The 60,994-nt window shown below is 49.2% G+C and overlaps 2 protein-coding genes across 2 annotated transcripts; one reads left to right on the plus strand and one right to left on the minus strand.

Annotated features, from left to right (window-relative positions):
* Positions 1-11,407: 11,407 nt before the first annotated feature.
* On the minus strand, positions 11,408-14,003 carry LOC133910769 (uncharacterized). Its single transcript, XM_062353044.1, has 4 exons — positions 13,991-14,003; positions 13,710-13,837; positions 13,588-13,595; positions 11,408-11,579 (listed from the first exon to the last, which is right to left on the minus strand). The coding sequence occupies exons 1-4, from the start codon at positions 14,001-14,003 to the stop codon at positions 11,408-11,410; spliced, it is 321 nt and encodes a 106-aa protein (XP_062209028.1).
* A 9,357-nt stretch (positions 14,004-23,360) lies between these two features.
* LOC133913310 (uncharacterized) lies at positions 23,361-27,200 on the plus strand. The gene is made up of 10 exons (XM_062356433.1): positions 23,361-23,635; positions 24,027-24,287; positions 24,372-24,576; positions 24,682-24,772; positions 24,882-25,024; positions 25,162-25,405; positions 25,501-25,605; positions 25,890-26,072; positions 26,165-26,369; positions 26,466-27,200. The coding sequence occupies exons 2-10, from the start codon at positions 24,074-24,076 to the stop codon at positions 26,942-26,944; spliced, it is 1,869 nt and encodes a 622-aa protein (XP_062212417.1). The 5' UTR covers positions 23,361-23,635; positions 24,027-24,073; the 3' UTR covers positions 26,945-27,200.
* The last annotated feature ends 33,794 nt before the right edge of the window (positions 27,201-60,994 follow it).

Raw genomic sequence — 60,994 nt, forward strand, 5'->3', positions numbered from 1 at the left:
GCCGCCAAACCTTTGCAAATGCATCTCATCCTCTGCACCATCTTGGCCGACTTCTCCCCACGGCCACCACACATGGTCCACGACTCCACATTGTCCTCTTTTGGTCCATGGCATTGTCGTGCGTCACCACCTCTATTGTGATATTTTCCTTCCAAGTAGCAGCAGCCTGGATAACAGGATATGCTGCGCCTGCGCGAGCATCCCGATAGAACCATCTCCCGAGCGTGTAGAAATTGAATGTGGCCTCCCTTAGTAGGAGCGGTTGTTCTTGCCTTTCTTGGTGTCAAGGACGCTGAAGTTCTTGCTGAAAACGAAGTGATCTCCGACCTGGCGGCCTTCGAGAGGGCCAGTTCTCGGCTTTGCTTCATCTCCACCGGGCGGGAATTTTGGCTTCATCGATGGTCAGTGCGTAGCCAATCCAACGGGGCAGCTCTGGGGTTCCACATCATGTTTACCCTGGAAGGCCTGCCTGCACACCTGTGGACATAGGAGATTGCGGCCACTATCATTGGCCGCACGTGTGCCATGCGGTGTGCTGAGGAGGCCTCCCACCGCCGGAACAGGGGACGCCTTCACACTCTTTGTTTGGACGCCGGACCCGAGCACCATCCTAAAGGCAGCATGGGTAACTGTCACTAAGTCTGAGCCGGAGGTTCCTGTCCTGCATGTTCACATTCCACTGCCGCAGACGTACATCGAGTGGTCTGAGCCGAGTGTGCCAAAACGGGGCCACTCGTACAGAGTCCTCGTGCATTTGGTGTGCCTCAAAGATCTACAGGCAGCTGGAATGGCAATCAATCCCAGGAGGTGCAACTTCATTTGGCGCCAGGGCGTTCCTGAATTTGCGTTGTATGCGGATGATGCTGCTCTTTTGATCTATCTAAGGGCACAAGACCTAAGAGCAATAAATGAAATTCTAAAATTGTTTGGGGATGCGACATGCCTTCGTACAAATTTTCAGAAAACTGAGCTCTTTCCTATCAAGTGTGATGGCTTAGACATCCAAGAGATGTTGCAAGTTTTCTCGGTTAAAGTCATGCGCTTTCCGTGCAAATATCTGGACCTCCCCTTACACAATCACAAGCTCCGTAAGATTGATTACCATCCTTTGATTGATAAAATAGCTGGAAGATTACCCGGCTGGCAAGGTAAACACCTAACAATGGCGGGTAGGGTAGAATCGACGAATTCAGTGCTAACTTCCACCATCATCTACCATGCCACGGTCTTTAAGCTTCCCAAATGGCTAATTAAAGTGATTGGTAAGATCTGGAAATGCTTCATTTGGGACCGATTGGAAAATGGTGACGAACATGGCTGCAATCTGGTGAGCTGGGAGGTTGTGTGCAGACCAAAATTTCTTGGTGGAGTTGGAGTTCTAGACCTGGAATGCTTCTGTCGTACGCTACGGATGCGGTGGCAATGGTACTCTTGGATCTATCCAACTAGACCTTGGAGCAATTTCCCGGTTCGATTGGACGCTACAGAGAAAGAACTCTTTGCAGCTTCAATTACCGTTCAAATTGGTGATGGAAACAGCGTAAAATTTTGGACAGATACTTGGGTTGACCAATGCAGTTTTGATCAACTTGCATCAAGTCTTTTCAGCCTTGCAAAACATAAGACCAGAACGGTAGCACATGAGCTTACAAACTCTCGGTGGATTTCAAATTTAAATTGCATCGAAAACTTCCAACAGTTGAAGGAATTCATTGAGGTTTGGAGGTTGATTCAGGGAATTCACTTACAGCCGGGGCAGCAAGATATGGTTGCCTGAAAATGGACCCCCACTAGTACATACACTGCAAAATCCGCATATGAGATTCAGTTCAATAGCGCAAGCCTACCATTCTGGGACACATTCTTTTGTAAGGCACATGCTGAGCCCAAGGTTCAATTCTTCACATGGACGGTCATGCATGGCAAACTGCTCACTGCTGACAACTTGGATGCGAGAGGCATGGACAATGGTGTGATATGTCCTATGTGTCTTCAAGAGCCAGAAACAGTCAGGCCCTTACTGTTACACTATTCCTACGCTAAATTTCTCACCAATCAAGTATGGCTTTGGTGTGATATTACAGGAAACTATGTAGAACTGGAACGACACGAAACTCTCTCGAAGTGGATTCATAGGGTAGCAGCACCAAGAGCAACCAACGAGCACAACACAAAGGCAGGAAAAATCTTATATGCATGGTGGAACATCTAGAAGGAAAGAAATCGATGTGTCTTCGAAGGAAGCGAAGAGGATTTAATGAAGGTGACGTTCAGGGCGAAGGAAGAGATCAACAACTAGCTATTAGCAATGAGAGGTCAGCATCAAAGGATCTAAAGGATCCGTTTATGTAGCTCATCTTCCTTTTACTATAATAATATTGGGTCATTTAGGTTCATTTCTTGTAGGCAGTGCTCAACTACCTTTAGAACCTTTGTTACAACTATTCTAAACTCTTTTCTACCTAATGTGAAAAAGGTAGTGCACCTGCCATGTTGCTTAAAAAAATGTAGTTGTGGACTTGGGGTCGCAAACTAGGGCGATCGCCTTGACCCGCCCCACCATCGGCAATGGACCAGCGGAGAGCTCCCTTTAGGCGCAGGCCTCGCCTGCCTGCGCCGTGATGTTCTGTTTGATCTCCCTGAGTCGGTCGTCAGCCCACACGGGCGTGTTGGACGTGCACAGAAGCACGATGCGTGCCTCATCATCGAGCCAGTACATGACGAGCCACCGGGGTGACTCTGGCATGGCAAGCACACCGACCACGAGGAGCACCTACGGCACGACACCCAAGACAAACATGATCCTCCAACTGAGGCGTAGCTGCAGGCCAGCCAGGGCGTAGTTGGAGAGATGTAGCTGAGGAGAATCACGAGTTCTGAACGTTGATGGAACATGGATTTTTTTAAAAAAAATTGCTTTGCAATCGGTATGTAAATCAAACTGATAATCTTCTATATATTTTATTATTTTAATTCTAAAATTACTTGATTATTAATCATATTTGATATGATTTTTTTGATTAAATCTAGATTATTAGAGGTTTATAACAACATGTGATCTAAATTATTATTATTTTTAGATTCATATGGTAATTTTATGATCTTATGGTTGTTGTTTTTTTTTGTCAAATATTAAGATAATAGGTTTCACATATGTAGTTACAAGATATCGATGAGTTGATTGATTGGAAACTTATAGCGATGTGGCACTCTTATCTCTTTTTAGTTAGTTAAATCGCGCTGCATGTTGCCGTCCTCCTGATGGTGACCATCCAATCGTGTCACATGGACGCGCACACCGAAACTACTCAATGATGAGATCGCGCAACCATATTGGACACACATTTTGTGAACACATTTCAACTAGCGGCGTCTATGTTTTGACTGATTTTAAACAGTGAAATCACCAGCGTTTCATCTTAGCCGAACTTCCGTATCTCCCCTCTCTCACACGACTGCCCCGTGCAACTCGGCATGCACGCTTCCTTCCCCGGCGCCTAGCGGCGTAGGACTCGGTAACCGGCGGCCTTTCGGTGGATCGCCCGCCATAGGAGACCGGAGGCTGGAGCCGTATTTTTTGACCCCTCTGCTCAGATGCCTTCTGTGCTTCCGCGAGTCACATTTTTATTTTTATTTTTTAAAATCCAAAAATTATATATATATATATATATAAATATGTCTATTTTCAAATTTTACAATTATATACTACATCCGTTCTGAAATAAATATCATCTTAGAATACATGTAGTTAAACTTTAGAGTATGGTTTTGATGTGATATTACAGAAAATTATGTAGAGCTTGAGCCACACAAAACTCTCTTGAAGTGGATTCATAGGGTAGCAGCACCAAGAGCAACTAACGAGCGCAACACAAAGGTGGGAAAAATCTTATATGCATGGTGGAACATCTAGAAGGAAAGAAATCAGCGCGTCTTCGAAGGAAGCGAAGATGATTTAATGAAGGTGACGTTCAGAGCAAAGGAAGACATCAACATCTAGCTATTAGCAATGAGAGGTCAACATCAAAGGATCTAAAGGATCTGTTCATGTAGCTCATCTTCCTTTTACTATAATAATACTGGGTCATTTAGGTTCATTTCCTGTAGGCAGTGCTCAACTAACTTTAGAACATTTGTTACAACTATTCTAAACTCTTTTCTACCTAATGTGAAAAGGCAACGCACCTGCCATGTTGCTTCAAAAAAACGTAGTTGTGGACTTGGGGTCGCAAACCAAGGCGATCGCCTTAACGCGCCCCACCATCGGCGATGGACAAGCGGAGAGCTCCCTTCAGGCGCGTGCCCCGCCTGCTTGCGCCGTGACGTTCTGTTTGATCTCCCTGAGTCGGTCGTCAGCCCAGACGGGCGTGCCGGACATGCACAGAAGCACGATGCATGCCTCGTCATCGAGCCAGTACATGACGAGCCACCGGGGTGACTCTGGCATGGCAAGCACATCGACCACGAGGAGCACCTATGGCACAACACCCAAGACAAACATGATCCTCCAACTGAGGCGTAGCTGTAGGCCAGCCATGGCGTAGTTGGAGAGATGTAGCTGAGGAGAATCCCGAGTTCTGAACGTTGATGGAACATGGATTTTTTTTAATATTTTGCTTTGCAATCGGTATGTAAATCGAACTGATAATCTTCTATATATTTTATTCTTTTAATTCTAAAATTACTTAATTATTAATCATATTTGATATGAATTCTTTGATTAAATCTAGATCATTAGAGGTTTATAACAACGTGTGATCTAAATTATTATTTTTTGACTAATACGGTAATTTTATGATCTTAAGAGCGGATATGGTTGTTTCTTTTTTTCCCTAAATCTTAAGATAATAGGTTTCACATATGTAATTACAAGATATCGATGAGTTGATTGATTGGAAACTTATAGCGATGTGGCACTGTTATCTCTTTTTAGTTAGTTAAATCGCGCTGCACGTTGCCGTCCTCCTGATGGTGACCATCCAATCGTGTCACATGGATGCGCACACCGAAACTACTCAATGATGAGATCGCGCAACCATATGTGAACACATTTCAACTAGCGGCGCCTATGTTTGGACTGATTTTAAACAGTCAAATCACCAGCGTTTCATCTTAGCCGAACTTCCGTATCTCCCCTCTCTCACGCGGCCGCCTCGTGCAACTCGGCATGCACGCTTCCTTCCCCGGCGCCTAGCCGCGTAGGACTCGGTAACCGGCGGCGTTTCGGTGGATCGCCCGCTATAGGAGACCGGAGGCTGGAGCCGTATTTTTTGGCCCCTCTGCTCAGCTGCCTTCTGTGCTTCCGCGCGTCACACGGCGGGGGCTAGCACGCCGACGCCACGCACGGTCGATTCCCCGTTTCCATATCGGACACGCGGCACGCCTGCTGGGCCACGCATTGGATGGCTGGTTGCCTACCACATTTTATTTTTATTTTTTAAAATCCAAATTTTTTAAATATATATAAATATGTATGTTTTCAAATTTTACAATTATATACTTACATCTGTTCTGAAATAGATATTATCTTAAATACATATAGTTAAACTTTAGAGACTTTGATCATTAATATATTCAAAACTATTATGATTTAGTATATAAAAATGATAGTAATGAATTTGTCATGAAAAATATTTTAATATCATTTAATTATAATTAACTTTTACCAAGAGACAGTTGTCAAAAATAATAATCAAACGTGTTTGTTGAAGACTATATTAATATTCTAAATGATAAGTAAAAGAGAATGGATGTAGTACTCTTGTCGTCCGGTCCTATATATTTGTAATTTTTAGATTTAAAAATATAAAATAAAAAGGCGTTGCCTCCTGGCACGCCTGCCTGGTTGGCCTGTCCGGCTGTCCCCATCCTCAGCCTTTACGAGAGGAATAATAATGGACCAACAACCAAAAGGAAGCAGGCCCACTCCCAAGTGGGGCAGGGACACTGTTGCTTTAGGCCTTTGCAACCTGGAATGTTCCCTTGGTCGCGGACTCGTTCCACGCGAACGCGAACACCCGGCCCGCCTCCCTCGCTGTAGCAGCGAAATGGTCAGACTGGGGGGTTCACGGAAAAGGTTCCTCTGACGTAGCTCGTTTTACGTCAGAGGAGCACAGTAATTTGTGTCTGGCGCTACAGTTCTCTGACGTAGCTACAGTACCAAACAGTATTTTTAGCTACTGTTCACATGTTTACTGTATGCCTTTTACTATTTACCGTGATACTGTAGCAGACCATCTGATCTGTCGGTTCCAGATCGGACGTCCAAAATTGATTGGACTGCTCTCTGACGTAACGTCAGGGGATCCCATTCCGGGGTTCACACGATATTCCGAGGTGTTGGGACGAGAATCTTCTGCGTAGTTACTGACGTGTGAGGTTAGACTCACACGTTAATAACGAAGTTACCGTGACACCAATATCTTGATGTCACCTAGCGTTTACACGCTTGCGTCGGCCGACTGGTAGCGCGAGTACGTGAGTAAGTGACAAACCAGTGACTGACAAAGTCGCCCGTTTCCTGTGAAGAGCGATGATAGAGTCTCATGCCCGCTTTTTCCAAAAAAAAAAGAACCATGCTCGCTTTAGACAATCTTGTATTTTTTTCTCCTTTTTCGATCCAGCAATCCGTTGGACCCAACCGAATTAATGCTAATGACCTATTTGGTCCGTGACTAAATTGAGGCCTCCTTTGTTCACGGAAATTTTACGGGAAACCGTAGGATTCTCATTCCTGTAGGAATAAGCAATGTAGCTTCCTTTGGTTCGTAGGACTGAGCGTAGGAAATTTCGAGAAAATATTCTTTTTTGCAACTGATTTCATAGGGAAAATCACGGGAAAGCAAACATCTATTCGGACCTCTTTTTTCCATCAACTCGCGTAGGAGCGAGGCAGATTACGAGATCACCCAAGCAAATCACTGAGAGAACGAAAGAGGAAGAATGAAGAAGAAGCACTGTAGCATATGGGAGTGGACGAGGGAAGCGTCGAGGGTCTCGATGATGTAACAAAATGGAATCCCCTCATCGCGTGGAACACGATGGTGGCGGTAGTTCGCACAGAGGAGCACTGTAGCTGGAGCTCGACCTCGTGTCGTCGCTGCCGCTGGAAGTCGCACGCCGGCCGCTAGATTTTCACTACGTCACGCGGCGATCTAGAGCTACTGAAGATTACAGTTTGCATGGGCCAAATACTTAGACAAAGATTAGCTAAGGAGGTTGGAAGAGTTATAGTAACCGTTTATTGCCGGACTGGCACCAGTCGTGCCCTCATCCTGAATCGCTTTGCTCAGAGCCTCCGATAAGCAGCACGAGTGAAAATACTATTGTTTCTCTCTCTCCATATGAACCAAGGGGCCAACACTAACAGAGAGTCGAAACCGCGCCTTAGTTCTTAGGGAGCTGCCGCTCGCTGCGCACCCGCCGCCGCCCGCGCAGCCTACAGCTCGCCGTGCGCGCTTGCCGCCTCTTGGACTGGGATGGATGGATAGGAACGAACTGAAACAGGATAAGATACTAGAGGAAGATGATTGGATGAGACATCTATGACGGTGTGACACATGGTTTGGTTAGTCCAATGGTCAGTTAGCTCATATGATGATTAACAGTGTGATTATCGTTCACTTCACATACCTTATAAAAATTCCCACGTTTTTCTTGTGCCTTATCCAGACATTTCTGACGGTGGGACATATTTTGATTTCATACTATCTCTATTCTTAAATATATGTCGTTTTAAAATTTAAATTTTATTCTTAAATAGATGTCATTTTAGATTTTCAAAATAGTGTTTTATTAGAGTGTTCATATTAAAAACTATTACAAAGTGAAGTTTTAATTTAATAAGTGTGTTGGATTGGTGTTTTATATACTAAATTAGTTGAATGTTAGAGAAATTAAATGGGGTAAATATGTTATGTATGAAATAATTTATTGTAATATTGTTCTATGTGCTGAAGGTCAAAACAACATCTAAAAAAGAACGGATGCAGTAGATTCTTAACCTACCCGCTTTCAATTACTTCACCGCAATTAATGGAGGGGAATTAAATGGTTCTCATAATATTTATATTGCTTATCTAATCATATTTATTGTATTGAGTGTAACACCAGCTGAAAGAAGCCTTTCAAAGCTAAAATTATTGAAAAACTATTCGAGGTTAATAATGTGATAATAAAGGTTAAATTGTTTGGGTACATTATACATTGAGAAGAATTTGTTGGATAAGATTGATGTTGATGCCATCATTAATAACTTTGCATCTAAAAATGCTAGAACAATTTGTTTTAAATGATCATCGTGCACTCAAACTCATAAATAGTGTGTTTCTTTTCTAGGTAATGAATGGGTGGATGACGAACTCCTTTCATGTTTTGGCTATTGTGATATTTTCTAAAAAATATTATCATTAGTAGTCAAATGCTATAATTTTTACTTCTTAATGTATTACCATTATCACCAAATAACGTTATCTTTATAGTAAACTTTTAAATGTATCGTAGATTTGATTTTCAATTAAAATACAAATATTATTTTATTTATAGAGGCCTTCAATTTTTATTTCACCCTAGGATTATTGAGATGTCAAGACTGACCCTGCTCATAGATACGGACCAAACTAAGAGCTAGTTTGGGAGGCCCGATCTACATCGGGATCCTGACCTTTTCCCTAGGTGGAAAGCCCACAGGGCAACCTCCCACGAGCCGAAAGCCACATTTGAGACGCCATGAGACAAGGTTTTGTGGCCCGATCCTCATTCTTTCTGTGTGGGAAGAAGCCACACTTCTACAGGTCAGGAACCGTTCCGGTCTCGACTCGTGACGCCGCCTCGACCTCTCTCACACATGAGAGGCGAGCGTCCTCCACCTTCCGCCGGTCACCATCCTGTACTCCCTCTCCTTTCCTCGGCGATGGCACCCTCGCCTCACCTCTCTTCCCCATCTCATCTCATGTTGTTCAGAGCACATAACCCAATCCCAGATCGTTCTTCTCGCGAGCCTCGTCGATTCCTACTCTGCGTCAAGGTACGGTGTCGATTCTCCTCCCCCGTCTCCTCTAGATCCACGTAGTTCAGTTTCTTAGATGCTTGTTCGGATGGTTAGATGGTTAGGGTGTAGAAGGTGGGGTTGGCTGGTTGGATCTACGTGGTCCTGTTCGTAGATGGTTGGAGATGGAGCTTTTGTGTAGATCTGATCCGTTCCATTGTTGAACCGGTGATAATCCCGCAATTTGTGGGGTTTGTAGCTTGTTAATCTGATAGAGATGGGTGGTTTAATGTTCTCTCTTTATGGATCGTTGGCACGATTCGTGCTACTTGTTATCCAGGTTTAGATATGCTCTTATATTCTTGATTCATGATGCATCTTTGATCCAGGTAATCTTGTTCTTGTTTAGCTATTTATCCTATATCTAGATCTACATGTAATCTTTTTTTAGATGCAATTCCTACATGTAATCTGATTCAGTCTCACTATTAAGATTATTGCAACATGTTTTCTTGAATACTAGTGGCTAGGTTAATGAATTAAGATTTGCATGTTTGTTACCCGTATGAGATTAATTTGCTTGCTTTCGCGTTTTCGGTGGCCTGTGAGGTGTGGTTTTATGTCTCCAGGTTGTGGCTAGCCTCGAGTTCTGAATTCTGATAGAACTATTGCTTCTAGTTTCTTGTGGTGAGCTATTGATTACTGTCAGTGACATGGGAACTGGAGGTCCTCGAGTCCCGAGGCCAGGACAGCATAGGTCTGAGAAGACCAAGTTTCAGGAGAGGATGCTCGGGGCCATGAACAGTGGTCACCGAGTACCCGAGTTCCCAGAGGACCCGAGAAGAACAAGTTCCGGGAGAGGTTGCTCGGGACCATGAACAGTGGTCCCTGAGTACCCGAGTTCCCTGAGGACTCGAGTAGTACAAGTTCCGGGAGAGGGCGCTCGGGGCCATAAACAGTGGTCCCCGAGCACCCGAGTTCCCCGATGACCCAAGCAGGCACAGTTCTGGGAGAAGGCTCTCGGGGCTATGAAAAGTGGTCTCCGAGTACCCGAGTTCAAGAAAGGGCATATCCGGGAGAGAGTGCTCGGGGCTATGAACAGTAGTCCCCGAGCACTCACAGTTCCCCGAGGACCTGAGAAGTCCTTCGCCGGTGGTCCTCACAAGGGCTCAGCGGTGAGGTGTCAATTGGTGAGAGGCCCGATGCTGCATTTAAGAGGAAGCGTAGCCTGTCACTTCCAACCACTCCCCCCACGCCTGCTGTTAGTCCCTACCACAACCTGGCAGGGAGGCGTGGGAATATTTAATACGGCGGGTTCCATCACGCGTCGTCTGGCGCGTCTCGGTATATCGTCGCAAGGCTCGAGGCATATCGCATGCCGCTCTGCTGTGTCAGGTTCGCTCTGACCGGACAGGCACGCGGGGTGCTCGGTGGCTGCCCGGTGGGCCCTCCCCGCAGAACCCGCTGAAAAGCGGGATGATGACGACAAGACCGGATGGGGGCGCGTTTTCAACCCCCTGGTAACATCAAACTGTAGCCCATGATGGTTGCTTTTCATTTATGGCATTTTGGAACTCGCGCCATCCTTTCTGTGCATGCTACCCACCCCGACAGGATATAAAAGGGGGCGGGCTCCTCGGAGATCGACGGATAAAAAAAAAGATAGAGAACGAACTCTCAAAAGGGTCTGAGAGGTTCAGAAGACAACGGCTTCTTCAGGACGAAGAACAAGAAGCACAAAGCTCTAGACTTGGACAAACATCCTTGTAACACAAGAGATCCTTAGAGAGGCATTTCTAGAGTATTTACAGCATTCATACAGGAGTAGGGTATTACGCTCCGTGCGGTCTGAACCTGTCTAAAATCCCCTGAGCATTTATTTCCTCCTGCATCCGATCATCCCTTCCTCCTGCCTCTCATTTATTCCCATTTATTTCGTGTACGAGGCAGATTCAGAATCATCCCCTCGGGCGAATCTCAAAGGGGGTCCCTCCGGATCCCCACTTGTGGAGTTCATCCTCCGACAATTACTTTGTGCTTCTAGTACTCCTTATATACCAAGTGTTTGGGGCCAACTTAAAGATTCATAACTTAGTGTTCTTGCTGTTTCTTTTCTCTTGGCTAATTCAAAAGATCAACAAATAAGTAGATTGTCGAGCACTAGGCACATACAACTGAAATTGATGAAGAGTTGTGTGCATATGTAATACAACAGTCCTGATTTTTGAATAATGTTTGTGTCTTTTGTGCTGGACAATTCATTTGATGGTGAATGGATTGAAACTTTTATTATTTTCTTATCATTTTACTAGATAATGGGTTCTTGGGAGGAGCAAGTTATTAGGTCGATATTCTATTATTTATTGTATGATAAATATTTAGCTTATTATTCTAATTAACGATATGATCTATATATGTACACTAGATAATGGGTTCTTGGGAGGAGCAAGTTAGGCGATTCATGTTAGAGGAGGAGGAAGACGACGATGAGTTATTCCTTGTACTTGTTCCTGCTTTACTTTCATGCCTACAAGAAGAGATAAGGCTTGTCCACACGTCCTCTCTTCCTGGTGCTAAAAGGGTTAAGGAAATCCTAGAAGGGCATGCGATTTGATGTAGAGTTGAGTTTCGCATGGAGCCAGAGATATTTAGAGACACGTCAAATTTTCTTAAAAGGAAGAATTTGTTACATGACATATGAGGTGTTGATGTTGAGTAGCAGCTTGGGATGTTTATGTTCATGTCCATGCTCTCACACAATGCTAGCAATCAGAGGCTACAAAAAGCTTTTCAACACAGCGGGAAAACAATCCATAAAAAAATAACATAAGTTTTTGATATAATTCCTGCCCTGACTCATAAATTTTTGAAGCTCCCAAGTTCAATCCAAACTCATACGTAAATTGCAACAGATTCTCATTTTATGCCTTTTTTCAGGTGAGCCTTATACACTAAACACATACATTTCCCCAAGCTTTTCTTTCCTTGAATGTCAAGTCCTTAATTTCTTTCCTTGCATGTAGAATGTCATTGCTGCCATCGATGGGACACATATACCTATCACCATTGCAGAAGACAAGGCCCCTCCCTACAGGAATAGGAAAGGAACTCGGTCTCAAAATGTTATGTTAGCTTGCAACTTTGATCTTAACTTCACATTCATTTCATGTGGATGGGAAGGGTCTGCATCAGATGCATGGGTCCTTAGATCTGCTCTTAGCAAGGGATTTCATGTGCCAGAGGGGAAATTCTATCTTGTAGATGGTGGGTACGCAAACACACCATCCTTTATTGCACCATATAGAGGAGTTCAATACCACCTCAGTGAGTTCAGGAGGCGCCGTTCATCTCAAAGTGGTTATACTAACTACAAAGAATTGTTCAACCATCGTCATACAATGCCTCACAACCACATAGAGAGGGCCATTGGTGTTCTAAAGAAGCAGTTTCTGATTCTAAAAGTAGGCACATTCTATCCCATAGAGTCTCATATTAAGATTCCAACTACAGCTGTTACATTTCACAATATAATTAGAGGGCAAAACGGTCAAGAAGGGTGGCTAGATGACCAACCAACTTATATCTCACCAGCCAAATATGTTGATGTTCCGGAGGGCGATGACAACTACCCAAATGAGTAAGTGATGGAAGTACTCTAAGAGATCATATCGCACTACAGATGTAGACTACCTACAATAATTAGTTCAACATTATGTCTTGTAAAGTAGTATGGTAGCTCCACTTTGTGTGCTGGATGCTTATAGTAGTAGTACTCACTAGTTTGCTTATGATTTGATATGTAAGAGACATCATTATACTTTGTTGTTGCAAACGCTATTACTTTTCTATCAGATGTGACCTTGTTCCTTTATATTAAGCATCTTTTTTTTTAATGTTGGACATTCTTTTCATAGAATTGATATGTCAAAAGAAGTCTCAAGGGCTGCTTGTAACTCCACATATGAGAAATGTCTTTTTGATATATTACATGACCATAACAACAACCCAAAGTTTAAAGGGCAAAATGGTTGGGTATCAGAGGGTTAGAGGAGTATAATCATCAAGTTCAATGAGAGGTTCCCTATAGCACATTTCACAAAGCAACAACTATAAGAAAAGGAAAAGGAATTTAAAGCAGGTTATAAATCAATAAGGGATGCAAAGAAACAGAGTGGTGCGGGTTAGGATGATTCTATGGGCATGATAATTACTGAACCAAAAAGCGGGGGTAAAATTATTAAGGTAAGACATTTACTCTCTCTAGAAATTGTAGTCTTGTAATTTTTTTGGTAATAATTACATTGTTATGTTGCATAGGATCATCCCAAAGTGCGAAAGTTCCGCCAAAAGCCTTTTCCTCTCTTTAATTACTTGGCATCTCTATATGAAGGTAAAATTATTCTACTTGCATAGCTTACTTCCTTATTTGTCTATCAAATCAATTTTATGGTTCTTCCAAAATGATCTAATCTGAGTTTCAATGGCTTTCTTTGGAATAGGAAGTGTTGCTACGGATTTGAATTTTACATCAACTCAGCAAGTGAATCATCCTGCTAAAAGAAGTAGTGCACATACTGACCCTAGTGAAGCTCAATCCGCACCATCCAATCTGAATTTAGGACAACAAGAAGTTGATAGCGGGAAAAAGCACAAGAAAAGTCAAGTTGCCACTACTCTTGAAGATTACTTGAATTACAAAAAGAAAAAAAACAGAAAAAAAAACTTTGGAAGCTCTAAATGATAAGAAAAGGCACGAAGATGATTTCTCCACTGAAAAGTGTATTGATACCGTGGATGCTATGGAAGAACTAACTGATGAGGAGAAGGAATCTACATTAGAGCTCTTTGAATCTGAGATAAACATACAAATATTTATGAAAACCAAGAACCATAATGTGCAATTGATTTGGCTGAAAAGGAAAATTAGATATTTTTACAACTTCCTATCCATGATCTCCGAATCCTGGATTTCTTGCTAGGCACTCACAACTTTATTTTTACTACTTGCAGTGGGCATGGTAGAAGCAATGAATCGATCTAAGAGACAGGGAAAAAATTACTCCATAGGTATGTTTCTTTCCATGTAGCATTTTCCTGTCATCACCAAATTGTAAAAATTCATTTCAGAACAGCCTGTTGGGTCATATTCCTCTTATTTGTTGAAATCAAGATCATTTCAGAACAGCCTGATGGGCAATGTTCTGGAGGATGCTATCATGCACTTCAGAGCAAAAGCTTTTTTCTCTTTACTTTTGGCTCAGATTTGTTCCTCTTTTGATTTCTATGAAATGATATCCAGTTTGAGATGTCAAGATTGGCCGTGCTCAGATACGGACCAAGCTAAAACATATGAGCAATCAATCAAACCCTAAAGCTCAAACAACAACAACTGCAGCTGCACGCACTATGCATGCATGCATCCGATCGCAGAGGGGACATGGCCGAAGGGGCAGCATCATATGTAGCATAATCCCTCCGCGTTTAAGATCTAGCTATAAATTGAGGTGCGCCCCCGGTCCCCCTGATCCGATCGCACACAACTCTAAAGCTTCCCATAGCCAAAACAGATTTGGTCGGTGTCGATGTATTCAGAACCAGGGGTCCCTAGGTCCCGAGACCAGGCCGGCCATCCGCCACATGTCACCACCCTGCAAGGTAAGAAGAAGCTAAGTCCCGGGAGAAGGTGCTCGGGGCCGCCGCCTCTGGTTCCCGAGCACCCTAGTTCCCCGATGATCCGCAGAGCCCAAATACCAAGAAGGAAGTGCTCGGGAGAGAGTGCTCGGGGCTGCACGTGGCAGCCCCCGAGGACTCGGTGCCCCGAAGGTCCCACCGAAGTGCTCGGGAGAGAGTGCTCGGGGCTGCACGTGGCAGCCCCCGAGGACTCGGTGCCCCGAAGGTCCCACCGAAGTGCTCGAGAGAGAGTGCTCGGGGCTGCACGTGGCAGCCCCCGAGGACTCGGTGCCCCGAAGGTCCCACCGAAGTGCTCGGGAGAGAGTGCTCGGGGCTGCACGTGGCAGCCCCCGAGGACTCGGTGCCCCGAAGGTCCCACCGAAGTGCTCGGGAGAGAGTGCTCGGGGCTGCACGTGGCAGCCCCCGAGGACTCGGTGCCCTGAAGGTCCCACCGAAGTGCTCGGGAGAGAGTGCTCGGGGCTGCACGTGGCAGCCCCCGAGGACTCGGTTCCCCGAAGGTTCGCGCAAGATCATTCGACGACCCGAAGGGTCCCGTCGTCAGGGTGTCATCCAGTCAAAGGCCCAATGCCGCATTTAATAGGCACGCGCGGCCTGACATCCCGACATCCTGACATTCTCAGCTGCCCACGCCCCAGTGTCAGACCCTGCCATGCAATGGCAGGGGGGGCGTGGGTCCATTAAATGCACGGGTCCCGTCACGTTTCATCCGGGTGCCTCGGGATAACGCTGCCAAGATCGAAGCGCTCCGTCTGCCACCCTGCCATGGCGGAAGAACAAGACAGGGTGGACGCACCGGTCATCTCTGAGGCTGCCCGGCGGGCCCCCTTTATGGCGCCCGAGGGCTTCCACAGTGGCGGGTGGTCGAATGCGCGCCGCCTTTCTCCACCGCTCCTGTCACTTCGCCAAGACGAAATGATTACGCCTTTCTCCGTGGCACCTTGGCATTCGCATCCCCTCTTTCCCATTCAGGATATGTTGAGATCGACGCGCCTATAAAAGGAAAGGATAGAGAACACGTAAAAGAAGGACCGGAAGTGTGTGAAGAAGAGGACGCAGACGCTCGAACCAGCTCAAGCCAAGCTAGAACACGAGAGCCTCAAGCTCTTTGTAAACGGCTCTCCCCTTGGAACCAGATACATCCTTGAAGAATTCCCTTCAAGGATAAATATAGCGCTCACACAGGAGTAGGGTGTTACGCCTCCGTGCGGCCCGAACCTGTCTAAACCCCGGTGCACCCATTTTTCTCGCATTAGGGCGATCATCTCTCACCAGCCATCGCATTTGTTTCCGTTCCCGCTTATTTCCCAAACAAGCTTTTCCAGGATCATCCCCCCGGCCGAATCTCTAAAAAGGGGTCTCTCGGGATCCCTGCGACAGGAGTTCACCCTCCGACAGTCGGCCCTCCCGATCAGCTGGCCGAGTAAAAATCTCATGTTACTCTACAGGTACGGTGTGGAGAGAAACAGGACCAGTCATTGCTGCTGGGTGCTCTGTAGGGATTAAAATTTTGTTAAATTTCAGTAAAATTTCACGAATTTTGTAGAATTTTTTAATTTTAGAATTTTCTTTCACTTATATGTAGGACCAACGTATTAGAGGACAAAAAATAACCGAAATTTTGATAAAATTTTACAAATTCCAGTCTTTTCGCTGGTGAAAAGTATATAAAACAAAATTGAAACCCAGGTGCTCTATTTACCATCACTTGCTCTGCATTACAGGCTAGCCTAGTTGGATCGGGCCTACGCGGCACTTGCGGCTCTTACTTCACCTAACAAGCGCACTGGCACTGTCACCGTGTCACGCCCTGTAAGTGCCCATGTTCATATCCAGTGGCGGACCTACGTTCAAGGTAGAGGTTGCATAGGATATCAAATGATTTTATATTTTTTAAGTAATCCATCATATTTATCAGGTTCATAGGATATCTTTAAGACTAATAAATATTACACTCGTATCTTTTACTTAATAAATAGGATATCTGATATTTTTTTCTAATCCTTCACGGTTCATATCCCTTGTTCCATTTCATCGTCGTCCATTTGTGCTTTCTACTGCAAGTGGCAACGCTTTTTTTTAGGGTACTAGCACGTTTTGTAGTAGTTTTTTTACTGGGAAGTGTGGAAAAAGGTCACTACCGTGACAGTCCTTGTACCTAAACGTCTCGTTTTCTTGTGATCACAACGTGGCGAAACACACTACTACACTAGTCTAGCTACTGTTTCGACTGTCAGATCGTGATCTGGATCTGTCACCAATCTGGATCTCATGTCCGGTTTTTAACTTTTTACGTGACCTATACATGGGACGGATGTAGATAAGGTGAGTGTATGCGTCAGGGAGGGCCAGCGGACACGTGTTGTCATAGGTTGTTACTAGTATTATTGTCCCAAGTTGCGTCTGCCATCTAGATTAGGCATCTACGGGTTGCTGGTCGCCTGGTCTACTAATCCATTCTTCTTCTGCGGCTGCGCCTCTGATCCATACTACTGAGGTGCTATTTGTTTGTTCTAGATTCTCGACTCTAAAACGTGTATTTCGCAAATAAACGGTCAGATTTTAGAAATAAATTCTGTAAATATATGTTTGGATTATAGTACAATTTATAATCTTCTTAAGATGAGCTTCTACAGTCCACAATCCATAATTCAGAATCTAGGAGAGAAACAAACAGGACCTAAAACCTGCGGTTTTGCTACTGTGATTCCTTTTCAAGGAGCAGGAAAATCATATCCTTTGGCATTTTTGAGATTGCGTGACTAGGATTTCAAATCAGATTTAGAAATAGTTGTAGGCATCTTCGTACATGCCTCGTGTCGGATCCCACACTTTATGCAACTTATACCAGTTACTAGATCAGTAGCTGGTACACATGTATTTTTAATAGAAATAGACAGCATAGTCATACATCAATTAAAGTACGATATTAGAGTACAACACACAATTTATTACAACAACGCCTATAGACTTAAATAAATAGAGTCTCACAACACGATAGAAACAACGCAAAAACGGTCAAAGCCCTACAAGCAACTTGAGTGCGGACGAAACCTAACTTTCTACTCTTCACCTTCAACTTCAACGAAGTCAGCTTCTGATTCTTCATCTGAATCCAAATATAACAATAGTGAGCACATAAGGTACTCAGCAAGTTCTAGCTTATGGGGAATAAGTAGATGCATAGGGGTAGAATAAGGAAATGCTATAGAGTCTTTAGGTTTTACGGAACGCTAGTTTTGCATGCAAGGGTTTAATTTGCAAAGATCTTTTCAAAGCAGTTGAGAAAATCATAGTTGAGTTTGACATTGTGGGGTTGTTGGTCCTGGGGAGACGCAATCCGTTCTACCAGTTCTTAAGTTGTATAGTTGGTGGATACCCTGTCCCTGCCAATTGAAGGCTCGAGGCCTATATTTCTAAAACACGGGCACACTGTCCACTCACACGTCAAGGGATACTCGCACCATAGAGCTAATCATCAAGACCACACCGTAGCGTCACCATTGACTGTGGGCATGGCTATCCGAATAGATTTACACTCTGCAGAGATTGTATAGTTTTACCCACATGATATGCATAGGCCTGCACCACCATCGTAGCTGGAACTGGCATAACGAGGTCCATACTTACCAACACTGCTACGATAATCACCCACGGGACCACCAGGGGACTAAAGCATAGATCACAAATAAAGCATGGCTCGAACACGGCCATCAATATAGCACCAGCCAGACCTCAGACTGTGCACAACTCGAGTCTTCTCCTGGTTCCCGCTGCAACCCCTACCTCCTGGGTGGGTACGAGTTAATGCTAGTGAGGTATGAGGCCAAGTCCTGCCACCCATTCAAGATATGTGGTTGCACGATGGTCGCTAGGTGAGATGTCAAAATAAACCGATCCTTATACAACAGAGGTGAGTGTCTCCCAGCAAGAACACACTGTAGATGAACCTTGCTCTCAAGGTAGTCCCACCCCATGTGAGGCACCTTACTCACCCCTGTCAAATTATCTTTGGGGTTTTCTTATTAACTCACCCACACACACCACCAAGCGCACACACATTTTACACATTTCAAAAAGCATGATTCATATTATTATGTTGATTCTTTTGTTTAAGCAGAGTAGTTCTAATTATGCTAGTAAGCAAGCAATCATCTAGCCAATCAATATTGTTAATATTAGGGACCTTCTAGGGTTTCAACGGAATAAAGGTAATCAATAACAAGATATGGTTTTAACAAGCTAGGTCATAATTATCTTAACATTTTAAAATAGAGTTAATAACTTAAGCATGTATATGACTATAGTTTAAAACAAGGCTCTACTAGTTGTATTTGAAAATATGGGTACAATATGATCAATGGTGTAAGACTTGCCTTCGTTGAAGTCCTCTCCCACTCCTTCTTCAAACTCCGAGTCCTCTGGATCCTCAAACACTCCTTCCTCTAACGTATGCAAACAATGATAAAAGCGAACACAATCAATCAAACAATAAAAAATAGATTACAAAAATTATGAAATTGACATGGTTCGATAGATCTCGAATTAAGATGAAGATTAGAAGAATTGTTGAAAACAGAGTTAGGATGGAGGAGAAACGGGCTTCGAAAGTTTTGCAGGAGATTAAATCAGAAAAAGGAATATTCCTTAGCTCAGCTGAGCTCTAGGCTTGGCTTGGCTTGGCTCAAGTGATGTGGCTCAGAACGGGGTAAATTTTGGCTCAGCTCACTCAAGTGGCTCGGCTCAGGTTTTGGATCACGTCTCGGCTTGAGTGGCTCAGCTCGGTGGCTTTAGAAGGTGGCTTGGCTCAATAAATAGGGCAGCTCGGCTCAGTTTTTGGCTCGGCTCAAGTGATAAGGAGAGGAGCGTTGGTTCTGTGGCTCAGAACAGATTGAGAGGAAGGGAGAGAGAAGAACAGAGAGGAGGAAGAAGATGGAGACAGTGGCAGCTGACGGTGAGCCGGGGTGACGGTGTCCTGGGCGACCAGCAAAATGGAGTGGCAACGACTCAATCTACACTATGGAGGAGGTGGCTCACAGTGTGACTAAGGTATGAGGGCGGATTTTGGGGATTTTGGGGCTTCTCGATTGGGGAAGAGAGATGGAGGAGGGATCGGTGCCCACCGACGACGGTGGTGCTCTGGTGGCAACGAGTTGTGCTCGAGTGAAGTGGTGGTGAGGGAGGTAGAAAGCTCGGGGCGTGGATGAGGGAGAACGGGGGTTCGGCCTTAGTTTATAGGCTGCCAGGGAGCGCATCAAGGACATGGCGACATGGCGTCGGAGTGGTGCCATCACGAATTGCTGGACGTGCGCACCACACAGGACGCTATGGGATGGCGAGGTTGGTGATGATGGCGGCACAGAGGTGCTGCACTGCACAACGAGGACAATTAGTTCGACAACAGAGTGGTGTAAAGGGGGCAAGATGGGATGACGCCAGGGGTGGTGAGGTCATGGTGATTGCAAGGACGGTGAGAGAGATGAAGATTTTTTTTGGGAAGAATTAGGTGTGACACCTCGCTGGAGAGATAAGGATACACAAATGAGAAGAAGAACGAGTGTTTCAGTGCCAGTCGAAATAATATTCAGCGCTCCTGAAGCAGAGTAGAAATTGATCGGATACGGATCGAATAGTCTACTTTTTACATTGCTATCTATATTTTAATATGAATATGAATAAAAATACAAATATGAATATCCTTGAATGCGAATCCGAATCTGTATTCAGATATCTACTCGATCGGGTTGTATGCAAATATCCTATACCTTTAACGGCAATAATTTTTATTCTGGTGTGCAAAAAAATCATTCACATTTGGAATTACCGAAATTTTGTTCGGAATTCATGTCAGAAATTAAAAATTTTGGTCAAATTTGATCGGGCCGGAATATATAAATTTTATAAAATTTTAGCGAAATTTAGTTCTCTGTTGGCGGAACAGATATTATCCATTTCTACATCCGAATTCAAAGCAATTCGGATATCCATCCGAATTCAAAGCAATTCGGATATCCATATTTAAATCAAAATCTCAAAAACGAATTCGAATACATCCATTTTAGTATTCGTTTCAGAAATAAATACATATACTGATATCTATATTCGTATTTTAACATATATAATTATAAGATAATTTAGATACTTATTCATTTTTCACACCTAACACAGGAGCCGAACACAGCTAGCAGCCTACCCGTCCAGTTTAGTAATCGCAGATATTAGTCAAAAGTCTAGAAGATATATCACGTATTGATTAGCAACAAACTAGCTCCTGTCCAGCACTTAGGGGATCGACGTGGGAATTTCTAGGAGCCCGGGTAAAATATACTATTTAGAATGATGCTATAAAGTTATATGCACCAGCTAGTTTAAATCGACGGTCCATGAGCCATATGAGATGGACTAGAAATATGCTACGAACTCTCAGCATCAACACGCCCAAAAACAGTTAGATATATGTAGCCTACTAATCAGACCGTCGCTTAGATTTAAACAGCCTCTGCTATACATATAGACCTAATCGAAACCACGACTAAAGGTCTAAGTCAACTTAACCCAAAATATTAGAAACCGTTCAATATTCAGCTTATTATACTCACGAGCTGACATCCCTAGTCTTGTCTCAATAGAATTGCTATAGGTATAGCTCCAACTAGAGTCACTATTAAGATACTGAGGCAACTCAAATTAAAAAGCTAACCTGTTTGGTGAAAGACATTTTATATTTTATATTATACTCTCCACCATCAATATCCAATGTGGACTAAATACAACAATTACCCGACACCGGCAACGTCCCAACGTCTCTCTCTGGGCGCTAACCACTTGTTAATCCACGCACCGTACCGCATTAGCTGGATCGCTAACCTGATTGGCGTGCAAGCAGATTTTCCAGGGCGAGCAGAGCCGTAGTAGTAGTTTATGGGTACGCTTCGCACTAGGAAAGTAGGAAGACGTGTGCCGGAGAAAGAAAACAAAAGGGTTGGTGTCACGACTCACGAGTCGGTAGCTCAGATCACACGCTCATCCGGAAAATAAAAAACAGAGGGGATACAGTGCATGACTACCTCCCGTTTCCCACGTCGTATCACTTACATGTGGGCCCGGAAAGGAACAACTGGCTTGGGAGCCCATCAGTCAGTGAAACAGGTAGGGTTGTCTTAGTAAGTTCGGAGTTGGTCCCCGCAGCCCGACATCGCACGGTCAAATTTACAGTCTCCGGCCTTTCGTCGCTGTAGATTCCCCGGTCCCGGCGAGGAAAAAAAGAGCTGCGGGTAAAGGGAGTGAGGACGAGCGCATTAAAGCCTCTGCACTCGTTGCCAGCCTTCCTCTGCCCCGCCGAGCTGCCAGCTTCCCCGTGCGCTAGCTGTGGCTGCTGCTCTCCGCGCAGCGCAGCGCAGCGGAGCTCTCCCGGACTCTGGCGGCATTCCGCCTGCTGGTAAGTGGTGAGCCTCCCCTCTTCCATTGCTTGGTTGGTTATTCAGTTATCGTCGTCTTCTTCCTCCCGCTCTCCCTCTCCATCACTGATGCAGTGCATTCTAGTGCCTTGCCAGTAGCTACCGGCCTTTCCTCCCAAGAAGGCCACAGAACGGAAAAATCGTTCTATGTAGATGTGGATTTGCGAACTACCATCCTTGTCCCGTGGCATCTTGGTCTCTAGTGTGAGATGATGGCAGCAGTAACGTAGTACCCATCCATGGCTGTACATGGCTTCGGCGTTTGTGGACTAGCAGTAGTAGCGGACTAGTGGATAGTGACCAGCTCGCCACGTTGGGCTCTGATGCCAACCTTGCATAAGAAATCCTGGATGGATGCGCACTGCACGCGCAGAATCGTTTTGATAAACCGACCAATTAATTATTTGTCGGGCTCGCGTGCACGCTTCCTTATTCCTATGGCAGCTTGCTAAAAACCTCTCCTTTTTTCCAAAAAAGAAAGATGCTTGTGCTATTGTGTTTAAGTGGTTGGTTCTCGAGCCCGAATTTCTCCCGATTTTATTCATAACTTACCCGAGTGGTTAAGCGGTTAAGCCGTCCCGTCCTACCATTCCACGGCCTGCGAGCCCGGCGACAGAGAGCACGGAGTTGGCGTGCCGAAGCTGCCATCGCATGATTACATCTTCAGCTCCGACGTCCCTGTCGGAGAGACGAAACAATTCGCCGCTGCCGCCGGGCCGGTGAAGTTTCCGACGGAGACTATTCGAATGGCTGCGTGGAGGATCTAAATCCTCTGATTTTTGACGGGTGAAGTCACGGAGTAACAATGATTTGAGAGTAGATGAACAGAATCATGGTGGAATACTGCAACAAATCTACTGTAGCGATGATACTGCAGCAGTCCCGTTAGATACTATGTCGGCTTTACTGTAGCGATAATTGAAGTCAAGACGATCCCGTTCCTGCATGGAGCATACACGCTGTAGTATACTGTGCTGTACTCCAAAATCCAAATATCCTAGTCTAGTGGTCAGTGGGAAATCGACTGGATGATTGCAGTTGGGAATTGATTAGTGCGAATTGTCAAGCCGATTAATGATGGCCGCTGATCTTATCCGTGTGCAGAGACGCTTCAACTGATAGATGCCGCTCGTGGTTCTGCGAACGCAAGCTGAGCGGTGGAGGTGCAGAAGTCGTTCTTCGTTTATGCTTAGCCGTCGCTAGTGACAGCGCGTGAGGTTCACCCTATAAATAAAGGCCCTGGATTCTTTCGCTTTCTTTTGATTGTGTTGCCTTCCTAGTCTCATGTCGGTGCGGGGTTCATCGATCACTGGTCTTTAAGAGGAATCGGGGTTTCCTTTCCGTTCACTTGAAGATATGCTCACCGTTTCCGGGCAGCAACCGTAACCAGTAGAGGGGAGAAGAACCTCTGTGCAGTGCTTTCTTGCAGGAAATATATCTGCTTTCCGCGTTTGCGGTGGTGCTCATGCGGGCTGTTAGTTCCTCCTTTTATGTATATTGTGAGGTATTCATAGTCTAAGCTTTTGAAAGAGTCTTATGTCCATGATGTGGTGCCTATAGTATTCCGTTCATACTGCATTCTGTGTTTTCTTTATCCCTTTGTTGGGCGCCGGCTGAATGCAATCAGTCAAGGTTGGTAGCTTTATTGTTTTCCATATAAACTTGCTGGTTTCAAGCAACTTGACTCGGTTTGGACAAAGAAAGCGAGGAAAACCTACCTGGTTTTAAGTTATCTGCTCCCTTGTGTCGATTCTTCTTCTTTATGATGGTTACAGAAGCATCTTAGACTGGTCTAGTGTTAGAATTTTATGTTTTGTTCAATCAAGAAACGTGCACATACTTGTTGGATAAGCTTCATGGAACGCCAACTCATCTGTTTGACACTCTTTTCCTAGGTCTACATATAGGCGGTTCGTGGTGATCACTTCCGCACACTGGCACGATGGCGAGTTTGCACAAGATCACATTTGTTCTCATGTTCTGCTTGGTGGTGCTGGGGAGAGCAGAGTATCTCAAGTACAAGGATCCGAAGCAGCCTGTTGCTGTTCGCATCAAGGATCTGCTTAGCCGGATGACTCTTGCTGAAAAGATTGGCCAGATGACCCAAATTGAGAGGGAAAACGCCACAGCGGATGCATTGGCCAAATACTTCATAGGTATGCCTGATGTTACTAACACAAGAAACGCGAAAGGTGATGGGCCGGAGAGTATGTGTTTGACACTGCTGTGCTGTTTTGCAGGTAGTGTACTGAGTGGTGGAGGCAGCGTGCCTTTTCTTCAAGCATCTGCTGAGGCTTGGGCCTCCATGGTGACTGGGATGCAAAAGGGCGCTCTTTCTACCCGCCTGGGCATTCCGATTATCTACGGTATTGATGCTGTGCATGGTCACAACAACGTCTACAAAGCTACTATCTTCCCCCATAACATTGGGCTTGGAGCTACCAGGTACAAGCCGCCTCTACTTCTGATATGCCTTCAATATGCTAGATTGACACGCTGTGAATAATTTGTCGGTCTGTGTTATTATGTTGATGTGCTGTCTTAATCCAGGGACCCTGAGCTTGTTAAGAAAATAGGACAAGCAACTGCACTTGAAGTTAGAGCTACCGGAATTCCTTATGTCTTTGCTCCGTGTATTGCGGTAATAGACAATGCTTCCTGCTGAGTTGTGGATGTTTCAGTTCCTTAGCAAATGTACCTTTTTGTTATGCTTGGGAACTCATTTGTATGTCTTACATGATATTGCCCAGGTTTGTAGAGATCCAAGATGGGGACGCTGCTACGAAAGCTATAGCGAAGATCCAAAGGTTGTCCAGTCAATGACTGCACTCATCTCTGGCTTGCAAGGCGAAGCTCCAGCAAATTCCATTGGAAGGCCATATGTTTCTGGAAGGTAATGTACACCTAGCGTCCTAGAAGACAATAGCACATGATTGTCTTCTCTTTGATCTACCCTTCCTGTTTAGTAGTGGGAAGTAGTGTTTGATTACAAGGTTGAACTGACTTTGTTGTCACTGCCATACTCTGCAGTAAGAGTGTTGCTGCATGCGCAAAGCACTATGTCGGTGATGGTGGAACATATATGGGAATAAATGAGAACAACACAATCATCAACACACATGGACTGCTGAGCATCCATATGCCTCCATACTATAATTCTATTATCCGAGGTGTCTCCACTGTCATGGTCTCTTACTCTAGCTGGAATGGGGTGAAAATGCACGCAAACCATTTCCTAGTCACAGATTTTCTCAAGAACAAGCTCAAGTTTAGGGTCAGTTGCTCATTACAAAAGCTGAAGATTGTTCCATGTATATATTTTCTTCAGTTACAAATTCAGATTGGTTTTTTTTTTGTTTTGGCAAACAGGGTTTTGTGATCTCCGACTGGGAAGGCATTGATCGGATTACTACTCCTCCTCACGCTAACTATTCTTATTCAATTGAGGCCGGAATTGGTGCTGGCATTGACATGGTGAGAATAAGATATGTGAATCATGCACATTAATAATTTTTCTACAGAAAATGTAAAAAAAATAAGCCTTATGATTAGTCCACTCAACTTATTCCTTTTTAAAAAAAAACTTTTAGGAAAATAGAGTATCTTTGATTTAGATAATGATAGTACTCATAAATCATGATGAGAGGGAATGACGACTTGCTTATCATTGTCTAGAAGAATGCTATCCGTTTGAATTACCAGTACAAATGTAATATTGTCTTCCCTTGCTGACCATGCCCTGAAATGCATCATTGCAGATAATGGTTCCTTACAGATACACAGAATTCATCGATGACCTCACAACCCAAGTTCAGAACAAAGTCATCCCCATGAGCAGAATCGACGACGCTGTTTACCGGATTCTTCGAGTCAAGTTCACTATGGGTCTATTTGAGAACCCTTTCCCCGATCCTAGCCTTGCCGGCGAACTAGGGAAACAAGTCAGCCTGAGCACCTCATGCTCTTACTCTCACGTCGGCACATTGCATACATCTGGAGTATGGTTACTGACGAATTTTCCTTCCCTCGATAGGAACACCGGGAGCTGGCACGGGAAGCGGTCAGGAAATCCCTGGTGCTGCTGAAAAACGGAAAATCCGCGTACACTCCGTTGCTGCCCCTTCCTAAGAAGGCTGGCAAGATCCTCGTCGCCGGGAGCCACGCCGACAACTTGGGCGACCAGTGCGGAGGATGGACAATCACGTGGCAGGGAATGAGCGGTAACAACCTCACCGCCGGTAAGTGGCCGTCTCCTTTTCCATTTCTTGCAGCTACTGTGTAGCATAATGTCTCGAACATGAATTCCTGAACAAAACTTGCGCTCGATGCAACAGGCACGACGATCCTCTCGGGGATCAAAGCCACCATTGATCCCAGCACGCAGGTGGTCTACTCGGAGAACCCGGACAGCAGCGTCCTCGGCGACGAGTACGACTACGCGATCGTGGTGGTCGGGGAGACACCGTACGCGGAGACGGCCGGCGACAACCTGAACCTGACGATCCCTGCGCCCGGGCCGAGCGTGATCCAGTCGGTGTGCAAGACCACCAAGTGCGTGGTGGTCCTCATCTCCGGCAGGCCGCTCGTCGTGGAGCCGTACATTAGCGACATCGACGCGTTCGTGGCCGCGTGGCTGCCCGGCACGGAGGGCCAGGGCGTGGCGGACGTGCTGTTCGGCGACTACGGGTTCACCGGGAAGCTGTCGCGGACGTGGTTCAAGTCGGTGGAGCAGCTGCCGATGAACGTGGGCGACGCGCACTACGACCCGCTGTTCCCGTTCGGTTTCGGGCTCACCACGGAGGCCAAGAAATGAGACCAGGGTGGGCGAGGGCGTGAGGCGTGTCGCGTGATGCAGGTGGTGGATGGGCAGTGAGTGGTGAGTTGTGAGCGCTTGGAATTGGTTTGGAACTTGGGGGCGAGTCCGGTCCGGTGAGAGGTGGCATACCACACACATTGGCTTGTATTGTGTTGGATTTGTGGGTAATAAGGAGTGGTTCACTCTTGAGGCTGTTGTTTTTGGTGTGGGTTGTTTGGAACAATAAGATGCAGCGCCTTTGCATTCGCTCTGACTCGCTTCCCTCAACGTACTACACATGTTTGGCCCCCCTGCATTGTTGATCTCTCTATCTCTGTCTCTCCGTGTGTGTGCCTGTGCGTGTAAAATCAGAAGATATACGTAACACACAGGGGACCGATACACCGGGGAGCCGCAGGCTCGGACCGGCGGGCAGATGCGCGGTGCGGCTTTGCGTTCGCGCGCCAAGGCGAGGAGCTGGGCCATGAGACGCTGGGCCGCGAGGGGCTTTCTGGCTCGTTTGGTGCCGATTCCGCTCAGCTATAGGCGCGCGCCGGTAATGCTCCGTGGAGGCGGGTCCGGATGCGGCCAACCGACCATGCCCGAGGCGTGTGGCGCCGCTCTGCATCGCCCAGTCGCGTCAGGTGTTGCTGTGGAGCGCACGTGAACGCGGCACGCCGGGACGCGTTTCTGGGAGTGAAAAGGCCCCCAAAATTTCAACGTTTCGGTATTTTTTTTAATACTCTTTACAGTTAACTGCGCCGGCCAAACAAATTTCGTGACGTTGAGTACGCGAACACGGTAATCAGCGTTTCTACCTCCTAAAAAAGAAAGTTCCGATACGACTAGCGATGCGAGTTGGGTCTGCGTGAAGTATGTGTCCTCTTTCTACTCGGAAAAAAATAAACCGGTCAGGAATCCAGGATCACGTAACGCTGGCGAGTCACTTGGCTATCCACGTATTGCGGGCAATCTTTAGCTCTATCTACTCTAGCTGTTCCGTCGTCCAAGTATGTAACGTTCGAGAGGAGTACGTACACAACAAAGCCAGTATATAATAAGCTGTATCGTTTTCAGATCAGTAGTGTCCTTTTACGTAGAGGAGAAGTTAGAGAAGAGCGAGGACCCGCGTCGAGAATGCCAAAAACGTCAGCATCGATCGTACCAGAACGCTGGCGTTGGCTATCCAAATGCTCCGTCCTCGTGATGCCGAACTGACATGGCTAAAATAGAAGGGCGATGCACGATGTGGTAGTCATATTGGAGCGGAAATCATTGTGCAGTGCAGAGGTGAAATTGTACTGGTATTAGCACTACGCCATAGGCACAGAAGCAGATGACGTGATAACGGCAGTATGGATAAAATAGACAATATTTGGAATTTATATTAAAAAATAGATAATATATTATATATAAATATAGTATACGTATTCAGCATCTTATTTACCTCATTCATCGAAAATAGGTACAACGTGCACTAAAAAGGGAACCGGTTGTTTTTAGCATATGAGATACTGAATACGATACACAATTGTCGTATTTACAAATATAATATGTGTATCGACACTTCATTCACCTTATTTACCAAAACTAGTTACTTACACTGAAAAGGATAAAGACGGTTGTTTTCAGCACGTAACGTGCCGAATACACCCCGGGCAAATGAGTGCATGTGTGTGTGCATCCGTGTCTTTTTTGTTTGGTTTTGGTGAGATGCATGTGCATAGCTGGCGTTGTGCATGGTTGGCCGAGTAAAAAGAAAGAAAAGAAAAAAGGAGTTCAATCTGGTGGCTGCCGAGCCATCTTTGGCTGGAGCTTGGTCCTGCAGCGTCACCAGTTTCCGGATGTATTCCGCACATAATATAGGTACTGTGTATCATATTTGACACCTTATATATTAAATGCAGTCGATTTTTATTATCTCATGTGTCGAATACAGTGAATTGTATTTGGCATATAAGGTAAAAAAAAACATTCGGATCTTTTTTCAGTGCACGACCGAAAACCAATTTTTGATAAATAAAATATAGAATATACATGTTATATTTACAAATACCGTAATATGTTATCTATTATTTTAATATAAATTTCATATGTTGTCTATTTTATCAATAGGCCTATGATAACTCATTCACTCTGCAATCTACTGACCCGCTGTTTGAGCTTATGCACATGCTGTGGCAGACTCCACGAGTCTTTGGTGGCATATGCACATTGTTCTTCTACGTACTATGCACGCTTCTCTGGTGCAACCACCATGCACGCGATCCATCCAATGCACGCGCTGCGCGGTGCGGTTTGGCTAGGCCGCCAGGTGGTGGTGCGCTCAGCATTTTTAATTTGGATATCCATACCTGTTGTGCTGGTACCCGCATGCGTCTCGTCTGGCTCATGCGCATAACGTCGCCATGTTCTACCTAGCTCGAGCTCGTGCTGCCACTGCCGCTGCCTTCTAGGCTTAAGTCTGTGCCTACGCCCCACCACCGTGACCCTCTCCTCGCTCACAGCCCGCGTCTCAGCCCTCCATCTCACAAACATAGTCATCATACAGTCACACATACGGTTTCAGTCTCTGAGAAATCGACGCACTCACACATGCAGTCGTCACTCGTATCTTAAGGGTGCCTGGGCTGCTATGCGTGGCTGTCATGAGTCGTGGCCGCATCAGCGCTGGTTAGGTTGTGATGATATGGGCTTAAGCCATTGTGAACCGTGATCACTAGACACATACAAAATATGATATTACCTAAGTGTTTATGTGTTACAACGAAAATACAAATATTGAATACGATAATATTAAGCATAAACTTAAGGTATAGAAATATGATTGTGTCATGGGAGCGTCGTTGAATGAATATGTTAGGAGCGATGCCGTAATTTGGTTTTAGATGAAATTAAAAAGTAGGAGATTATTTGTTAATTTTTTTTATAATTTTTTCAATTATTTTCATTAGTAAAACATACTTCATATTAATACTTAGTAATGAGATGGAGAAATTAGAGGATAAGAGTGAATAGCAAATGTGGATAAATTATTTATATTTTAGGGATTTTTATTAGATAGAAGTAGAGTAGAGGAAAGAGGTAATGTGAGAATTAACTTGTATTTTTTTATATAGTTAATATATATATATAAAAAATTACATAAAATTTTAGATGTACATATATATACACCTTTAACCCCGTCAATACAGTCGGGGCAGCCAGCCGTGCCCGCCTGGGGAAACCGGAAACGGGCCTGTAAAAATCAAACCGTTCGCGCTCGAGACGAGGCGCCGGGCCACGGGGCGCTGGGCCGCAACGAGCGGTCTCTGGGCTCCGGTGTGGCACGCTGATCAGATACTCGGTATGTATCAGCATGCAGGTGCTGCTGCACGTCCAGGGCGCGCGATACGCCGGGAGAAGGGGCAGAGCGTAAGAAAAGTCCCGAAAAAGGTTAGCGCACGTTCTTGGGCGCTTCGGTTGTGCCGGAGGAGCGACCTGATTTGGTTTTTAGAGATCTCTTGCAGCCGGGACTCGTCCTACGTCCCCTATGACAATTTTGTTATCGCGAGGTATGCTTAGTGCGGCAATGGAAGGTGCTTCTTTTTTTTTTTTTTGAGATAACAATGGAAGGTGTTGTCCATGGAAGAGGAGAAAGGCGATCGTTGTGGAGATTTTGAGGTCTTCTATGTCTACATTCCTGTTTTTGTCTCGTCCCTTCGTCAGTTCTGTGGACTGTGGAGTATGGTGTTTCTATAAAACGTTCTGTGGAGTATGCAAAAACGGTAACCTGTACTTGATGACTAGTTTCCGCATCTTAAAAAAGAAGTTACGACACGGCTAGTTCCTTGGCAGTGGTGCGAGTCATTTTGCGTGCCTTGAAGCACGGCTCTGAGCTCGAGAAAACAAAACCGGCCAGGACTACGTGACGCTGGGGAGTTAGCCATCCACGTATTGCGCGCAATCTCAGCTCTATCTGCTCCGTCTGATAGTAAACGACCAAGCCTCATATGGGAGATGATATTTTATACGGCCAGTACAGATGTGCAGCAAGTCGTCGTCGCCATCTGATTGGTATTGGCCTTTTACGTACAGGAAAAGAAAGAGCGGGCACCCGTGTTTTTTTGAGAGGTAGATCGAGGACGCACACGGTACATATACCTCACACTCATACTATACGTATACATGTGTATGTGTTTATATACACGTTAAGACGAGATTAAAAGACACGAGATCTTTAATATGCGGAAACGCACATTACTATTAAACACGTACACATGTGTATATTATAGCCTATCCTGAATTAATCCCATGCACTATAACTACTGAGAAAAAACCCGTAAACACTCACACTAGAACACGGGCATGCACGGGCGCACTCGGGCGCCCTGCCATCTCGGGCACCCGTGTTGATAACGCCAAGAACGTCAGCATCGGTCCTACGAGAAGGTTGATATCTAAATGCTCCGTTCTCATCATGCCGAAGTGGCATGGCTAAAAAAGGAGGACAGTGCATCTAGCTTTGGAGCTCTTGTCGCTATTCCAAGCTAGGCAGTCTAATAAGTTGGAATAGTACTTCTCCATGAGATTGTGGGTTAGGAAGCAGATGACGTCGTTAATGTACAATGTAGCGCTCCATCCGTTTTAAAATATAGGATATATTAAGATTTTAAAAAGTTAAATTTTATAAATTTTGATCTATAATTAGTCAAATTATATGCATGTTTAGTGCACAAAAGTTGAATCGATATATTCGTATTTCACAAATCTTTTACAACGATTTTGGCTTTGTAGCAATTGCTAATATATTGTAAGAAAAATTAATAGTTAAAGTATATTTACAATGACCTTTTCAAATTCTAATATGTCATATAAAAATAAATTGAGGGAGTAATACGCACAATTATGCTGTTGAAAGTGTACATATTTTCTACCTAGTTTGTTTGGTACAAGTAGCTTACGCATACATCACTACCGGAAGGAGGGAAAATGATGTTTCTTGACGGCTTGAAAAAATTACTAAACGTTTTCTAAATTTCAAGTGCCTAGAATTCAAGAGGTTTTGGTGCTACTCTGACAATGGCCGGTGAGATTTAGGATTCCGAAGGTGAGTTTTCGGGGTTACCGGTGTGCTTTACGGGTTTAGAGGGATGTTCAGGGAAGCAAGCCAATCTGGTGGAGGAGGCGGGCATGGGGACGGATGTCGCTGGTAGGCGGTGGAGGACAAGGACGACCTGTGGGCCAGTGTCGGTGATGGGGAAGATAAGGATGTCGAGTTAGCACATTGGCGCCGCTAGCTGCGGGAGCGCCACACGAGATGGGTGGAAGAGGGTGGCAAGAGGACTAACTACAGTGCTGGAGCTGTAGCATGAGCGTGGCTGCGGATGGAGGTTGAAGATAGATGTGAGCCGATTCAACGGAGCTCAGCCGCCGCTGGAATTTTTAGCATACGCCTAAGAATGAGATTATTTCTGACGGTTGATTGCGTCCTCGCAAGGAATAAATTGGGCCATCAGAGACAACCTGGTTTACAGTTGGCGTAACTCGTCGGAGCAGCACATTGACGTTCCAACTCCCACGATCGAAGCTGGGATGGCTCCTGCATTCCGAGCATGCCCCTGAGAAGTATCTGGCCGGAGATGATCCATTTCTTCGAGGACACAGGAGATCATGATCCATGATCACGATGATGAGAAGGCACTGTGCCGGCATAGATTTGACCGGTCACGACCCGAGCGCAGTGGTGGTCATCGTTCACGGGTCAGATCGGGGCACCAGGCCCGTGAGCTTTTCCAAAGGGCAATCCCTACTCGGGCCCGTCAGTTTCGGGGCATTCGACATGGCCCCTTTGCCTAACACGCGAATTCAGAGCTCGGCAAATCCACGCGAGAGGTTGCGCCGTTGAGGTCGCAGCACGGAAACTGGCGAAAGACCCGGGGTGTCGTCACGTGCCGCGATCAACGGCGGGCGCCTTTTCAGTTGGCGTCGTGAATGGGGGCGGAAAGGTGGCAGAGCGCACTCTCGCGTTGCGCCTGAAGTATCCTGGCGTGCGTGAGCCGGCATGCAGCTCGCTGCAAAAGTAGCCAGCCGGCAGGATTTATTCAGTCGATGTAGAACAATGTTCCCGTACAAGTAAAATATCGTCCAGTTGGTGGCGAGCACGAGCGTCTACTTAGTGTTGGAATGAATTGACACCTTATCTCAACTCCAGCAGCAGCAGTAGAGTTATCACGTGCTACAGCACCAGCAAAAAATACTGTAGCACTGGATATCGGCGCTACAGTGTTACGGAGGTAGATGCTACAGTATTTCAGAGAAAACACTGTACCAGTACTGTTTACAGAGGCTGACAGTGGGATCGAATGGAGGAAAAAAAATAGTAGCAGGTAGAAAATAAGGTAGCTGTTAGAGATGAAAAAAATAAAGGATGCGGTAATAGTGATAGAGGATGCTGTAATAGTATTTTTAAGGATGAAAATTTAAAGTAATTGTTGGAGATGGCCTTAGAGTCTAATAGGAATTACTTGTCAAAATTAGGTGGATAGCATCGTAAAAATGTATATTATCAGCTATGAGGATAATATATCGGTTTAGATACTATCGTAAAAGTGTCAATATTAAAAAATATTATCGACTATGAGATGACATATGAGCCTAGGGTTCATATATTATCCTCACATCGTTGATATTTTTTAAATTTTATGATTTTTACAATGATACCAATAAATTACCTAAGTTAGTTATCATTTCATTGATTCTTTATGTGTGTATATACAGGTTCAATGAGTGTTCGTTAGGGCGATAACCCCTTCTCAACCGGCACCGCCATGTTGCAGTTAGGACAAGAAGAAGATCAACACAACACTTCAAGTACTTGCCGCAGACGATCAGTGGACAAGGTTCATAATTTCCATAAATACTTAAAAACTATCCGGGGTCAATAACTATGATAACAGTATATTAATTCGATAGAAACTGATTAAATTTTATTAATTTTTTAATTTTTAAAAAATTTAAATTTAAATTTAATCGGTAACCATTCGACTTTTAAATACGGTGCAGACTGAATTAGCCAATAAACACAGTAACCAAGCAGTTACGATTGTATTTTCGAACCCTGTCGGTGGGTCGGACTACAGACCTAATGTCCGGACTGGGGCGGTGAAATTGTAGTCTAAACTCTGACGAACGTGTCTCGTAACTTGCGGCGTGAGGCTTGGGTCGGCAGAACAATGATCTTCGGTGCGTCACAATTCACGACCTCGCGTGTCTAAATTTTGTGATTATAGCTAGCCTGCAGTACAATCGACCAGGCTTACGGTTCATGGTCCACTAATGATCTCGTAAAGCAGCTTTTCCGTAAACGATTAAACAGGACGGCCTTGTTCACATCTGCATTCTTTTATCAGATTGCCAACAGACGTCGCAATCGTTATCGTCGAGTACTCGAGTTTATGCATGATGCGGTGTGCCGTGTGCGAGCATCACCGGGGCACGGCCTATCACATCTGATCGGCATCACGGGACCCCCTCCACGGCCCCAAAGCTTTCCTGTAGATAACAAGTAGCGTGCCACTTGTCCCTGCTATTATCAACAATTGATTGATTAATTTTTTGTCCTTTTCTTTTGTGAAGAAAAGAAGAGGGACAAGTAGTGATCAATTGATTTATTTTGTATGTGCATGATTTGTTTTCCTAGCTTCTCTGCTAGGTGTAAGGTGTGTCTCGAAAATACGATTTATTCCACAGAACAGAAATCCAGTAGTCACTTTTTACCAAATCCTTTGGCGTGTTAAGAACTTGAGTTGTGTTATGTAGATAGAACAAACATTTATGTTCGCAAAAAAAAAAAAAGATAGCACAAAAACTTTTAGTGGACGCAACAATTTTCTGCAGGAACATTAGAGGAATAACTCTTCTTTTGGGGGTAATGGCGCATCCACATTTTGGACAAACGTGGTGGCATACACTAAAACTTGTCCAGACTCCAAAGCAATCAACGAGACACGCTACACGTCCTTATCATTTCCTTCAATCGTGTATCCTCCCTTCATGAGATCCTCCTTTTGAGCTACTCCACTTGTTTACCACTACAACAGAACTCTACTCCACTTGTTTACCACTACAACAGAACTGTTCATCCACGTCGGATCATCAGTGTCAGTTAGGTCAAAACTGGTATTGATAAAGTATCAGTACCGGTTCGTAACATCCCGCGCTCGATCAATGATTGAGCTGGGTGAACCGATACTGATACTCAGTATTAGTGTCGGGTATTAGTACAAATCGGCACTGATACTTTAGTGTCGGTTGATAATCATTACTGATACTGATACTTTTTATCAGTGTTGGTTCGTGTTACAGGCCGACATGGAATATTGGATTGGATCCAAAATTTGAATTCACTCTGGGTTTGGCTCATGTGTTGAGGTCCAGCTCTTTCTCCCTTATCTCTTCCACACGGTTCCTCTCTATTATCTCTTCAGTTGCTCTCTCCCTTATCTCTTCAGCTAGGGCACGCTGATCGCCAGAGCTCGTCCGCGTAGGCTATCCCTGCCTAGCCATGCGGCAGCATGTCGATGCCCATGAGTCGGTGCAGAGGGGCAGCGAGGTGCTCAATTTTGTGCCTCGGTTCTAGTGTGGTGCTCGATTTCGGTGTGGATTGGAGGGGCAACACAGGAGTGATCAAGTGATCGCGCTATCGATAGCGAGGCAAGACTCAAGAGGCAGCTCGAGAAGCCATCGCATGAGAGCTAGCAATGAACCCAAGGACGCGTGTCTGCGGGTGCACAAGCTAGCGCTTGACGAGCCAGTAGCGCAACTGGCCTTGTAGTGAAGCTACTGGCGATGACCCTGCGATGGTGTGACATGCGTCGTACTGCAAAAAGTCCCACGAATGGGCCTTGGCACATGAGATCTAACGGTAGCAGAAGCTACCGGGATCACTTGTGGCTCATATATCAGTTCTTGGATTAAGTAGCTGATACGTACAGCATAACAGTTGTAGTATCACAGTCAAACTTTATACATAAATATCAAGGTTCTGAGTACAAAGGCTACAAACCATATTGCATATTACAAACCTGGCCTAACGGCCAACAAAACACAGCAGAAAGCGAAAGCCCAAGCCACAAGCGGTGATGGTGCGAACCTGACTTTAAGACAACTCTTCATCCCCGGCTTCACCTTCGGGGAAGTTAGTATCGGCTTCCTCATCTAAATGGGATGAGTACATATGGTACTTAGCAAACCCTATACTACTTCAAAATGTTGGTAGATACATAATGGGATAATTCAAGGAGAAGACTTTACAGTTTTAGTTTTAGTGTGAAACAGTTTTTTGCAAGTATTCAATTGTAGCATCTACTATTGACTTTAAAACCACTTAAATGGTTCAAAACCAACTAACAAGTTATATCTGAGAGTTTTCAGTCCTGTGAGAGGCTACACCTCGCTCCGCAGTCACTATCATCACAACTAGTGCATCTCTAGTTCTACACAACTTATGATGGATTGAGCCAGGAACCTCATCACACGGACATCTAGTTCACACACTCACTCACACTACTGCAGAATTCATTTAGTGGGACGCCCATGTACAGACGGATCTATAGATCCGTCTGTATAAAGGGTACCACAGATGGCTCCAAACTAGAACCGTCTGAGAAAATAGCAAAGAGCAGTTCCAACAAAGCATGACGCTACAGTACGGACAGTTACAAACTACAACAGTCTGTACTAATAGTACAGATAGTTCTAGTTTAGAATGATCTGTACTGTTCCTTTTATACATACGCTTCTAGTTTAGAACCGTCTGTACTATAAACAGTAATAGTACAGACGATTCTAAATTAGAACCATTTGCACAAAAAGAAACAGTACAAACGGTTCTAAAGTAGAACCGTCTATACAGATGGTGATTGCTCGGCCAACAATCCACTGCAAAGCTCTCTCGTCCCTCCAAAAAAGAGAGAAAGATGAAATCACATGGTGGGCCTAACAATCCACTGCAAAGTTTCCTCAGCCAATAGCCTTCTGCCATCACTCATCACGAGGATCGGCACCTCCACCGTCCTGAGGTGCCCAAATCCTCATAGCCACCCCCTTCCTTCTTCCCCTCCAATGAAACTTTCCCCAATTCAATCCACACACACTCTCTCCAACTAAGAACCAACCTGAGCCGTGCTGCCATCAACCGGGTTCGGTGGTGCATGACCCACCCCTCATCCTCCTCCTCCCTCGCCCCGGGCTTCCGCATCCACCCCACGGACGAGGAGCTCATCTTTTACTACCTCAAGCGCAAGGTCCTAGGCTACCCGTTCAAGGTCGACGCCATCGCCGAGGTTGACCTCTACAAGCTCAAGCCATGGAACCTCCCCGCCGGCTCCCGCCTCCGCTCCCGCGACTCCCAGTGGTAATTCTTTAGCCGCCTCGACCGCAAGAACGCCAACCGCGCCACCGCTGAAGCACCTCACTTTTTACCACGTGAACTCATTGAAGCACTTGTTCTCATACGAAGACTCGCACATCTCATTCTGAAGCCCTGAGAGATCTTATGGCTCCTAGAGGGAAAACAAACCGCCCGAAGACATATTGGACTAGGCAATCTAAGGTTGATGAAGAAGTTCTGGTTGGACTAATTAAAGAAGGCATGATCAGTAATGTTTCGAAGGTCAGACTTGCGAAGGACCAGGAAACTCCGGTGCCTGAAGATGATGAGGCCATCGTTTTTGTGGACTACTTCCGAGCAAGGGTTCGCCTCCCCTGCGATGAGATGGTCTCCAAGATTCTGAAATTGTTCGAAATCTACCTCCACCAGCTGACGTCGAACGCCATCGTTTGGCTCAGTCTATTTGCCTGGGTGACACGTTTAGAAGCCCCCGGCCAGGGATTTTGTTGCCGCCCACAAACTTCACCACTAGCTGAAGTCGGTTTTCATGTCCAGTGTGCAAAGTGAGGCTCACTATGGCTGCGTGAACTTCACCTACCGTGCCGGGCTGGTGACGCTGGTCGTGGCATACAAAAACAAGTGGCCAAAGGGCGGGACTCAATGGTGGTTCTACCATAAGGTAGATCAAAAGGAGTACCTTGTGTCCAAGTGTGAAGAGGTTAAGGGGAACCTAGCCCCAGATGTACTACTGAACAACTCCCAGAGGGCGGCATTCGAAGCCTTCACCAGGTGTGCGAAGCACCTGAGCACGCGCGACCTCCTAGAAGAGTTCGTGGCGTCCGGGGTGTGGCCCCTCGGCCAAGGCTGGTCCATCCCAAGATTCAGTGATAAAGGGCCGGAGGGACTCTGGCGTCCCCAGCTTGATTTTAGAGGTTTCTTAGGTATTTTCGTTATCCTGTTCCTAATTGCACTTTGGCTTTCTATCTTTTCCTTACATTATGTGCTTCGGGACAGAGTTGATAGTGGGCGAAGTGGAGACCAAAGCTATGCTTCTCCTGGGGAAATTCACCCAAGGCGAGGCTTAACTTTGCGCTGATCAGGCTCTTGGTCGTTAGCTCAACCGGATTTTTGACCTACGAGGCCTTGTTTACAAAGATAGGCCGAAGGTGTCTTTGCTGTCATTGGATTAAGACGAAGATGACCGGTCCCCGAACACCGAGATCAGTGAAGCCTCTACTTCTTGGAGTCAAAAAAAAAAGAGGAAGATCGAAAACCCTTCGCCGCGAGGAGGCAGAAGAAAGAAAGCTCCTACCCTGAAGAAGAGACTTTGTCGGAGGGTTAACTCCTGTCGCAGGGATCCTGAGGGACCCCCTTTTTAGAGATTCGGCCGGGGGGATGATTCTGAATATGTTTGCTGGAGAAATGAATGGATGTAAATACGATGGCAGGTGGGGTGGAATGATCTAATGCAGAAAAGAGTAAATGCGCTGGGGGATTTTTAGACAGGTTCGGGCTGCACTGCGCGTAACACCCTACTCCTATGTGGATGCTATAAATGCCCTGAGAATGTCTCTCAGGAATGTGCTAGTTACAAGAATGTTTGTCTATCCTAGAGCCTCGGGCTCCTTGTTCTTCGGTGGTCACAGCTTCTATGCCTATACGAAGGTGTTCTTCGATCTCTGAGCAAGAGTCTGAGAGTTCGAGCGCCCTCTGTACCCTTGGATTCACCTCCGGTCTGTGCGTGCTTGTCTGAGCTTGTGTTCGATCTGTTCTGTCCGTGCCTGCCAACCGCTTTAAATACCCGCCGGCGGTAACGTGCCCCGAAAGAGAGGGCACGAGTTCCAAGGCGCCATAAATGGAAAGGGCGTCATCATGGCCTTTGCATGAAGTGACGGGGGTTGAAAACGCGCCCCGCGCCCGGTCTTCAGTCGTCATGATGGCGCTGGCAACGGGCGCCGTGGAGAGGGCCCACCGGGCAGCCGCAGAGCGACCCGGCATGCCCGCCCGGTCTTGTTCGCCTGCCACAGCAGCGCGACAGACGGAACGCCTCGGGCCTCGCGATGCTATCCCGAGGCGCGCCGGATTGCACGGGATGGGACCCGTGCATTAAATGTCCCCACGCCCTTCTGCTAGAATATGGCAGGGACTGACACCGAGTGTGGCGGGAGCAGTTGGAGGTGACAGGCCACGCGCGCCCTTAAATGCGGCATCAGGCCTTTCACTGGCTGACACCTCATCGCTGGACCCCTGTGGGGGCCACTGACGGGGGGCTTCCTGGGTCGTCGGGGAACCGAGTGCTCGGGGGTCACTTTTCACCTCCCCGAGCACTCTCTCCCGAAAATGCCCTTTCTTGGTCCTCGGGGAACTGAGTGCTCGGGGGCCACTGTTCATGGCCTGAGCACTCTCTCCCAGGCTTGACTGTATGGATCCTCGGGGAACTAAGTGCTCAGGGGCCGCTGCTCGCAGCCCCGAGCACTCTCTCCCGGAACTACCTTCCTTGGGTTATCGGGGTACTCGGGTGCCCGGGGGGCCACTGCTCGCAGCCCCGGGCACACCCCTCCCGGTACTCGGTTCTCCTGGTCGTCGGGGGACTTGGGTGCTCGGGGGTCACTGTTCACCTCCCCGAGCACTCCCTTCCCGGTTACTTGGTCTTCGCAGGTCATGGGGGAACCCGGGTACTTAGGGACCACTGACTGTGGCCCCTAGCGCCCTCTCCCGGGACTTAGTCTTTTTTACCTCGCGGAGATGACCCCCGCGGGAGGGTGCCACGTGGCGGATTGCTGGCCTGGCCTCGGGATTCAGGGACCCCTAGTTCCTGATTCACCGACAGCAGCCCCTGGGCCCATTGGCAGGCGATGGCCCAGAGACTGCGGATGGGGCCTTCGTCATCATCGAGGCCGAATCCAGCACCGACGCCACGTGGCGCGCTTTTAGGCGCTGACCTCTCCGGCCCAGGCTTCTGGTACGGCCCAACGGGGAGCTGAACGGACGCGCGTCCAACCGACTCCCGAGGTGCGTGATAACGAGGCGAGCGGCGCGCATGGCAACCGCGCCGATCGAGGATAGTGCGCCTGGCAACCGCTCGCAACCACGCGGCCCGAAGGAGATTCGCCTGGCGGTTGCGCTGGCCGAGGAAGTCGTCTCACCGAGCGCACCGCGGCAGGCGACGTTTGAATTTCCTTGGAGTATAAAAGGAGGAGGGGAGCGAACCGCCCCCCTCTTTACGCCATCTTCGCGATCAAATCTTCTTCTTCCTTGCGCTCCTGAGCTTTGACCCTTCCTTAGGCGATCAACGCACCTCTCTTCCCTCACCATTCCAACTCATCCCCCACCCTGACAAGATGCCGAGAGCGGGAGGTAGCCGTCGCGACAAGACACCCGACAACGTGCTGCCGGAGTCCCGGTTCATCAATGAGGAGGCGGCGTATAAAGTGCGGAAGATGATGGTGCCCGAAGGCCAGCGGGAGGCCTCGGTGGTGAGGCCGGCGAGCTTCCCGCCGGTGACAGACCAGCCGGGGCGCATCGTTCTCTTCGCCTCCTTCGTGGCGGCCGGGCTGGTGCCGCCATTCTCGACCTTCTTCCTCCAGATCCTCGACACGTTCGGGATCCAGCTGGTGCAACTCAGCCTGAACTCGGTCGTCGCTTTTGCGATCTTCGCCCACTTCTGCGAGATGTTCGTGGGGGTACCGCCGTCGGTGTCGCTCTTCCGACATTTCTTCGTGCTGCGGCCGGCCAGGAAGAAGAGGGGCTTCTTCACCGGCTGCAGGACGGCCAGGCGGAGCAGTACATTCCCCAAGTGCTGCGGAGCAAATGGGACGACTGGTGGCATGACTGGTTCTACATCGACGTCAGTCCCCACAACCGCCTTACACTGCCGGAGATGGCGGCGAAGCCCCAGTGGTCAATCTGGGAAGCGCCGCCGCAGACGAACAAGCGGATGGAGCCGGTCCTAGATCGCATCGACTTCCTACGCCAGGCCGGCCTCACTTCGGTGATGGTGGTAGCGGACTACCTGCGCCGCCGTCTGGTGCCTCTACGGGAGCGGGTCTGCCCCTGCTAGATGTACACGGGCTCCCAAGACATCACCAGGACCCAGATCGGCGCGGAGTGGGACCTAGACGATGCGGCGCTGGGGGCCTGCTCCGGGTGGCCGGGCTCGGGCGAGTCCACGTGGGCAAGAAGGGGATGGAGCGAGCGACCATCGGCCACATCGCCCTCGGCTTCGAGGAGATCAGCCAGCGACTCAAGGCGCTTCCCCAGGCTGTGCAGGAGTTGGCCGCCCGGGAAGGGCGTGGTCTGGCCCAAGCGGTGACCGAGCACGTCCTGGCCTGCTACCGTTGCCGGGATCCGAACTTCTCGCTGGAGCCAGCTCGGGAAGGGGTGGTCGAGGCTGAGGAGGAGGCTGCCTGGGAGGCTGTTCGGGGCGTCGCCGCCGAGGTGACGGCTTGTTTCATGCGGGAGCCGCCGCCGCCGCCGGACGCTGGCAGCCGCGGCGAGGAGTCTGAGCCACCTTCTGAGCCTGCCGACTCAGACTTAGATTAGGCTTTTGTAGTTTTCTTTTTCTTTGACTTGATGTAAATATGGGAGTGATCCCTCAGAATAGCTGTCCTTCTTTTGGAATATAATGGAAGCCTTTCTTTGGGGTCGCAACTCCAGTGCTTTTTCAGATACTTGATGAAGTTTCTGTTCCTTTCGCTTGATGTCCCGAGGAGTACTCAGTCGGACCGAGCCCGACCTTTCCCTCACCGAGAATGAAGTCACCCCGACCACTCATCGCCCGAGTAGTGAGGCCTTCTTTGCATGTTCAGCCCCCGAGCCCTCGCGAGTTCGCAGCGGCTAAGTCAAGAGACAAAGGCACGAACTTCCTTGCTCGGGAGATAGGTCGATCTAGCGTGGGGCACGCCACGACCAGTGAACGCTTTCCCATTTTGCGACCACTCAAACAAGTATGCCGGAGACACGTGCGGGCGAAAATACGACCATGAGTCCCCACGGTTTGGTGGTGCCCGGGCTAGGACGGACCGGACCGAGCACCGACAGCCCGCCCCCAGGGTCTAGGCTCCCGACCGCTCTTTGCTCGAGCGGTAGGATTACCCGAGAACCCTAGAGGCTCGATAGTGCCCGGGACCTTTTAAGCGGACCGAACACCACGACCACCATGAAGGACTTCGGTCAGACATTGCCGTTCGTACGGTACACCTTTCTACTGTCTGTTTTGTCATTCCGGGAAAAGCGGACATGTGGGCAGGGTTTTGTGCGCGAGGAGACCATCTCGCCGAACAGATTAGAATACGAGGGCCCTGAGGATAACTCGGGAACAGTAGATTGCTGAATGTAAATTCATATGACTTTAACCACTCACCGGACAGCTGTCAGCTTTTTGGCCGACCGATCCAGGAGAGGCATACGCTCCGAGCTCGGGGTGCCCAGGAACTTGGTTCCTTCGGTTGGAGCGCCCGAGCACTGGGGAGCGTGATGGGGAGCCCGGGGCCAGGCGATCTCGACCGCTCATGCCCGAGCGGTAGGACCACCCGAGGACCCCTAGGCCCGAGCAGCGACCTGGGCACTGAGGCCCTCGCGGTCGAGCTGCTTTTGCTCTTGGTTGTTGATCTGTGATTTGAGAATATAGAAAGATTCTTTATTTGGTGCGCTCTGTTAATGCGGTACTCATTATAGACTGCTCTCATTTTCGACCCGAGACCTCTCGAATACCCGGACCGGCGGACTAAACAGGCAGAGGCATAACCCAGAGGTCCTATGGTTTGGTGGCGCCCGGGTATGACAGACCAGACCGAGCATCGACAACCCGTCCCTGGGGCCTAGGCTCCGGACTACTCTTTGCTCGAGCGATAGGATTACCTGAGAACCCCAGGAACACGGTGATGCCCGGGGGACTGCCACGACACCGAACACCACAGCCTACCACGACAGACATAGGTCGGCGGCAACTGCCTGCGCGCATACCGATCGGCATTCTTTTTTCTCGCACAATCGAGTATCTCACCAGATAGGTTAAACATATGGTTTCCAGAAAAGATAAAATTTGACATACGAACTAGACATTGACAACATATATATTGACAATTTTTACTAGTCTGGGTGACTTACCTGGTTAGTGGTAGCCCCCGGCCAACTTGGGCGGCCGGGGGGGGGGGGGGGGAGCCCCCGGCCTGGTTGGCCTGAGCACATACATGCCATCTATGGGAAGAACTTACGCAGATGCTCGATGTTCCACGCATTGGGGAGCGGCTGCCTGTCCTCTGCAGCCAGCCGAAAGGAGCCTTCTTGCGGGACACCGATCACGGTAAAGGGGCCTTCCCACATAGGGGACAGTTTATTCCGTCCTTCGCGCGATTGAATGCGTCGGAGAACTAGATCCCCCACCTTGAGAGACCGGGCCCGGATGTGACGCTGATGATAGCGCCGCAGGCTTTGAAAGCGCCGCAGGCCCGGATGCAACCCCCTTACCTGGCGCGCCAGCTGTCGGAGTGTTAACTCCTGTCGCAGGGATCCTAAGGGACCCCTTTTTAGAGATTCAGCTGGGGGGATGATTCTGAATATGTTTGCTGGAGAAATGACTGTATGTAAATGCGATGGCAGGTGGGGTGGAATGATCTAATGCAGAAAAGAGTAAATGCGCTGGGGGATTTTTAGACAGGTTTGGGCTGCACTGCACGTAACACCCTACTCCTGTGTGGATGCTATAAATGCCCTGAGAATGTCTCTCAGGAATGTGCTAGTTACAAGAATGTTTGTCTATCCTAGAGCCTCGGGCTCCTTGTTCTTCGGTGGTCACAGCTTCTATGCCTGTACGAAGGTGTTCTTCGATCTCTGAGCAAGAGTCTGAGAGTTCGAGCGCCCTCTGTACCCTTGGATTCACCTCCGGTCTTTGTGTGCTTGTCTGAGCTTGTGTTCGATCTGTTCTGTCCGTGCCTGCCGGCCGCTTTAAATACCCGCCGGCGGTAGTGTGCCCCGAAAGAGAGGTCACGAGTTCCAAGGTGCCATAAATGGAAAGGGCGTCATCATGGCCTCTGCGCGAAGTGACGGGGGTTGAAAACGCGCCCCACGCCCGGTCTTCAGTCGTCATGATGGCGCTGGCAACGGGCGCTGTGGAGAGGGCCCACCGGGTAGCCGCAGAACGGCCCGGCGTGCCCACCCGGTCTTGTTCGCCTGCCACAGCAGCACGGCAGATGGAACGCCTCGGGCCTCGCGATGCTATCCCGAGGCGCGTCGGATGGCACGGGATGGGACCCGTGCATTAAATGTCCCCACGCCCTTCTGCTAGAATATGGCAGGGACTGACACCGAGCGTGGCGGGAGCAGTTGGAGGTGACAGGCCACGCGTGCCCTTAAATGCGGCATCGGGCCTTTCACTGGCTGACACATCATCGCTGGACCCCTGTGGGGGCCACTGACGGGGGGCTTCCTGGGTCATCGGGGAACCGAGTGCTCGGCGGTCACTATTCACCTCCCCGAGCACTCTCTCCCGAAAACACCCTTTCTTGGTCCTCGGGGAACCGAGTGCTCGGGGGCCACTGTTCATGGCCCGAGCACTCTCTCCCGGGCTTGACTGTACGGATCCTCGGGGAACCGAGTGCTCAGGGGCCGCTGCTCGCAGCCCCGAGCACTCTCTCCTGGAACTACCTTCCTTGGGTCCTCGGGGTACTCGGGTGCCCGGGGGGCCACTGCTCGCAATCACGGGCACACACCTCCCAGTACTCGGTTCTCCTGGTCGTCGGGGGACTTGGGTGCTCCGAGGTCACTGTTCACCTCCCCGAGCACTCCCTTCCCGGTTACTTGGTCTTCGCAGGTCATGGGGGAACCCGGGTACTCGGGGACCACTGATTGTGGCCCCGAGCGCCCTCTCCTGGGACTTAGTCTTTTTTACCTCGTGGAGATGACCCCCGCGGTAGGGCGCCACGTGGTGGATTGCTGGCCTAGCCTCGGGATTCGGGGACTCCTGGTTCCTGATTGACCGACAGACTTCATCTAGTGACCTTCGACAACTTGAGCGATGAAGAGATCCCTGAAGGCTCAGTAGCCATTCGTGTTGTGCCTCTTTGACATGCGCCTCCGAAGGGTACACAAGAATTTTTCGCCGCTTCGCTGAAGTTTGGCATTTTTGCGCAACTGGACCTCGCCACGCTCATATTTAGCGATGACAAGGATGAGCCCTCGGATCCGCACGTTATTGCTAAACTAGCGGAGGAGGGAGCGGAGAAACTCGAATGAACAAAAACTGCCAAAGGAACCAGAGTTGAATCATCCTCCAGCTCTTCATCTTCCAGCTCTTCCAGTGATGATAGTTCCTTCGCAGGCCATGGACACCAAAGAGGAGAATGCTTCGCCACCTTCGCCCCACCGTCGTAGCAAGGGACTCATGTGCCATAGTGGCTTACTCGATGCTAAGGCAATCGACACCAAAACCCTGAATCTTACTTCATTTGACCCAAGTTCCGGGGAGGTGAACGACACGAAGAAAATATTCGACAGCTTCGTTCTTCCCGAGCTTGAGATTCTGCTGGCACGGAAGCCTGCTTTTGAACTTATCGATGCCATCGACGTGGCGATCGTGAATGTATTTTGTATTGCCATTCGTCTTTTCTTCGCATACCCGTTCTCATGCTGCAGTGCTATCACAGGCTATGCTTCTTTCGCATGCTCAGCATAAACATGCGGAGCACGCAGAAGCTCACACAAAAAATGCGGAGGGACAAAGGGCTTTGTATCAAGCATGAGAGAAGAAAGCGAAGCCCAGAAGAGAGATTATGCACGGTAGACGAAGGAGGATATTTTACACTCTCAACAGCTTGAAAAAGAAGTGTGTGCCCTTTGCTCGGATAAACAAAGTGCAGAAGAAGAGGTAATTTCTCTCCGCAAGAACCTAATGGTGTCCGAAGGTAATGTGTTTGAGCTTCAAGCCCTTTACAACGCCGAAAAAGTTGTAACGCAATGGCTGCACAAAGAATTAGAGGAGGCGAAGCAACTATCTAACAACGCCTTTATAGTACTAGAGTCTTTGCATCCGAAGGCCATTGTAGCTAGCGAAGCTATTAGCAAGACTTTTGAGAAAATCAGTGCTTCGGTCGTGCCTCCAATGCTTAATGATGTCAGGCTAGGTGGCCTTCTCAGATGGATTACTGATACCAGCAGTAGCCGTATGCCCGCAACTTAGTTATATGGTGACTTCTGTGGCATGGTCTCGGCCAGAAGTGTAGTCCAATTACTGATATTATTGGTGTAATCTCAATACTGGTCTTGCTAAGATTCCTTCCATCATCGCCCTCTGAGAACATGGTCGTGAATTGACCCTCTGAGAAGCAGAAATGAACCGTCAATGAGTACGCTTCTCAGCAATGCCCTCGAGATTTTTGTCACCTACCCGCATATTTATGGGTTTTCCGTTCTGCAGGCAAATGCGGAGGATGGTCCCTCTTCTGCTAGAGCCTCTGCCCACTAGCCTCACAGGCTGCCGGTTCGTGAAACATCTGGGACACCACCAAGGCGGCCGAAGATTAAGAGCAGGTCTGAGTGCACGAAGTGGTGTTTTGGGTCAAATGATTTATTGTCTTCTGTAATATATATATGCTTTTATTTCTTGTTTAACGCTTTTGACTACCTTCACTAGTTGTGCAAGTCCTCCCTTCGGACACTACACGGGTAGCCGAAGATGTTCTTCCCATCACTATGACGCGGGACGAGTTTTTATGTCCTATTCTTGCTAGGATTCCTTCCATCATCGCCACCCAACCATCAATATTGACAAGTACTGGAGAGCAAAGTCTAGGGCCTATGATGTGATGAATGCTAACTCTAAAGCGTTTTAGAAGTCGTTTAGCCCTTCGATTTTAGGGATTCGTAGGACTGAGCGGGAGACCCGTAGGATTGCACACGGATATTTCGCGCCTCTGCACCTGCTCGTTGAACCGAAGCCCGAGCCGGAAGACGACAATTGTGGACTCTTGACCAGTCGTTTTCAGTTTTACTACCGCTGGGGGCCTTATTCTTCGCAAGTAATGCGACATGTCGAAGATAGAAGCACTTCACTTATGCCCTCATCTAGCATCTCTTCGTCTAGCTATATTTGATCCATGCTAGATCCAACACAGCCTTTTTGTGTCAGTCAGGGTATTGCCTTTCAATTTGGTTTTAGCCGATGGTATAAGGACTTTGTAGATCCTGATGTTGATGAATTTGTAGATCCTGATGGTATCTTCGACATGCGGAATAACGACCTTCGGTAGGAGTGTGCGTGAAGCGTTGATTGAAAAAAAATGCCGTACCCCCTGATCTTCAAGCCGTAGGGACCTTCGGCAGTCACGTGCGTGAAGCGTCGATAAAAAAATGCCACCCCCACCTTCAAGCCATAATGACCTTTGGCAGCAGTGTGTGCGAAGCGTTGTTTGGCAATAACTATACTTTCAAGAGGTGCACCACATTCTTTGAGGTCGGGGGACACTTTGGTTTTTTGTTTCTGATGTCTCTTTTGCTTTCAGTGCAGGGGCAGGCACTCTTAGTCCCCGACTTCTAGTCGAGAGGTGTGCTGCCTTCTTTGAGGTCGGGCAGCACTTCGGCCTTTGTTTCTGATGGTCTATTTTGCCTTCGGTGCAGGGGCAGACACTCTTAGCCCTTGACTTCTAGTCGAGAGGTGCGCCGCCTTCTTTGAGGTCGAGCAGCACTTCGGCCTTTGTTTCCGAAGGTCTCTTTTTCCTTCGATATGGGGGCAGACACTCTTAGCCCCCATTGTCTAGTTGATAGGTGCACCGCCTTCTTTGAGGTCGGGCATCACTTTGGTCTTTGTTTTCGAATGTCTCTTTTGCTTTCGATGTGGGGGCAAACATTCTTAGCCCCCGACTTCTAGTTGAGGTGCACCACCTTCTTTGAGGTAGGGTAGCACTTCGGATTTTTTGAGCATTAAATAGTTACACATATGCGCAATTGAATAACAATTATTTTGCCATAAGGGCGAAAATGTCGACGAAGGATAAATGCTTTCAAATGTGGAGAACTACGAAGAATTTATATGCTTTGGACTTTTGCTGTGGGTTTGTACCCGTCCTAAGTCAAAAGGTAGGATGTCTTCCTTTGACATTACCTACCTCGACTTTGATGGCGAGTTAATGGCTCGCTCCCACGTCGATTGGTGTGCACCCTTCTATCGAAGGCTTGCACCACTTTGACGATAAATTTATGTAATACCTTATACATAAGTACATGCTTTTTTGGGGTAATTTCATATATTATAGAGGGTTTACAAAGGTTTTTGCCTCGTTAAAAACCTCACATCCTGACGAAGGGCTCCCTCCGTGAGGAAAAGAGTACAGTACCTATACATTGTTTTGATTGAAATATGAAATTTAAAATTACATAAATGTAAAGCTACTGCGTGTACTTCGCCCATCAATACAAAGACACCTTTTTAATCTTCATACACATAAAACCTGCGAAGGTTGTCAGCATTCCAAGTGTGCGAAAGCTCTTCCCCTTCGACAGTAGCCAGGTGATAAGACCCAGGCGTCAAAGAACTCTTTACCAAGAAAGGTCCATCCCACCTACTCTGCAATTTTCCCACAGCTGAAGTATTGGTGACCCTGCGCAATACTAGGTCTCCAGGAATGAACCCCTTCAAGGATACTTTCTTGTCTCTCCATCTCTTTGTTTCTTCCTGATATTTTGTCAAGTTTTCGATGGCCTGTATTCTAATCTCCTCCAATGCATCCTTTGATATCAATTCTTCGTTTTGGGTTGATTCAGCTATGACTCGAAATGATTTATTTTTATGTTTCTCTAGAGTCATTGCCTCTTCACCGAAGAGCAAACAAGAAGGCATGAATCCTGTTAGTCTTGTTACTGTTGTCCTTACTGACCACAAAACCTTCGGTAACTCTTCAACCCATTTTCCTTTTGGCAGACCTTGCAGACGTCTTGTGACACCATTTAAGATGATGTCATTCGCCCTCTCCACAGCTCCATTTGACTGTGGGTGATATACTGACGCAAAGTGGACTTTAATTCCAAGGTCTTCGCAGAATTCCCTAAACCCTTCGCAGTCAAATTGCGTGCCATTATCAACCGTCACTTCGCAAGGGATGCCGAAGCGGCAGATGATGTTTTGCCACAAGAATTTTTGGACATTTTTTGATGCTATGTTCACCAGCGGCATTGCTTTTACCCATTTGGAGAAGCTCGACTACGACAACAGCATAACACAAATTTCCAGGGGCAACTGATAACGGTCCAATAATGTCAATTCTCCAGCACATTAAGGGCCAGACCGAGGGTATGAGTTGCGTCTTTGTCGAAGGCATGTTCAAGCCCTTCGCCCAGTATTGGCACTTCATGCAACTTCGGACTATGGACTTCGCATAAGAGATTCCCTTCAGCCAAAAGAACCCTTGCCTGAATGCTTTCCCGACTAGTGCTCGACTGTCGATCTACGAGCCACACAGTCCTCTGTGTATTTATTTTTGCAAGTTTCGCCCCTCTGCTTGGGATATGCACTGAAGCATAGGTGCACAAACTCCCATTTTATACAAGTCGTCTCCCACAATTTTATAGTTTCTATCTCTCTGCGCCATACGCTTCACCTCTACATTATCTTTGAGCTCATAGTATCCCCGAAGGTATGCCATTATAGGAGAGCACCAATCTTTGCTCTCAATGATGGTGACAGAACGTGTCACCTACAAAGGGGCCTCGACAGCTAACACCTTCAACTTTTGATAAAAAAAACATCCAGCGAAATTGACAGATGTTGCACCGTGGCCTTTGCGAGGTCATCGGCCTCAAAGTTGTTATTTCTTGATATGCTTTTGACTGTAAACCCTAAGAAATGCTTTTCCATGCTTCACACTGCTGCCATATACTTAACCAGTTCTGGCTCCTTCGCCTGAAATGTCTTGTCAATTTGGCTCATGACCACCTTAGAGTCTGTCTTGATCAGGACCCTTCGAGCGCCCAATGCTCGCGCCTTACCAAGCCCAAGGAGAACTGCTTCGTACTCTGCAACGTTGTTTGTTGATCGAAACTCGAGCCTGGTGGTGTATCACAACTTTAATCCTGAGGGCGAAGATACTATTGCCACCACACCAGCACCCGAAACCCCCAAGCTCCATCACAGTACACGATCCATATCGGGCCTGGTGGGATTTCCTCTTGAGCTTCGGTCTGCAGCGTCCAATTTGCCAAAAACTCTGCTAGTGCCTGAGATTCTATCACCGTCCTTGCAATGAAGGCCAACCTGAATGGCGCAACCTCTGCTACCCATTTTCCAATTCTTTTTGTAGCTTCACGATTTTCAAACATGTTGCGAAGGGGTAAGGAGGTAGGCAATGTTATCTTGTGAGCTATGAAATAATGGCGAAGCTTTCGCGATGCCATCACCAGCACAGAAGCCATCTTCTCCATCTCAGAGCAGAACCTCATCGGCCTCGCCAAAGCCTCCGACACATAGTATACTAGAAATTGTTGCATTTTGTCATTTACTTGCCTCTGTTGCACAGGTACATCACTTACTGCCGAAGGAGATACCGCTGTGTACAACAATAACTCAACCTTGGGATCTAGTCTAGAAAGGGCCATCAGCTCCATCAGATAATTCTTTAACTCATCGAAGGCATTTTGTTGCTCCGCACCCCAATTGAAAGCAGAACCTTTAAGTGTTTTGAAGAAAGGAAGGCTTCGCTCAGCGGATCTTGTGATGAACTGGTTTAGCGATGCCAATCTTACTACTAGACGCTGCGCTTGTTACTTGCTCTGGGGAGGTCTCATGTTAAGTATCGCTTGAATTTTCTGAGGATCTATTTCGATGCCCCTTTTTCAGACCAAGAAGCCCAGAAACCTCCCAGATCATACACCAAATGCATATTTTTCTGGGTTTAGCTTTAATCCTACACTTCATAGACTTTTGAAAGTTTCCCGAAGATCATCTAGGTCTTTGTCCTCTCTATTGCTTTTTACCACTATATCGTCAACGTATGCAGAGACATTTCTCCCTAGTTGTGACTTCAACACTATCTGGACCAACCTAGAGAAGGTGGCACCAGCATTTCCGAAGGCCATCCTTACGAAACAATATATACAGAAGGAGGTTCTGAAACTTGTTTTTTTCCTCATCCTCCTTCGCTATCCAAACCTGATGGTAACCCGAATATGCATCCAAAAAGCTCAACATCTCATATACAACCGCTGAGTCTACCAATTGATCAATGTGTGTCAAAGGAAAGTCATCATTTGGACAAGCTCTGTTAAGGTCTGTGAAATCTACACACATTCTCCATTTGCCATTACTTTTATTAACTAGCAACGGGTTGGCTAGCCACTCTGAACGGAACACTTCGCGTACCACCCCAGCGGCAAGCAGCTTCTACACCTTAGCCTTCACTGCATCTTCTCTCTCTCTTTTGAAGCCTTCCGAAGCTTTTGCTTATTTGGCTTCACATTCGGGTCAACATTTAGAGTATGCTGAATGATTTCTCTATTGAATCCTTGCAAATCCTTCGGAGACCAAGCGAAGACATCTTCGTTGCTGCGAAGGAACTGTATCAACCTTCACTCAGCTCCCTCTGTGATCTCTGTCCCAATGATAATTGCTTTGTCCGGCCTGTCTTGACACAACAACACCTTCTTGGTTTGGCCTTCGAGCCTAGCCTTCGTAGACCACTATGTCTACGGCTGTTCTTCGCATTCTTCAGGATCGAAGGTTCTGCTACTACATGAACATTTTGCCTGCCCGGAGTATTTCCCACTTTAATTCTACGGGCCACTTGTTGATCTCCGAACACCGTTATGACACCCCCGGGACTGGGCATTTTCATGCACAAATACCCATGGTGTGGTATTGCTCTGAATCTATTTAGAACTCCCCATCCGAAAATTACATTGCAAGGATAGATGATATCAACCACATCGAAGAAAATTTTCCTCCGTCTGAAAGTTTGACCCTTCGCCAAACGAAACCAGGATCTCTATTTTTCCTAAAGCATTAATTGCTTTCCCCTTGAAGCCTAGCAACGGGGACCCAACCTGTCGAAGTTCATTTTGTTGCATGCCCTTCTTACCAAAAGCGTCGACGAAGATGATGTCTTCTAAGCTTCTGCCATCTATGAGGATTATGTGCACTTTATTTCCTGAAACGTTTGTAGTGATGACAAATACGTCCATATGCGGGTAATCTAGGATCCTAATGTCCCCCTGTGAGAAGGTAATGGGTACATAAGACCACTTTGAATGGAAATAAGTAGATCCTATACCCACATGGTTAACCCTTTGTACATATTATTTTCGTTGTCTCTTTGACTCAATTTCCTGATTGGATACTCTAGTGATTTCCAACACAACATTGAGTCCATGGTTTACTGTGTTCACTGATCTGCTAGCTTCTGGAGGGGCTTCGATTGCTGGTCCTGGCGGAGGGGGTGAGAGTTGTGCGTGGAAAGTTGTTAGCTGACCAAAGGTCTGGTCCGGCAGAGCCAAAGGCGCAGGAGTATACTATGCCATTTGCAGGCATTAGTTGCCACTGATTAGCGAACATTGTGGGATTTGGGCCACGGGTCTGATTGAATTCCCCCATGTCGCCCTATCTGAAATGTGCGACATGATGCACTACTTTTGCAGAATTGAAGGGTTGTTTCCCTAAGCTTTCTTTCATGGCTCTGACCTACGGGCACTCCTTAGTCCTATGACCAGCACCTTCGCCAAGCAACTCGCAATATATTGTGGCCGGGTCCCACGGAGCCTGTCCTCCTCGACCCCCTCGGCCTCCGAAGCCTCTACCACTTCAGCCGCCTCGAGTACCCTAGCCTTGTGTTTCGATGAACTCTTGCACAACTGTCGGTGTATTAGGAACCGGGGGTCCCTGAGTCCCGAGACCAGGCCGACCGTCCGCCACGTGTCACTATCTCGTGAAGTCCCTCCTGCAGGATGAGGAAAATCTAAGTTCCGGGAGAAGGTGCTCGGGACCACAGCTTCTGGTTCCCGAGCACCCCAGTTCCCCGATGACCCGCAGAGTCCAAGTACCGAGAAGAAAGTGCTCGGGAAGGTGCCCGCTCACCCCCGAGTACCATAGTCCCCCGATGGGCTAAACAACCAAGTACTCGGGAGAGAGTGCTCGGGGCTGCACGTGGCAGCCCCCGAGGACTCGGTTCCCCGAAGGTTCTACAGGAGGGCTCGGGAGAGAGTGCTCGGGGCTGCACGTGGCAACCCCCGAGGACTCGGCTCCCCGAAGGTTCTACAGGAGGGCTCGGGAGAGAGTGCTCGGGGCTGCACGTGGCAGCCCCCGAGGACTCGGTTCCCCGAAGGTTCTACAGGACGGCTCGGGAGAGAGTGCTCGGGGCTGCACGTGGCAGCCCCCGAGGACTCGGTTCCCCGAAGGTTCTACAGGAGTGCTCGGGAGAGAGTGCTCGGGGCTGCACGTGGCAGCCCCCGAGCACTCGGTCCCCCGAAGGTTCGCGCAAGATCACCCGACGCCCCGACGACCCGAAAGGACCCGTCGGCGAGGTGTCAGCCAGTCAAAGGTCCGAAGCTGCATTTAATGGGCATGCGCGGCCTGACATCCTGACATTCCCAACTGCCCACGCCGCAGTGTCAGTCCCTGCCATGCTTTGGCAGAGGGGCGTGGGTCCATTAATGGCACGGGTCCCGTCCCGTATCATCCGGGGTATCTCGGGATAACGTTGCCATGATCAAAGCGTTCCGCCTGCCACCCTGCCCTGGCAGAAGAACAAGAAAGGGTGGGCGCACCGGGTGCCTCTGTGGCCGCCCGGTGGGCCCCCTCAACGGCGCCAGGACGTCCACAGTAACGGGTGGTCGGATGCGCACCGCGTTTTTCCACCGCCCCTGTCACTTCGCCCGGACGGAATGATGACGCCTTTCTCCGTGGTGTATTGGAACTCGCACCCCCACTTTCCCATTTGGGGTAAGTCGAGGTCGGCGTGTGTATAAAAGGAAGGGATGGATAACACAGGAAGACAGGCCCAAAAACCAACCCGACACTCTCGAAGAACACCAGAAGCAAGCTCGAGTAGAGCTAGAGCAAGGGAGCCTCAAGCTCTCTGTTAGCCATACACCCTTGTAACTAGACACATCCTTGAAGGATTCCCTTCAAGGAAGTATATTGCATCCACACAGGAGTAGGGTATTACGCCCCCGTGCGGCCCGAACCTGTCTAAACCCCGGTGCATTTATTTCTTTTTGCACTAGGTCGATCATCCCTCACCACCGACCGTTGCATTTATTTCCGTTTCCATTTATTTCTCCGATGAACTCATTCAGGATCATCCCCCGGCCGAATCTTTAAAAAGGGGTCTCTCGGGATCCCTGCGACAGGAGTTCATCCTCCGACAGCTGGCGCGCCAGGTAGGGGGAAATATCCCTGAATTTGTTCGTTTGCTTTCTTCCACAGGAAAAGATGGCCGGTGGGCATCGTCTTCAGCGTCCTGGCTCCACTTCCAGTGACGAAGCGCTGCCCGACGCCCAAGAGGCCACAGTCGCTGCTGCGTTCCAACAGCAGCCGCTATCCACGCGCGCGGTTTTTCCCTCCCAAGGGGACCAAGGCGCTGGGCCCAGCAGGGCCGCCGCCGCCGCTGATGCACTTTCCGACCCCCAGCAGGAGGTCGAAACCCCGGCCGCCAGGTCCGCCTCTGTATAGCGCCGGGTGCCACTTCGGCGCAGACTCGCGTTCAGCGAGGCCAGCCCGGGGAGCGCGCTGCTTGCAGCGCATGCTCTCCTCAGGCACCCGCCCGTCCAGGCCACGTCGAACACTCCGGAAGGCCGGTGGATCCAAGATGTCGTCGCCTTGGTCGGCACTGCTCGCCGCCAGGTACTGGCCGGGAGTCCTCGCACCACCACCCAACGTGGCGCTGCCAGAACTGGCTCCTCAACGGGCAACGTCCGCACGGGCCGGGGGGCCTCCAGGCGGAGTGCCGTCCCCCTGACCGTGTCCGAAGCCCGGGACCTTTGCTTGCGTCTTAACGAGCGGAGGGGCCATGAGGACGCTCGTGTCACTCTCAAGCGCCAGCAGGAAACCTGGCAGGAGGCCGAGGCAGAGGACCAGGCTTCCTCTTTCCCAGCCCATGACCACCGGGAATCCCCGGCTCGCCGGCATTCACCACCAAGGACACCCGCTCGCGCCGCGGGGTACGGCACCGGTTGCCGTGCCTTTGCCGCTGAGCTCCGTCGGGTCAAGTGGACCTCCAAGTTCCGCCCCGAGCTGCCGGAGAAGTACGACGGGTCCATCGATCCCGTCGAGTTCCTCCAGATCTACACAACGGCCGTTCAAGCGGCCGGAGGCAGCGAAAAGGTGATGGCAAATTATTTTCATGTTGCCTTGAGGGGTTCTGCCCGCTCCTGGCTTATGAACTTACCCCCAGGGTCTATTAGCTCCTGGGATGACCTCTGCCACCAGTTTGAGGCCAACTTTCAGGGCACATTCACGCGCCCCGGCTTGGAGTGCGACCTCCACGCCGTGAAGCAGCAGGAGGGGGAGACGCTGCGGCGCTTTATACAGCGTTTCAGCCAGGTCCGCAACACCATCCCGCGGGTGGCCCCCCACGCTGTTATCGTCGCTTTCCGGCAGGGCGTCCGCGATGAGCGGATGCTCGAAAAGCTAGGTACGCACGAGATCGAGACCACTGCGGAGCTCTTCGCACTGGCCGATAAGTGCGCCAAGGTTGCGGAGGCCAGGGCGTGGCATGCTCCCCGCCCCGCCGCCGACCAGCCAAGTTCTTCCCGCTCCGACAAGCGGGAAAAGAAAAACAGAAGAAAGCGCGAGGCCGCTCCCGTCGAGCCGGCCCAGGGCCCCACTCATAGGCCGGCTCAAGAGCCCGACCGCCGGCAAGAGCGCCGGGCGGGCACCGACAGACGGCCCGCACCCGCAAGGGCCCCTGCCAGGGCCCCTCCTCGGGCCCCCGTGCCCGCAAGGGCCCCGACACCAGCTAGGGCACCGGCTCCCGCAAGAGCCCCAGCCCCCGGCCGGGCTCCTGCTCCAGCGAGGGTCCCCGCTCCCGCGGGGCCCGAGCCAGGCAAATGGTGCCCCATACACCAGACCAGATGGCACGACCTCACGGAGTGTCGTACGGTCAAAGGACTCGTTGAGCAGCGCCAGAGGGAGCGCGACGAGTCCCGCCGAGCTCGGTTTCCAGGAGCCCGAGCATGCCGTCGCCTTCATCGACGGAGGCGCCTACACGCCTACCTCACGCCGCGGCATCAAGGTCATGCGACGCGAGGTGTGCTCGGTAACCCCGAGCGAGGAGGCCGCTAGGCCCCTCAGGTGGTCGGACGTCCCGATCACGTTCAGCATGGCCGATCACCCCGCGAGTACTGCAGCCGTGGGGCGACTACCCCTGGTGGTGTCCCCCACTGTCTGCAACGTTAAGATCGGCAGAGTGCTGATCGACGGTGGTGCAGGCCTCAACCTCCTCTCCAAGGAGGCTTTTGAGAAGCTGCAGGTGTCCTCCAGGCGCCTAAGGCCGTCGCTCCCCTTCTGCGGAGTGACCCCCGGGCATTCCCTGCCCCTCGGGCAGGTCGAGTTACCCGTGACCTTCAGAAGTCGGGACAACTTCCGCACGGAATGCATCCTCTTCGACATCGCGGAGCTCCCTCTCCCCTACAACGCCATCCTCGGACGCCCGGTGCTCGCCAAGTTCATGATGGCCGTGCACTATGCATATCTCACGGTTAAGATGCCGGGCCCCGCGGGCCCCATCTCCGTAATCGCCGACTCCGGCGGCGCCGTCTCCTGCGCTGAGCAGTCATACATGGCTCTAGTTTCCGCGCGGGCCGAGGTCGAAGGCTCTACAGGGGGCCCGGGACCCTCTTCATCCAAACCCCGACTCGCCGCCGACGCCTCTGTTCCGACGAAGGAGGTCGTGGTGGGCGAAGGCGATACCCAGGTCGTCCGGATCGGCGGTGACCTGGGCAGCAAATAGGAAAGCGTGCTCGTCGCCTTCCTCCGGGCTAACGCAGACGTGTTTGCCTGGCAACCGTCCGACATGCCCGGGATCCCTAGGGAGGTGATCGAGCATCACTTGGCGGTGCGTCCGGACGCCCGCCCAATGAAGCAGAAGGTCCGGTGGCAGGCGCCTGAGCGCCAGGAGTTTATCCGTGAGCAGGTCAGCAAGCTCCTCGACGCCGGATTTATCCGAGAAGTCCTCCAACCCGACTGGTTGGCAAACCCAGTCATCGTCCCGAAGGCCAACGGCAAGCTCCGCATGTGCGTGGACTACACCGACCTAAATAAGGCTTGCCCTAAAGATCCCTTCCCCTTACCTCGCATTGATCAAATTGTAGATGCAACTGCGGGATGCGATCTTTTATGCTTTTTAGATGCAAACTCTGGATATCACCAGATTCGCATGGCCGTAGGGGACGAGGAAAAAACTGCTTTTACCACTCCGGTGGGGACTTATTGCTACATGTCAATGCCTTTTGGCATGCGCAATGTTGGATCCTCTTTCCAGCGCGCTATTCGTATTACCCTTGATTCACAGGTTGATCGTAACGTCGAAGCTTACATCGACGATCTAGTGGTCAAAACCCGAGACCGCGCCACCCTGCTCGAGGACCTTGCCGATACTTTCAACAGTCTCCGCACTACCCGCCTCAAGCTCAACCCGGAGAAGTGTGTCTTCGGGGTGCCGACGGGCAAGCTCCTCGGTTTCTTGGTTTCTGGCCGAGGAATCGAGGCCAATCCAGAGAAGATCCGGGCCATCGAGCAGATGCGACCCCCGGCTCGACTCAAAGAGGTCCAGCATCTCGCCGGCTGCATGACGGTCCTCGGACGCTTCATCTCCAAGCTCGGGGAGCCAGGGCTCCCCCTCTTCAAGCTTCTGAAGAAGTCCGGTCGTTTCGACTGGACGCCGGAGGCCGAGCAGGCCTTCCGTGATCTAAAGAAGTACCTCACCTCGCCACCCGTGCTGGTGGCTCCCTCCGAAGGTGAGCCCCTGCTGCTCTACGTTTCGGCCACTCCTCAGGTCGTGAGCATGGTGCTGGTGGTAGAGCACGACGAGTGCCTGGGGCCAGGTGCTGGGTACCAGCTCCCAGAGGCCCCCGAGCACTCACCCGTCCTCGCGGCTCCCCCTGAGCAAGGGGTCGAGCCCGAGCACTCACCCGTCCTCGCGGCTCCTCCTGAGCGAGGGGTCGAGCCCGAGCACACTGCTCCTCCCAATCAGGTAGTCGAGCCCGAGTATCCGGCCAGCCCCGACCATGCCGCCGAGCCTGGTGGCTGCAGTAGCCCCCCGGGTAAAGCCGCCGTCCGGGCCCACCGAGTACAGCGACCGGTGTACTTCGTCAGCGAGGTCCTCCGGGAAGCCAAGACAAGATATCCCCAGGCTCAGAAGTTGCTCTACGCCGTGCTCGTTGCTTCCCGGAAGCTGCGCCACTACTTCCAGGCGCACAAGGTCTCGGTGGTTACCACGTATCCACTGGGACCCATTCTCCGGAACCGGGAAGGCACCGGGCGTGTTGTCAAGTGGGCAGTGGAGCTGGCGGAATTCGACCTGTACTTCGTCAGTCGCCAGACGATCAAAACCCAAGCGCTCTCCGACTTCGTGGCAGAGTGGACACCCGTCCCCAACATCGTTCCAGAAGAGATCTCTGCCTATCCCAGGCATGACGCGCCCGGGTACTGGGTCATGCACTTCGACGGCTCCCTCTCGCTGAAAGGCGCAGGGGCCAGAGTGGTTCTCACCTCCCCAATGGGTGAAGAGCTCCGGTACGTCGTACAGTTACAGTTCCGTGCGTCCAACAACATGACGGAATATGAAGGTCTCATCGTCGGCCTCTGAGCTATGGTGGGGCTCGGGATTCGTCGCCTCCTGGTCAAAGGGGACTCCCAACTGGTGGTCAACCAGGTATCCAAGGAGTACCAGTGCACGGATCCTCAAATGGCGGCGTACGTGGTAGCGGTCAGGAAGCTGGAAAGGCGTTTCAATGGCCTGGAGTTGCGGCACATCCCTCGTCGCGATAACACTCTGGCTGACGAGCTCTCCCGCCTGGCCTCCTCCCGTGCGCGCATCCCTACCGGAGTCTTTGAAGAATGACTCGCACGGCCTTCCGTCCTGCCTGCCGAACAGGACGAAGGGGAAACCTCGAACTCAATTCAGGGGACCCCGACGGTACCCTCAGTGGGAAGCCCCGTCAGGGCGCCGCCGTCCGGCGAGTGCGCTGCACTCGCCGAATGTTCTCAAGATGCCTCGTGGATGTCTGACATCCGAGGGTACTTGAAGGAAAAGTTCCTTCCCGGGGATGAGGCGTCTGTCGAAAGAGTTGCTCGGCAGTCCAGACGCTATGCCATAGTAGATGGGGATCTCTACCGGCGTAGCGCAGGAGGTGTCCTCCTGAAATGCATCTCCCGGGCAGAAGGCGGCGATCTTCTTGCTGAGATCCACGAGGGCGAGTGCGGTGGCCATTCATCGTTCCGCACGCTGGTCGGGAAGGCCTTCCGGCAAGGTTTCTACTGGCCTACAGCTCTCCAGGATGCTTCCGAGCTGGTTCGGCGCTGCAGGGCGTGCCAGTTCTACGCAAAGCAGATTCAACAGCCAGCTCAGGCTCTTCATACCATCCCCCTGTCATGGCCTTTTGCGGTCTGGGGGTTGGACATTCTGGGTCCATTCCCCCGAGCAATCGGGGGCTATGCGTACCTATATGTCACCATCGACAAATTCACCAAGTGGCCGGAGGTGGTCCCAGTCATCAAGGTGACCAAAAACACGGCGCTCCAGTTTATCCGTGGCATCACCAGTCGCTTTGGCGTCCCGAACCGGATCATCACCGACAACGGCACCCAGTTCACGAGTGCCCTGTTCGGGGACTATTGCGAAGACCTCGGTATCAAGCTCTGCTTCGCCTCCGTCGCTCATCCTCGGAGTAATGGGCAAGTCGAGCGCGCCAACGCAGAGATACTAAAGGGCCTCAAAACCCGAACCTATAACGTGCTCGCTAAGCACGGGAAGGGATGGGTGGACGAGCTGCCCGCCGTGCTATGGGCTAATCGGACCACGCCAAGCCGCGCCACCGGGGAGACTCTGTTCTTCCTCGTCTACGGCGTTGAGGCGGTCCTCCCCTCCGAGCTCACTCTAGGCTCCCCTCGGGTGCATGCATATTCCGAGGGTGAGCAGGAGCAGCAAAGGCGCGACGACGTTGACTACCTGGAAGAGCGCCGGCGGCGCGCCGCCGTCCGGGCGACTCGGTACCAGCAGAGTCTGCGGCGATATCATCTGCGCCATGTCCGGGCCCGATCTCTCGAGGTGGGGGACCTAGTTCTCCGACGCGTCCAGTCGCGCGAAGGAAAGAATAAGATGTCCCCTATGTGGGAAGGTCCCTTCACCGTGGTCGGAGTCCTGCGAGAAGGTTCTTTCAGGTTGGCGGCAGAGGATGGGCAGCCACTCCCGAACCCGTGGCACATCGAGCACCTGCGCAGGTTCTACCCGTAGATGGCCATGCTCGCAGCTCAGGTCAACCAGGCCGGGGGCTTCCCCCCGCCCAAGTTGACCGGGGGCTACCAACACTTGGGTAAGTCACCGTCGCCCAACCTTGTAAAATTTGTAAATCCAATATCTCAATATGCAGTCGCTATGTCAAATTCATTTTTCTGGATTCCGTATGTGTCGGTGTACCAGGAACTGGATGTCCCTGAGTCCCGAGACCAGGCCGGCCGTCCACCACGTGTCACTATCTCGCGAAGTCCCTCCTGCAAGATG

This window comes from Phragmites australis, chromosome 3, assembly GCF_958298935.1.
Source record: "Phragmites australis chromosome 3, lpPhrAust1.1, whole genome shotgun sequence".
NCBI lineage: Eukaryota > Viridiplantae > Streptophyta > Magnoliopsida > Poales > Poaceae > Phragmites > Phragmites australis.

Bases quoted from the DNA above. Each gene is read 5' to 3' on its own strand.
- LOC133913310 (XM_062356433.1), top strand. From the start codon at position 24,074: ATGGCGAGTTTGCACAAGATCACATTTGTTCTCATGTTCTGCTTGGTG. The intron at 25,406-25,500 runs GTCAGTTGCTCA...TTTGGCAAACAG, and splicing joins AGAACAAGCTCAAGTTTAGG to GGTTTTGTGATCTCCGACTG. The intron at 26,370-26,465 runs GTAAGTGGCCGT...TCGATGCAACAG, and splicing joins CGGTAACAACCTCACCGCCG to GCACGACGATCCTCTCGGGG.